The sequence below is a fragment of the Haliotis cracherodii genome, unplaced genomic scaffold, assembly GCF_022045235.1.
Source record: "Haliotis cracherodii isolate W230 unplaced genomic scaffold, xgHalCrac1.p SCAF_9, whole genome shotgun sequence".
Taxonomy (NCBI): domain Eukaryota; kingdom Metazoa; phylum Mollusca; class Gastropoda; order Lepetellida; family Haliotidae; genus Haliotis; species Haliotis cracherodii.
In genome coordinates this window covers 38,122,252-38,194,340 of record NW_027266343.1, presented here as the reverse complement: position 1 = coordinate 38,194,340, position 72,089 = coordinate 38,122,252, and the positions used below count along the sequence as shown (strand labels likewise).

Below are 72,089 nucleotides of genomic sequence, written 5' to 3'. Positions count from 1 at the left end.
CGGGTCTTTTTAAGGATTAAGTTTGTAGTTTCAAGTTGGCGAAGAACATTTCAATTTCATTTCTCAAGTTCATTTGACAAAACAATTCATACTGTCTGTTTCAAAATACGGCAAATGTGGAACTGAGGTTTTGCATCTATCTTTATTTTTGTACTATATATTCATGTTTTTGTAACGACTAAAATATCTAGGTGGGTTGAGCACAGTGCTTTTCTTGTGGTGGGAGTATCCTCTCTGAAGGTGGGGCGGTCGGGTAGCCATGTGGTTAAAGCGTTCGCTCGTCACGCCGAAGACCCGTGTTCGATTCCCGACATGGGTACAATGTGTGAAGCCCATTTCTGGTGTCCTCCGCCGTGATATTGCTGGAATATTGCTAAAAGCGGCGTAAAACCATACTCATTCACTCACTCTCTGGAGGTATCCGCCTCAATGCCCTCTATGTGTTCGAATCCCAGATCCGACCCGATTACGATCTTTGGCGCATCGACACCATACCTGTGATCGTGAGTTTCACCACAGTGGAAAACGAATCAACCTGCGCCAGATTGAGTTTTCACCACAATCATATGACATAAACTCTGGCGTTAAACCGAGCCCTTGCAGACTGAGTTTTCACCACAATCATATGCCATAAACTCTTGCGTTACACCGAGCCCTTGCAGATTGAGTTTCACCACAATCATATACCATAAACTCTGGCGTTACACCGAGCCCTTGCAGATTGAGTTTTCACCACAATCATATAACATAAACTCTGGCGTTAAACCGAGCCCTTGCAGATTGCGTTTCACCACAATCATATAACATAAACTCTGGCGTTACACCGAGCCCTTGCAGACTGAGTTTTCACCACAATCATATAACATAAACTCTGGCGTTACACCGAGCCCTTGCAGACTGAGTTTTCATCGCAATCATATAACATAAACTCTGGCGTTACACCGAGCCCTTGCAGACTGAGTTTTCATCGCAATCATATAACATAAACTCTGGCGTTAAACCGAGCCCTTGCAGACTGAGTTTTCATCGCAATCATATAACATAAACTCTGGCGTTAAACCGAGCCCTTGCAGACTGAGTTTTCATCGCAATCATATAACATAAACTCTGGCGTTAAACCGAGCCCTTGCAGATTGAGTTTTCACCGCAATCATATAACATAAACTCTGGCGTTACACCGAACCCTTGCATACCACAATCATATAACATAAACGTTAAACCGAACACTTGCAGATTGAGTTTTCACCACAATCATATAACATAAACTCTGGCGTTAAACCAAACTCCTCATTTTACTTTCAGCACCAGACATGAAGACAGTCCAGCTCCTCCTCGTGGTCATGGCCATGGCCGCAGTGGCCCGTGCCTTGTACCCATTGCCATACATGCATAGTCCCCTGCTCCTCGGGGCCCGTATGCACGGCTTGGGTATCTACGGCCTTGGCCAGGGGTCATACATGGGTGGAAGCTACCCTTATATGGGTCACGGGGGGTCGTCATACCTCGGACACGGAGGGTCGTATCCTTACTATGGTGGCAGTATCTCCTATCCCGTACACCTAGACGGCCTTGGCCATGCTGGTCATAGTGGATCCTACCCCTACTCTGGTCTCGGTGGATCCTATCCCTACGCTAGCTCATCCGGTTCCTATCCCTACGTACACCTAGACGCCCCAGGCCATGCTGGTCATAGTGGATCTTACCCCTACTCTGGTCTCGGTGGATCCTATCCCTACGCTAGTTCCACCAGTAGCTCGTATCCCTACGCCGGGTCAGTTGGCTCATATCCCTACGCCGGGTCAGTTGGCTCATATCCCTACGCCGGGTCAGTTGGCGCATATCCCTACGCCGGATCAGTTGGCTCATATCCCCACGCCGGATCAGTTGGTTCATATTCCTACGCCGGGTCAGTTGGCTCATATCCCTACGCCGGTTCAGTTGGCTCATATCCCTACGCCGGGTCAGTTAGCTCATATCCCTACGCCGGGTCAGTTGGCTCATATCCCTACGCAGGGGGTCAAACTAGCGTGTATCCCCAGACCAGTCCTTATTTACACGGACACAGCCTGATCCATTAGATTCCATGGAATCCAGTTCAGGTAGGTAATGGCTTCCGCTTCATTTTCCAAAGCCTTGAATGAGTAATTTTAACAGCAAAATCACTTTCGAATATCAAGGGTATTATACCTCCATGATATTATATAGGGGTCACGAGTGGCCGAGTCGTCTAAGGCGCCGCGATTCGCTGTGCAGAGTTGCGTCCCTTGGGCACGCCAGAAACCTATGATTGTGGGTTCGAATGCCGGCTCGCCCCGATTATGTTTCTAGGTTTGTCAGCACTATACCCGTGCTCGTGGGTTTTACCGAAGTGGTAAACGTCTGAGTCCTGCATCACTTCGGGCTCTCCTCCCACATTAAGCTGACACGCCGCGATATAACTGGAATATTGTTAAAAGCGGCGTTAAACCCAACTCACTCACTCACTCACTCACTCACTCACTCACTCACTCACTAGAATATAGATATAATACCCTGGATGATTGAGATTGCCGTTTTTACTCTGTTGTAATTTCTTAAATATTATTATTATTAGACTTATTATATATACTCACTTCCAAACGATCAATAGGAATGTTCATATATTCACCTCCAAAACAAACGCACACCCTAAAGAGGTGATATGCATTCATCTTTTCGTTTTCGGATATTTCATATTTTAATGTGTGCATTTGTTTTGGAGGTGAGTATATCAACATTACTTTTGTTCTAACATGCATTATGTTGGAAATAGGCTTAAGTTTTAATCATCAGCTTCCAAATCGTTTGTGTTGTCCTGACAAAGTATTCGAGAAATACAGGTTATGATCCTTGTATTCAACGTCATTCCATGACTTCATTTCAGTTCAAGGTCATGGCCAAGGCCGAACCTGCCGAAATGGAAAACTCGTCAGATCCAATATTCCTGTGTACCAGTAGAATAAACACTGTCTTTTAATCATTTGTGTCCCATTCTCTTTCAAAGCTGCGATTAAGCAACAAGCCATTAGGACAAACAGGTTTATTTGTTATTTAATGACTAAATTACAGACCGCCGGGGTATTCATGTTAAACTGCGGCATGCTATCTCAGTGTGCTAGCACTATAAATCGGCATCAGTCCGGACTAGTACAAGCAGCCACACAAACACACACACGTACATGCACGTCGCTATATAAGTGCAATAATCTTGGACGCGACGTTAAACCGCATTTCACCTCACCTCACCTCACTAAATTACAACATGTAATGAATACAAATACACCTTGCATCTACACAGATGGGTTTAACATCAACATCATACTGCACTTTTCAACATCGCTACCCTCTATTTCACCCGTGTTGTGAGGTGAAACTGGTTTTTCAAGACCATTTTATTTATAAAGCGACTGGCATGCACGGGCCGCGGAGAGCGGAAGGACCGGGTGTTCGATCCCCGGCCGCGTCATACCAATAGACATTTCAACTTTGTACTTGTTGTTACCCTGTCTGGCGCTCGGCATTAAGGGGTTAAAACAAGGACTGGTCGGTTCGGAGTCAGTATACAGTGTCTGACTGGGACATTCATGTTAAACTGTGTGTTTGTGTGTGTGTGTGTGTTTGTGTGTGTGTGTGTGTGTGTGTGTGTGTGTGTGTGTGTGTGTGTGGCTGTTTGTACTGGGTCCGGACTAATGCTGGTTTTATAGTGCTAGCCCTCTGGGATGGGTTACAACAAGTACTATGTATTACGGTCTCTTGGTAATCCGCAAACAGCGTATACATGTATATGAACGACACATTTTGACGTTCGGGCGTCATAGTGGGATCTACTACAGTTACCTAAACGCATTGCCTTTCCTTATTGTCATGGCCCACTTGCACAAAGCGATCTTAGCGCTACGACTGTTGTAAGCCTATGTTAAAGTATGGGAGTTACGATCATCTTAGCGCTAAGATCGCGTTGTGCAGGTGGGCCATGGTCTGTTAAGCCATGACTTTACAGCTCGTCTGGACAGCATCGGGTCATCTCGGTCAAGTAGTGATTGGTCTATCGACGCTTACTCCGAATTGTCTCATCAGCATTTATACTCGCATAATAAAGAAACGCAAAACCAGTTTTACTCACATTAGTTTTACTTATACTCTCAGTCCATCTATCAATACACAACCGGATTAGACCGGCCAGGCTCGTCACTAAGTTGGGAGGACTTAGAAAGATCATGGTTCGACTCGATCGACTGCAAACCGCACTCTCCTCTCCTAATGTTGACGGTATCATTTTAAAGTGTTCAGGCCTGGCCTGTCTTTGTCACCTGTCTTCATAGATCATTTTAATTGGTTAAGAACAATATCAGATTATGAACTCGTGTTTGTGTTGTGATCAGCAAATTACCGGAACCTACCAACCGATTAAAGATGTCTATTGATTAATTGGCGACAACACCACCGAAGTTATCCCGAAGTATCCTGTCACTGTCGTCGCCATATTGATTTCCTGATTGTTTGCGCCAACACTTCGACTTTCATCAGGTTTTTTAAGTATAACCATCAATTTAAAGGTTGACTTTGTTATAATTTTCTAAGGTTTTGAGGATGCATTTTTACCTTATAACACTTCCACATTCCTGAGGAAAACCCTGGGGATCCTTAATAGGAATAAATACAGAAGCCTTGTTTCAGATAATTTAACCACGTTGATCTTGCATTCATTGAAAAAGGTTTGACAGCATGCACGTGACCGAATATCGTCGCTACGACTCATCATAGCGAACAGAACGAAAAATCGCAAGCCCAAACTATCGACTCGGTTCGTATCTAACCAACACCTCTTTATAGTCACCGGCCAGGATCCACAAATAATCGCCACAGGTTCATTGGCAAGTTCGGAAATCTGCCGTCACGATGATCGTGGTGGCCATCTTGAGGTCCTGTATTTAGAGAAAATCATCAATGTGACTGACAATGTAGTTCTTAACAGACATTCTTATCTAATGATGATTGTTTGAATACATTTGCTGTAACCAACCTACAAAAGACTTTACTACGTACTTTCTCTCGTTTGGAGTAGCTGTTTTTTCACAAAACAACGTCTTGTATGGCTGTCCTTGTAAACATGCAGTCACGCTTGTTAAAAATGTTTCTACATCCTTCGAGGTATAAAATGGGGATATAAAAGATGATGCGTTCGGACGTCCATACATCCAGTTCGTTCCTCACTCTATGGAGGTTCACACTGCAGTGATGTTTATTCTTAATTGCAGTCATTTTGCCAGATGTTGTCAAATGCAGTGTGCATTACTGAATAGGATTTGATCAATACTAACATGTTACCTGGCGTTGCAGCTTAATAGTCATTGAGAAAGACTGGTAAACGTAATCATAAACCATGTGTTTGAGTTAACATTATAGAGCTCCTAAGCGCGGATCCCGCATTTTTAAAATGGAGAATTCCAAAATATACAACGCTCTGGCTCCGTCCAAAAAATAGCAACATTTCCCACAATCACAACTTAAGGGTCAAAGGTACGGAAGCCTTTTAGGGCCATTTGTTTTTCTTTTTATTATTTCCGATACTATACTGAGTCAAATTAAAAACTTCATATTTTTATAAGTAATCCCATATATGATATACAAGAGACAAATGTATCAGAGAAGGTAATTTTTAATCATTAATGTCCAAAGAAGGATTTTGATTAACTGTGGTAACCATAATTTGTTCCAAGCACCTTCTGAATTCGGTAATAACATCAACAGTTTAAATCATAAGTCCCAAGCACGAGAATCTGATGGCACACAAGTTCAGTAGCGTGTATGGCCACCATGTGCGTTGACAACTGCCACACAACGCCTACGCATGGACCTTGTGATGCTTGTGAACACATGCTTGGGAAGACGACGCCATTGTTGCTGCAAAATGGTGCCAAGATCTTGCAAATTCTGTGGTTGGTCCTGGAGAGTGCGCAGACTTCTGCCAAGAGCATCCCAGACGTGTTCGATGGGATTGAGGTCGGGAGACCTTGACAGCCAGTCCATGACGTTGACTCCCGCATTCTGAAGGAAATTCCTTGTCAAAATTGCTGTGTTGGGTCTGGCATTGTCGTGTTGGAAGATCAAACCGGGTCCATGTGCTGCCATAAAAGGCAGAAGTTCTGGTGCCAGTACCTGGTCGCGGTAAGCAGCAGCGTTGAGGTTGCCACGGATGACAAGAAGCCTGGAACGTGCATTGCCACAGAGAGCACCCCAAACCATGACACTTCCGCCTCGATTTCTGTCAACTTCCTGTACACAACGATGGGCGTAACGTTCATGACGGTCCATCGTAAGTGTCGCTGTGCCCACCATTGACGTTGACATCTGTGTAATTGAGTCAGAATCGGCCCGCAGTATGGCCGTCGTGCTTGAAGGTGAGCAGTTCTCAGACAGTTTCGAACAGTTTGCGCACTCAGTCTACCCCCAAACAGTTCATTTCTGGTTGATGTAGCCGTCAAAAATCGATTACGGAGGTGACGTAAGACAATCTGACGATCCTCTGCATGTGACGTCACACGTGGTCGACCTGGCCGAGGGCGATCAGCGGTGGTACCCGTTTGCTGTAGACGCGTCTGTAAATCATAAACAGTCCGTCGACTACAACCCATCGTCCTTGCGACTTCAGCTACGGACGTTCCCGTCTGCAACATGCCGATGGCACGTTCACGTTGCACATTTGAAAGGCGTGGCATGACAAATGGCCGTAAGGACTTTTGTTTTCTTGTGTTTTTCTTTTTTTGTTAAAGACTGGTAACAAGTATGGCTGAAAACACGTGCGGTATTATGGCCACATGACCAGTTGCACGTGAAATACCACTTTTGCCACTATAGTGCTGTGCACATGATTTTGACCGATTCACCTGCACAAAAACGGGTGTTATCTGAAGACAATACGTGGCCATTACTGTTTAAATACACACTAAGGGCACACAATGATAACTGGTCAAAATGTTAAAATTTTAGGATTGTGAAGTTTTTAATTTGGTTCAGTTTTTCTTGAAATTTCAAGATATTAAGTTGAAATTTCACACAAAGGTCGCACAAAGTAAACAATAATTTCAGTTTTCCAGTATGGCCACCGGCAATGGATTGTGGGTAATCTGAAAAGCTTGGGAGCCCTTTGTAGCACTCTGTGTTTTTCTTACACAAGGACGACACCTGGCCGTGTGTGACATCGACATTTGATGGCTGCCTGGAATGAAGTGCGACCATGGTGCACCAGGTGCTGATAGACCTAGGATGAGAATTGGGAGGAACATGGGATTCAAACGACGACCATGGAGATCCTTGCAGATAAGGGAAGCAACTCTACCCAGAAAATTGAAACTGGATCAACTCCATTGAAGTTATGTTTCTGGGTGTGTGGGTGTGTGGATGTGTAATTGAGTGAGGGAAGGAGTGAGAGAAGATATGACACGCACACTAAATCCAAAACGTCCAAGCAGATCTTAGACTCCTCTGTGAATAAAAGAGATATCGCATTAATACTTACCAAATTGCTTCTTTCGTTTGTAAATGATATAGGCATTAACGCTTGAGAACAAAGTTCATTTCTTAATCTGGAAACCTGTGTTAGGTCATTCATGAACTGTCGGAGTACCACAGTGGTTCATTAATCTGACAAACGCCTCCGTGGTCTAGTGGTAGAGCGTCCGCCCGTTGAGCGGAAGGTCCGGGGTTCGATTCCCGACCGCGTCATACCAAAAGACGTTAAAAGATGGTACTTGTTGTTACCCTGTCTGGCGCTCGACATTAAGGTGCTAAAACAAGGACTGGTCGCCTCGGAGTCATTATACTGTTTCTGAGTGGGATATTCATTTTAAACTGCGGCATGGTATCTCAGTGAGCTAGCACTATAAATCGGCACCAGTCCGGACTAATACAAGCAGCCACACACACACACACGTACATGCCCGTCACTATATAAGTGCAATAATCTTGAACGCGACGTTAAACCCCATTTCACCTCACCTCAACTCACCTCACCTCACCTCACCACCATTAATTTGACCTGATAAGTAACGGCGGTAATGGTTACTGTATTAATTTTCTGGTTTCGATATTTTCCATTTTCCAAACTAAAAAAACGAAGGATGACATCTTATAATTATGAAGTAAATTGTTTTTATGAATAACGCAGTTTCACATTTACTCACGGAAGACGTAAACTTCACATCAACTAATGGGATATCAACGGTGAAATGTAATTGATTTAAGATATCAGTTCTTTATCTTCACCTTGAAACTTAGTTTGATAGTTTAATTTTTTATATATCAGATTTTGTAAAAGCCGTTCTGATGAATAAAAACGCGATTAAAAGATATGTTTATGTAGGAAAGTTTAATGTTGTCACCTTTTTGCATTATTTTCTTATTTTTAATCGAGTATTTTTCTCGTTATTTAAATTATTTCAAACAAATTCTCGAAACTTCGAGCTTTTTATCGTATATTCGATTATTTTCTCGTAAATTCCATAAAACAAATTAGATAATATTGAAATAACGTCAAAATTTAACCAAAGTAACCAGAAAGAACACGAAACTTCGAAAAAATAAACAAATAATTGAATAACAAGGGATTTCGATTTAAACAAAATACATTTGCTACCATAGTTGCACCATTAGGCTTTCGTGCCTCTGAACATACGGTAATTAAGTGCACCACATTCATTTGATATTCAAAAACACAAAGTTTGTTGAGCGAGTATTGTGTAGACACGTTGAGGACATTTTCAAATTTGACACACCAGTGACTTATGCAATTCCCTGTTGTGTACAATACGTTTTTCAGTGAACAATTGACTTGCCTTTGCATGTGTATGTGGCGGATGCCACGGTTGGGCAGCCTAGGCTCCACTCTTCGCGAGCATCTGGTATGATCACTACTTGATAGTGATTCATAAAAACGTGCTCACGATATAGTCGGACCCGTACAATCAACTCTGCTTTTAGAGATTTATTTTGATTATGGAAGGTCAGCCAGCCTGACCACCCGATCGCGTTAGTCGCCTCTTACAACAATCATAGTCGCCTTTTACGGCAAGCATGGGTTGCTGAAGACCTATTCTACCCCGGATCTTCACTGGTGCGAACACCTGGTATCATGGTATATGTTTTGTAGTTCTTATTCGCATTGTCTCCCAGTAAACAAACAACTTGGGCCAATCCATGCTCGCAGACACCTCGCAAGTGCCACGTGACCCATATTCTATATTGTTGAGATTTAAATGAGCCCATGGAAAGAGTTTTGGTTGTTTTTTATAAAAGTCTAAAATATGCTTGTGTTTAAAAGATCGTATCAGACAATTTTCACAACGACTTCTAACATTATGCAAATGCATTTGACCAAAATAATCTTTACATACTAAATGAAACCCGAAGATTCTACAGTGAATGAGTGAGTGAGTTGAGTTTATCGCCGCTTTGAAATGTATTCCAGTTACGTCACAGCCTAAAAGCTTGAGGGGTGGGGGTGGAGGGTGTGGGGGTGGGGGTGGAGAGGGGGGTCTTGGTGGAGGGTGGAAGCCAGAAGTGAGGCAGGTCACAGATGTTTACCATTTTGATGAAACCCACGAGCATGGGTATATCACTGACAAACCTAGAAACCTAATCAGGGCGAACCGGGATTCGAACCCAAAGAAGATTCAACAGCCGTAAATGGTAAAGTAAAATCTCGACCCAGGCGACTGTTGGCTGAGGGTTTGAAGATGCTGTACTATTGCCGCAAAAGATGTAACTTAACGTTATCATTTATAGAGTTAACTGTCACACCTCATACATGCGTGCACTGTAATCCGGTTCGAAGGAAGTTATTCCCCCAGAAGCTAACCGACACAAGGGAGAGTTATCTCCCCTTGTCGCATGAGTTGTCTCCCTTATTCAAGACCGCTTGGGCACCTCGTCCAGCACTAGGAGGGTTAATACATTGGAACTAGTTCCGTCCACGTGACTGTCACATGACACACCATAAACAACCTTGCCGCGACCTGGAATTAAAACATGTGGTTCCATTAGCCTATTTCAATTTATCACGAATTCGAATCTCTAAATATTGCTTCCTTATTATGTCAAATCAGGGTGCGGTGAAATACGATGGCTAGGACAACAGAATCCTGACACATATTCCTGGGTTCGAATCCAAAAATTGAATGTCAAGTAAATGCACTTTGTCTGTTTTCTGAAATAACAGGGGATAACGTTTTTGTCTGAATCACACGGTGGACTCTACATCTTTTAGGAGATATTTCGCATGGATATGAAAAGGGTTTTTCCCCTTTTATTTATTTGCTACAACTCATAATTATTGTGATCTCTAATTCATAATTAGGGGCGGTCGGGTAGGCTAGTGGTTAAAACGTTCGCTCGTCACGCCGAAGACCCGGGTTCGATTCCCGACATGGGTACAATGTGTGAAGCCCATTTCTGGTGTCCCCCGCCGTGATATTCGCCGTGCTAAAAGCGGCGTAAAACCATACTCACTGACTGTTTATAAGTATGTATCTGGGATTAAAAAATAGGTCAGACTATTGACCCAATGGCCCGCAGCGACGGAACACCTGCACACACAGCTCGGGGTAACGCACGTGTTACCTGTTACAAATAACAACATTTCGTCCTACCGATGTTTCAAATATGTGATCTTAGAAGCAGTTGGTGTCCGCTTAGACACAGGAAATGCTTATACATACTATAAAGTATTCTAAACGTACCCGTGACGTGAACAGTCTATACTCACTATCTACACGAAATGATGACTACACCTACCAGCGCGTAAACATGATATATATATATATTTATACATCTGAACTCAAGTGTATTATATGTATACATAACACCCATCTATAGTACTACAGAAACATAGTTTCGATCCACTTGATATCGAGTTGTAGCGAATAGAATTGCGCACAACATACAAACTTATCGATAGATGTTGCACAAGGAGTGTATATTTAAGTTTATCATAAATTATGAATGATTATTTGAAATGTTAGAAACTTAAAAGGAGTATGTTTCGGTAATTGAAAATTGTTTGGAAAGAATAATAAAGTGGCAGTTTGGGGCAGTTAAGCGACAAATTTAAACAATATTTCTTTTTACATGAAAGCAATTGTGAATACAATGATCACATCATATAGAAAAAAAAGAAACTTTACCACTTTAAAAATGAAATTGCAAAAATTTACAAACACAAGTTCAATCTAAATCAATACAAAATACATCGTCTAAACACCAAAAATATCTATGCAGAAAGTGACACACCTACACGAAACGTGTTTTGTAGAAAATGCAAAAGGGTATATAGATGATACGGACGACATGTCAGACGCTCACACTTACAGAAAACCACCACAGAAATGCCACGATTGATACCGGAACAACGCGAGCGGGTCCTGGGTATGATACAGATGGGAGTCATCCATGCCCACAGGCCCTTGTGTCGTTGCTTAAATATTTCTTGGTCAGTTAATATGACCAGTATCAGAAATGTACTATCCTATTGGATGTCTGACACTCGTGATATTAATTGATCTAGAAATATTTAAGCAATATCACAAGGGCCTGTGCCCATGTCTACATTGCTAAAATGTTTGGTTGCTCCGTGTTGCTTAACTAACCTGGTATAACGTTACGGACAGACCGAGCAGACACCAGGCAGGCCAAGAACAGGTAGATCCAGGGTAACTTCGCCCAATGAAACCCGGTACTTGCGTACTTCGCATCTACGGAATCGATTCCTGACAATGACGTCTTCCCGGACAATGCCTTGTGGTTAGGCGACAGACAGTGGCAAGACAACACAGGGCTCACGGAATTATCGCTTACAGACCTTACAGTGGACAGTTATTGACAGCGCAACATCGTCGTCAGAGATTGATGAAGATGAAGCCCGGAATGGATGTCCTTTTCAGAGATGGAAGACAGCGTGTTTAACGAACGAACGGCGGCATGTTGCGTTCAGGAGGTCGAGCAGCAAGGTGTTATGGTGTAGGGAGGGATTTGTGGGCAGGTGAGAACACCACAGCTCACCCTACATGGATGACATTTTTCGTCCGATTGTCCTACCATTTCTACAACAGCTGCCACGTGGTGTGATGTATCAGCATGCCAACGCTAGACCCTAAACAGCCCTAATCGCACGGAACTTCCTTGCAGCCAACAACGTCAACGTTTTGCCGTGGCCTGCACGCCCCCCAACATGTCATCCATAGAACACCTCTGTGATGTCATGGATCGTCGTGTTCGACAACGACCACATCCTCCAGCCAACCGACCGACAAAAACAGATCCTACACCACCCCCACCGTACCCCAAGAGGAATAGCGATATATATCACGTGACATCATCAGACGAATTACTTTTTCTGTGTGCTGTAGAGGTTTTGCGTGTCTTGTAGCAGGGGGTGGTCATACGCTATCAATGTGACGTGTCATTGGACTTGGGCGCTTTAGATGTCTGTGTCCTTTAGTGAAGCCGTTTCGTGACAAATATAGGGTCAGTTGTGAACTTTATGTTAAAAGCATGAAAGTTAGCACAGTTGTAGGTAATAACATTCCAAATATTTTCAGATATGGGGCCACCCCCAAAAATCCAATATGGCCGCCATGGAGGAATCAAATTCTAGTATATCTCATGTCAACATGACTCACAACCTAAATATAGAATGAAAAAATGAACATTTTGGAATGAATTTACCCAACAATATATCTTTAAAGTCATTTTATCATAATAGACTATTTATGTTTATTTAGGTAATGTGAAGTGTGAGAAAAATATGCATTTGTTTCTTTTTCGGTATTCTTTAAGACATACTTCATTAAGGCCAAATAACTATATCAATACTATACACTCATATGGTGAATAACAGAATATTTAAAGAACAAAATTTATATTTATTAAGATATGCTGTAAATGTGGTTGTGGTTGGTTAGGGACAATCAAATGTGATCGCAGTTGCCACCATATTTGCAAAGTGGTGAACTAATTAAATGTGCCACACCAGAGTCACACCTTGCTCTGCATCCCTCTCATACTCACAGCTACATCTCAGGAGCTCATGGCATGACTTACAAGCGTGTGGTAGTGTAGTCCACAGTGAATAGTAATCATGCAAAGACCTTGTAGGACTGGAGTGACTTTTGGAGATTATTGAATCGACATTTTCATTCCTCTTGCAAAAAAACCAGTTTGAGAGTGAGTCCAGAGATGCCATTGTTTGGGAAGAGTACAGTCTCACATCACAGCAAGAAACAAACGAGGCGAGGAAAAGGAGTCAGACGCTGTGTTCAACCAAACAACAGAACTCTTCACACATGGTAGGTATTTCTGAGAATTGTCGCGAACAAGACAGAACTGTGTACGTTCTTGGCTAAACAAGTTATTTCATTAGAATGTGGGGATGAATAAATAATACGCACTTACAGCAAACAAGTTCTTAGCAACAAAGTATCAGATGTTATTAATGATCTTCTTCCATGTTCAGATGAAGAACAATATGTATTAGAGATTAATACATACATTCATGTTATAGTCCTGATCGTACAATGGATTTCTTGTGATTATCGAAAGGGTACTGTCGCTTATATTTAGGTCAGTATGCCCCTTTAAGACAAACAATCAACCTTATGTTTCTGAGATGAATTAGGTTGTAAAGCAGATTGTTGTAACCTCGATAATTATTCGATGTTAGATTTCTTTAGCAAAACATAAAACTAGTATTTTTACGGCGGACCGCCCTCATTTTGGGGCGTTTACCTAGTTATCCAGGGTGTGACGAAGACCCTTAATTTCTTATAAAACATTTGAATATCAATTGCATCAATGGTGAAGCTTACATGTCTTCGTACAGAAGTAAAAGACAACGTCAGTAGCATTTAGACTTACTTGCAGAGGTAGAAACTAACAGTTTTAGACCACGAGTCCTTGTAATGTTAACATAAAGAAAAACCCTTAAAAAGGTCAATTTTCTGCTAGTCCTTAGGATGCCTCAACTATTTGCCAGTTACTATAGGACCAGTGCGAATTTCTAACGCTGACTTGCATGGCATTTAATTGCCTTATCACATATACTAGAACATCGTATTTGAATGCGATTTGGCTTACTGACTTAAACGTTTTGATTTATTGTAAAGTTCACTGCATCTCGAGGTAGGTTTTGTCGCTTCGTGGAGTGTTAATGATCAACCTCAAGGGTCACCTTGCGTGCGATACACGCCCCGGAAATGACATGACCTTCATAGCAAGGTGGGTCATAAGACGTGGAAATGGATACCACTGTATCATCGGTAATGACCTTACTGAAACTAAAGAGGAAATAAACTCATTGACTCTCGCCCTACACAGTTGAACCGAGGGCAAGTATTGTATGACCTCAGTCGATCCAGTACATCCCAAGGGATGATTGCCAACAACTGGATCTAAATGATGTCCTCAAATCAAACTTATTTGTAGCAATTGGTTCGTTAATGCAATAGAAATGTCTATAATTTTGAATTTAGAAACGTTTTGGGATATTCAATGATGTATTAAGTTTTTCTTTGACATATGTAAAAGAGAAAGAAAAAAAGAATTTTGTTTTAAATGGAGGCAGTGGAATTGACATGAAAGTAATTCAACCAGGAACTTTAGTAGAACAACTAAGTTACTAGTGAGTGAGTGAGTTGGGTTTAACGCCGCTTTTAACAGTATTCCAGTTATATCACGGCGTGTCAGCTTAATGTGGGAGAAAAGCCCGAAGTGATGCAGGTCTCGGACGTTTACCACTTCGGTGAAACCCACGAGCACGGGTATGGTGCTGACAAACCTAGAAACATAATCGGGGCGAACCTGGATTCGAACCCACAATCATAGGTTTCTGGCGTGCCCAAGGGACACAACTCTGCACAGCGAATCGCGGCGCCTTAGACGACTGGGCCACCCGTGCCCCCACTAAGTTACTATAAAATATGAATTACCTGAAGACCTGATAGACTGGTAATGGTTATTCGATGGGTGAGGTGAGGTGAAATGGGGTTTAACGTCGCGTTCAAGATTATTGCACTTATATAGCGACGTGCATGTACGTGTGTGTTTGTGTGGCTGCTTGTACTAGTCCGGACTGATGCCGATTTATAGTGCTAGCTCACTGAGATACCATGCCGCAGTTTGACATGAATACCACTCAGACACAGTATACTGACTCCGAGCCAACCAGGCCTTGTTTTAGCCCCTTAATGCCGAGCGCCAGACAGGGTAACAACAAGTATAATCTTTTAACGTCTTTTGGTATGACGCGGTCGGGGATCGAACCCCGGACCTTCCGCTCTCCGGTCGGACGCTCCACCACTAGACCACGGAGGCGGTCGGTTATTCGATAGTGATGTGTTTGATACAGGTGGTTCGACGACTGATTTCATCCAAGTTGCGTTTTAATAACGTTTGTAATTTTTATGTGAAATCCTACGTTCAAGTGTATACGTTCGTTTGCCCGGTAGTTTAGTACAGACAGCAAAATGTCCGGCTGTTATACCCCGATGACGCGGGTCTTTCCCTATCTGTCACATATATATAGACGTTTTATATTGACGCCTTCTTCGTGTAAAGGGGCGGTTGGGTAGCCTAGTGGTTAAAGCGTTCGCTCGTCACGCCGAAGACTCGGGTTCTAATCCCGAAAGGTTACAACATGTGAAGCCCATTTCTGGTGTCTCCCGCCGTGATGTTGCTGGAATATTGCTAAAAACGGCGTAAACCCATACTCACTCACTCTTCGTGCAGGGGAACATCAGAGAAAACCTTGTGATATTTATGAATAAACCTCATTAACAAAAACAAAATAGCCTATTGACATTAGGCAATGACGTAATGACAAATCTGTCTCGACATTAACAATATAATCGGGCTCGCCCTCTGAAATATGTCTCAGTTACTAATGAATTAATGTCATGAATATTCATATTATGTCTCCAAATCCCATCACGTCTAAATTGGGATATTAATTTAAATTAGGTTTACGCACAAAAATGGAATTCATTTTTCAAGCATATTGTACATATTAAAAATAATAAACTATATTAATGCTAATTTCTCGCGAACACCTGGTATCATAAATGTTTCATGGCGACCCATAAACACATGTTTTTGATGAAGTCGGAATCGTACAATGGACCCTGCTTTTTGCAAATATTTCTTATGATTATCGGAAGGGTTTTATTCAGTTATATTTATGTCAATTTACCTCTTTGTGACAAACAGTGAACCTTATGTTTGTGATTTTGGTCGTAAAGGAGATTCTTGTAACTTCAAGAATCTTGGGAGTGTCTGATCATATCAACGTTATAATGTTTAGTCTCGGAATTATCTAGGCAAACCATTGTGACTGGCATAAAGGCTCCGCACAAAGAATATCGATTCTATCTAAACTCAATGACGTAACTGATATTCAAACATTCAATGATATATTAATAAAAAAGGGACAAAACCCTTTCCATATTCATAACAAATCCCAGGGTCGATTGTGCAATACCGACTTTGTCAAAAAATTCTACAAAAAGCAGAGTCGATTGTACGATTCCGACCGTGTAACACATTTCTTCTAAAAGCAGAGTCGATTGTACGATTCAGACCCTGCAACAAATATCTGCTAAAAGCAGAGTCGATTGTACGATTCCGACCATGTAACAAATTTCTGCTTAAAGCAGAATCGATTGTACAATTCCGACCATGTAACAAAATTCTACAAAAAGCAGAGTCGATTGTACGATTCCGACCATGTAACAAATTTCTGCCAAAAGCAGAGTCGATTGTACGATTCCGACCATGTAACAAATATCTGCTAAAAGCAGAGTCAATTGTACGATTCCGACCATTTAACAAATTTCTGCTTAAAGCAGAGTCGATTGTACGATTCCGACCATGTAACAAATTTCTGCTCCAACTGTATGGTAAGATAACAAAATCGTCCAGTCCTCAAAAACAGTTGATATTGTCATTTCTTAACATATATCATAATATATATATATATCCTACCACTTTGACTTCAACCACCAATATATGGCATAACATGATGGTTAATATTAGAATTATGCACTTCACTTATGGGTCATTTTCTTGTTAGAGTCATGCGGTACGTTCCTCTCACGGGCTGATTTCATGACCTGGTCTAATTATCATCCAGATGGCCGGAATTGGACAGTGCTTGTGGTTTTTTGATTGATGCTACATGAAAGATCCGGGTAGGGATTAAAAAACCTTCCAGGTAATTGTGAATAATGTGTAGCCGAATAAGGGAAGTGAGGGCATAATAATTAAGGTCAAGCATCTGGTATAAATGGCCGAAATTGGTAGCTGCACTGACCATTTCCAGGATTCATCTTGTCGGTGCATGTGAGTTTATGAATATTGATCTTCTACATTTTGTAAAGTTATGAATTCATTTTTGGAATAGAAGTGTCAACTCTTGGAAGATATGTTCTTCTTGTGCCGAGTGTGGTTTAACACATCACTGGACTGTAACAAAGTTCAATAATTTGTCGAAAATATTATTTTCGCAATTTTGGTTACGCAAATAGGCTGTAAAGTAATATTTTTACATGGAATTAATAATGATGAGTATTTGGAGAAAATTGGTGTTTTAATCCAACCGTTCAGTGACAATGCTATAGTGGCCATAACCATACATGGAGATCAGCACCACTTCGTTCTATTTTATTTTATTTTCTCAAGTATTTTTTGTATACGTCGGCTTAAGGCAAAAGAGAAGTTGTACCCAAAGCAGACTGTATTGGAGCTATAAGACTCATCACAGGAGCGCTTGGTTTTGTGTCTTTCCTCTCCTGAAAGATCCCGAGAAGCGTTTCGTTGTTGTTGTTGTTGTTGTTGTTGTTTTAATGATTACGCTTTGTTTTAATTTACGGAAACGCCTTTGCTGATAGCCTATGATGTTCCAGAGAAATCATATTTAGGTCAATAAAAACTACAAAACCATTTCCATTGTACGATTCCGATCATATCCTAGCCATATGTTTATGAATCATTATTAAATAGTGATGACGCCAGGTGTTCGCGAAAAGTTCATTGTAAACATGTCAAGCCGATATACATGTAATTTGAATATTGTGTGAAATAACAATCGCTTACTCACATGACTTTAGCTACATTTAACATGACAAATGTGCGAGATTTGATTTGATCTTAACATAAAGAATGAATTTTGTTCAACTCTGTCACACTGCAGTATGCGAATATTAATCATGTAAAGTTTATCAGACTCTAACATCAAATGAGTTGAGTGGGAGTCTCGTTTCCTTAGCAAATACGTCTTTAGACATACGTAAATTTTATACGATATTATATAAGAGATAAATCGGGGATTTTCTAACAGTTCGTTGTATCCGTTTGTTCGCTATATCCGTTTTCTACTGTATATGGTTGTATAAAAATGCTGGACGTGTGAATTGGAAGGAAATTAACGCAACAAATTGACGCAACATAATAGTCTTGCATTGAGAATATTATCGTACATTGGGAAAGAGAATTAAGAAGAGAAAGAACTTTGGTGAATATTTCAAATTGTCATTTATTTATCATATTTGTTTGTTTGTTTCTTGTTTAACACAAGTTTGTGCCGTAGCTATTTGTATTGTGGAAAGATTGTTATTCGTGGAAGAAAAAAGTAAGTTAATGAATGTTGAATAACAAAGGTTCCACTTTAATTTGTTCGGGGTACAACGTTATGCCCATTGGAGTTTTAAATAACTAATCATATAACAAAACATAACATCAGAATGAAATAGCAAAATTTGATAAAACACTTTTTGTTTTGCCTCTATGCTTCATGTGTAACAATGGCGCTGTTGAGTTTTATGATAGTCAGCACGATTTGGAATCGAACCCACGATCAGCAGTTCCTGTCACGACAAAGGGACGCAACTCTGAAGAGCGAATTGCGGTACCTTAAGTCACACGCAATACACATTATGTGATAACTAATACAACTGAGTATCACCATCTAAACAATCACTGCCTTCGTAACCAAATTCCAACGAAAACAAAAATATGTCAATTCATCGTAATGTATTTTTATTTTACAACCAGGTCCGTCACCATGAAGACACAGCTCGTCCTCGCTCTCCTTGTTGCTCTGGTTGCTATAGGCAACACGGTGCCCCTCCATGGCGGCCTATATGGTCAATCTCCCTTTTTAGGCGGAGGTCCATATGGTTATTCTCCAATATATGGAGGCGGTTTATATGGACAATCTCATTTATTCGGCGGCGGCCTCTATGGACAATCTCACTTATTCAACGGCGGCCTATACGGACAATCTCATTTATTCAACGGCGGTCTACATGGTCAATCTCCCTTCCTTGGTGGTGGTCTTTACGGACGATCCCCCTACGTAAACGGCGGCCTATACGGGGTACCTCCTTACTATGGTGGTCCGGGTGGTTTCTACCCTGCTATACCCGGCCTAGGGTTCCAAATCCCCGCCAACTTCACGGGGTTTTAAACCTGCAGCGTTCGGAAGTGAGGTGAGAAAATGAAACGTTATGTCCTATTTGATCTGTAAGAATGTGTATAGAATAAGAGACATATAATATGTCAATAACGACTGGCGTAACCCTGTGTTAAAATATGTCAATGACGAGTGTCGTAATTATTCTGTGTTAAAGTAAGGTACTAACACCGTCATAATTACTCCATGTACACTCTCGTAGTTAGTCCATGTTGAAGTACGACATTAACGACTATCATTATTATTCCATGTAAAAGTAAGGCATTAACGACTATCATAATTATTCCATGTAGAAGTACGACATTAACGACTATCATAATTATTCCATGTAAAAGTAAGGCATTAACGACTATCATAATTATTCCATGTAGAAGTACGACATTAACGACTATCATAATTATTCCATGTTAAAGTAAGGCATTATCGACTATCGTAATTATTTCATGTTGAAGTACGAAATTAACGACTATCGTAATTATTCCATGTTAAAGTGAGGCATTAACAACTATCGTAATTATTCCATGTAGAAGTACGACATTAACGACTATCATAATTATTCCATGTTAAAGTAAGGCATTATCGACTATCGTAATTATTTCATGTTGAAGTACGAAATTAACGACTATCGTAATTATTCCATGTTAAAGTGAGGCATTAACAACTATCGTAATTATTCCATGTTGAAGTACGACATTAACGACTATCGTAATTATTCCATATTAAAGTGAGGCATTAACGACTATCGTAATTATTCCATATTAAAGTGAGGCATTAACAACTATCGTAATTATTCCATGTTGAAGTGAGGCGTTAACGACTGTCGTTATTATTCCATATTATAGTACGACATTAACGACTATCGTAATTATTCCATATTAAAGTGAGGCATTAACGACTATCGTAATTATTCCATATTAAAGTGAGGCATTAACAACTATCGTAATTATTCCATGTTAAAGTGAGGCATTAACGACTGTCGTTATTAGTCCATGTTTAAGTACAAAATTAACGACTGTCGTTATTATTCCATGTTTAAGTACAGAATTAACGACTGTCGTTGTTATTATTCCATGTTTAAGTACAGAATTAATGACTGTCGTTATTATTCCATGGTTAAGTACAGAATTAACGACTGTCGTTGTTATTATTCCATGTTTAAGTACAGAATTAATGACTGTCGTTATTATTCCATGGTTAAGTACAGAATTAACGACTGTCGTTGTTATTATTCCATGTTTAAGTACAGAATTAATGACTGTCGTTATTATTCCATGGTTAAGTACAGAATTAATGACTGTCGTTATTATTCTATGTTAAAGTACAGAATTAATGACTGTCGTTATTATTCTATGTTAAAGTACAGAATTAATGACTGTCGTTATTATTCCATGGTTAAGTACAGAATTAATGACTGTCGTTGTTATTATTCCATGTTTAAGTACAGAATTAATGACTGTCGTTATTATTCCATGGTTAAGTACAAAATTAACGACTGTCGTTAGTATTCCATGTTAAAGTAAAGCATTAACGACTATCGTAATAATTCCATGTTGAAGTAAGGTTTTGACAACGGTCGTAATTATTCCAGTTTAAATATTGTCATCGACGTCCCAAGTTGCCGAGTGATAAATGTATATTTACCTGCAATTATTCCACATTATATTTTTGAACTGCATATTTCACAAATTCTATCAAATTTCAATTTTACCAAGGAAACATTAGTTGTTCTTTGTGATAAGGGCGCTCGGGTAGCCTAGTGGTTAAAGCTTTCGCTCGTCACGCGGAAGACCCGGGTTCGATTCCCGACATGGGTACAATGTGTGAAGCCCATTTCTGTTGTCCCCCCGCCGTGCTATTGATGGAATATTGCTAAAAGCGGTGTAAAACCATACTCACTCTTTGTGATAACATGATTCGACTATCACGGCTGTTGAGAAAAGCTCTGTAAACAATATTTTATGATAAAAATATTGGTATTTCTTTTAACTGAAAATAATTCAACCTGACACACAAATGCATAACCAACATACACAACATGATTAAGACATCATGATATTTGGTTTTATTTCCAGTTGATGGCAGCAGTCAAGATATGAATTCCTGTGATCTTCCCATATATTAGAGCCGGTCATATGAAAGTTATATCAAAATAAATGGGACACGTAGAATTGTGCTTGTGTTGTCATTATCTACATTGCCTGTATGCGAAAAAGACACGATAAAAGGTAGCCATTGATCGTTCATCTCATGCGCTGCTTTTCCCACAGGGAGACTTACATTAAAGTGTTATTTGTTGTTTGTATTTTCATCACAGTTTTACCTTTCACACCTAAATGAATCTGTTTCTGCAAATGATCGAGACTGATTATTCTCTGACATTGATTGTGTTGTGAGGTGAGTGAGTTTGGGTTTTCGCCGTTTTTAGCATATCCCAGCAATATAACTGCGGGGAACACCAGAAATGTGCTTTATACGCCTTTGGCGTGACGAGCAAACGCTTTAACCACTAGACTACCCCACCGCCCTTGTCGTGAGCTGAAAGGTATACTCCCATTGTGACGTATTTAGATCACGTTTTATTTAAGGTCTTCAAGCCTTTTGGTATCGATCGATGGCTTCCTTTACCAGCTTTGGTTAACACTCGCGAACACCTGTAGTACTGCTTACGTTTACTATGTCTTGATACTGTCTTGCCATTGAGACAGATGGAGTACAGGGTCTGTTGCACAAAACGACCTTGGCACCACCACTATTATTATTAACTTAACTCCCCAAACAACCACTTCAGGAATGATCATAGAACCACTGCGAACATATATCAGTAGCGCCATAATGTGCCTGCGGTAGCGTTCTCAGTGAGTGAGTGATTGAGCATGGTTTTACGCCGCTTTTAGCAATATTCCAGCAATATCACGGCGGGGGACACCAGAAATGGGCTTCACACATTGTACCCATGTCGGGAATCGAACCCGGGTCTTTGGCGTGACGAGCGAAAGCTTTAACCACTAGGCTACCCGACCGCATCTCTCATTAACAGTAAGTAAGTCAGGAGTTACGATGCATTTACCAACATTCCTGCAATATCAAAGCGGCGGCATCAGAAATGGGTTTCATACATGGCACCATGTGGGCAATTGAACCTGGGCCCCCGGTGTTACCGGAGAGGAAGGTCGGTAGTTCGATCGCCTTTCCGGGTCATACCTAAAGACGTTAAAAGAAGGTGCTTGTTGTCAGCGCTCAGCATTAAGGAGATAAAACATGGACTGTTCAGTTCGGAGTCAGTATGAGTCAGTATGTGTGGGGTATCTATGTTAATCGATCCGGACTAAAATATGCACACACACGTGCAAACACATCACTATAAAAGTAGACAAAATCTGGAACATGACAAAAAAACACATATGACTACACCCCTCGGCATTTCGATATTTTTTATGAGTCTGGACCAGGCAATCCAGTGATTGACGTCATGAGCATCGATCCTCAACCGATTTAACGAGCCTGACCACCCGATCCCGTTCATCGCCTCTTACGACAATCATTGTCGCCTTTTACGACAAGCATGTGTTGCTGAAGAACTATTCTAATCCGGATCTTCACGAATGCTACTGTAATGAATATAACACATGTATATTCCAATTAAAGTTTACACTCACATTGATTTTCAGTCTAAGTCAAAGTCGTTGCCAGGGGAACTCCAGTTTTTCACTAGACCCATATAATGTGCCAAGTTTGGTGAAGAAATATTGTACGGTTTTCAACATCTGCTCCGGAAACGAGCACTTCCGCCATTTTTAGTCTAAGTAAAAGTCGTTGCCAGGGAAACTCGAAAAATATTTTTTGCAAAATCCCAAACTATCAAAAGGCACCAGTTCACCACGAGACCAATCTATGTGCCAAGTTTGGTTAAGATATCTGTCGTGGTTTTTTAGTTTTGCTCCGGAAACGAAACGAAACGTGCCGGACGGACGGCACCCATTCCTATATACCCCCCTTCCACTTCGTGGCGGGGGGTAATAAATAGAAAAAAATAAATAGATAAATGAGGAGTCCCTTAGTTCTAATTACTTGCAAGTTTGCCATCACATTGCTAGACCGCCTCCGTGGTCTAGTAGTAGAGCGTCCGCTCGGAGAGCGGAAGGTCCGGGGTTCGATCCCCGACCGCGTCATACCAAAAGACGTTAAAAGATGGTGCTGATTGTTACCCTGTCTGGCGCTCGGCATTAAGGTGCTAAAACAAGGACTGGTCGGCTCGGAGTCAGTATACCGTGTCCGAGTGGGGTGTTCATGTTAAACTGCGGCATGGTATCTCAGTGAGCTAGCACTTTAAATCGGCATCAGTCCGGACTAATACAAGCAGCCACACAAACACACACACGTACATGCACGTCGCTATATAAGTGCAATAATCTTGGACGCGACGTTAAACCCCATTTCACGTCACCATCATCACATTGCTGCAGAATGCGTCCTTTATTCACTCAATCACAGCCTCGTCAAATATAAGTTCTGATCGCTAAGCGCCGAGTAAACTTTAGTTATGCGCCACTGTTACAAGGTTCGGGCGTGACCACTCGTGTCAATTTACGGGAAGAGGCGGAGAATGGTCACGAATGGTATTTTCCCACAAGGCAGAAATTTCATTTCGTAACGACTCTTATATGTCACCTTTGGGCAGGAGGTAGTGACATCGTGGGCAGACAGAGAGTCTGCCGCCGTTTTCTCTGCCCTCTGGTCGTTCACATTAACCTCAAGTGGGTAACACTGGTGACCTTGTCTTATCGCCTCTGTTCTAGCTTCGGTCCTGCATGGGCGTAAATTGGAATGGATAGGTTGTTGTTTGTTTGTTTGCAATATTCCATCTATATGACAGGGGGGTGTACATAATCGAGTCTGGACCAGACGATCCAGTGATTGATATCGTGAACATCGATCCACGCAATCGGGATACGATGACATGCATCAACCCTGTCAGCGAGTCTGACCAGCCGACCCCGTTAGTCGCCTCTTACAGGGGCGGTCGGGTAGCCCAATGGTTAAAGCGTTCGCTAGTCACGCCGAAGACCCGGGTTCGATTCCCGACATGGGTACAATGTGTGAAGCCCATTTCTGGTGTCCCCCGCCGTGATATTGCTGGAATATTGCTAAAAGCGGCGTAAAACCATACTCAGTCAGTCAGTCAGTAGTCGCCTCTTACGACAAGCATAGTCGCCTTTTATGACAAGCATGGGTTGCTGAAGACCTATTCTACCCCGGATCTTTAGGGTTCTGGCATGGGTACTACATTCTTTAGCGTTGTGACACTGCAATCGCTGTAAACAAAAAGTCGCTATGAAGGTGAATACGTGATGGGTATTTATCTTGATAGAATTGCGATATTATACACTTGATTATCAAGGATGCGACATTCGAAACTCTGGGCTTTCCTTTATCTTCATGACAAAAGTGAGTAAGTGAGTTGGGTTTAACGCCGCTTTTAACAGTATTCCAGTTATATCACGGCGTGTCAGCTTAATGTGGGAGGAAAGCCCGAAGTGATGCAGGTCTCAGACGTTTACCACTTCGGTGAAACCCATGAGCACGGATATGGTGCTAACAAACCTAGAAACATAATTGGGGCGAACCGGGATTCGAACCCACAATCATAGGTTTCTGGCCCAAGGGACGCAACTCTGCACAGCGAATCGCGGCGCCATAGACGACTTGGCCACCCGTGCCGCCGTCATGACGAAAGGCAGGGATGTGACTGAATTAAAGTACAAAAACGACCACCAATCATGTCACTCAGTATGTACACAAACTACAGCTGGCTGATGAAATGTTACTTTTGCAAAAAATTTGATTGAATAACAGTGACTTAGTGAAAAAGAAACGCCAATCACCTAACTGCATAGTCGGAATCACAGACGCATCTCGTGCATGACGAACAACGCATTGTGCGGTTAACACTACACTCCCCAGCACTTGACAAACGTATTTTTTCGTATTCAAAAATATATCGATATATTTTTTAAATGTTATAAAACACCTTCCTGATTACCAAAAAATGATGGATGACACAAGACTGAAATGTGACTGGCGCGTCCCTCCGAGCCCTTGGGAAGAAATACGACATGAGAGGGGTGGGATTAGCAAGGGCGGTAGGGGGAGATGTCCTGTTCGGAGGGGCTGAGGGGGAATGTCAGCGGCGACTTCAAATAAACGTGATTTGTAGGTCAAGAAAAAACAGTATAAATGGTGCCAACCTGATCATTTTGTTCGCCCAGTCTTTTGACTTCAACTTGTCTCTGAGGTGAGTGGGTCTCTTTTTAAATCTTTTAGCTTTCATTTGGTTACTTTTTGGCAAAATTTAAGAATTATTTTAAGAAGCACGAGTAGAATAAGCAATAATGCATGATACAAATCATGTTTATTAATGTAACCTTATGCCGAGCCATGCTGTGCTCATGAGAACTCGTGCATTACGCATCTAAAGAGGGTTCGGGTGGTTTAGTAGTTTCTATCGCCACAGAGCACTATTAGCCCATATCCCCTGTTGGTTGGTTCGAATACCAGGCTTGCCCCGATAACTGTGCTTTATCCGTAAATGTTTGACGAACTTCAATTTTAACTTTCCTCCCACATTAAACTGACATAGCGGATACAACTGAAATTATCATAAACTGCCCCCGTCCCCAGACATCTAAATAGTGTATGTTAACTTCTTGTCCTAATATTATATTCTAATTTTAAGCGGTGCAGTCAAACTGCTCCAAGCATCGTGTTTTCCTCCGCATTTAAAACAGGCCGATACCATGGTGGCATCATGGATCAGTGCCTAAAAGGGAGTTGCCTCCCTTAGCTCACGAGATTTACAGAACGGGTTTTGAATCCCTGATTCTCCCCTCTTTTTCTGCCTAGTCTGTCAGCATGAAACCCATGCTCGTGGGCCTCACCAAAGTGGTAAATGTTACTACGTAACACTCAATAAAATATACATACATTACCCTGTCATAGTGTATTATCAATACTGTGAAGACTTAATTATTATGTTTTGGCCGACAGGTACCCCTCACGATGAAGGCACTGCTCGTACTGCTCGTGCTTATTGCCGTCGTTGCTATGACAACAGCAACTTTTGGTCATATTGGCCTTCTTGGCAATCCCTTCCTTGGCAGGTTTCCTCTCTTTGGTGCTCGTTTTGGCATACATTTCCGGTACCCGATCTTTGGTCTTCCATTCCGCCGCTTTGGATTTCCCATATTCTAAGATCGTCCAAGAAGCCGAACAGGTGAGTGCCACGTGGGCTGGTATGGTCGCAGAATTCTTTTGTCGTAACACATACCAATGAGGGGCATTACTTGTCGGGCAGGACATGCTCCAGAGTACCCTTCGTTGAACGCCGGTCGTTGTAAGGTTCCAGCCATATCACATTGAGGAGTCAGAACGTGGGGATATCTATATTAACAGGTCTTCGCGACTGTACACGTAAGTTTTTTCCTATACAAATGGGAACACTAACAACATTGAATGTTTTTGTATTCTTTTCAGGCGCTGACAAGAGCACAAGGTTCCATGTGACCATCGTATGAACTTGAAATGGCTGCATAGCTAGTCAAGATTCTGTTGGTAGTTGCATTGAAATAAATCGGGCAAACCATAAATGATCTACGTTATTGTTTTTCTTCTAGTGAGTAGGCAAATGTCCTCAGCAGTAGTGGACAGCATCAAATAGTGTTTAATGCAGCAGTCAGGAATATTCCAGCCATGTTATGTTAAACAAGTGGTTAATATTGTGAACACACCTCGCTGTCGCGGTACAATGACATGCAACCAGCCAAATCACCGACAACGCCGCTTTGAACAGTATTCCAGTCATATCATGGGGTCTCAGCTTATTGTTTGACCAAAGCAAGAGTTCATGCATCATGGTTTCTTCAAAATGTAGCATACCAATTGAGAATGGGTGCACATAATTTACACCGCGCGTCCTGTAGAACGCAAAGACGGCTGTTTGAATGATTCAGGTTTGTTGATTGTATGTTACATATCTATTCGATTTAAGTTCGGGGCTTTGTTTTCTTCAATCATCTTAATTCCCATCTATAAAGGGCTTGATTCTGAATATACAGTGACATCAATATAGTTCAACCGTGGGACCTCTTGCCTTGGACGCGGAAGTTACTGAGAGTACCCATGCATGGAATAAACCATGAAAAGTTATAGACCCACGTAAATCACTGATGTGTCAGATGTTCACCACTTCAACAAAGCCCAGGGTGGAGCACTGACATGGTGCTGACAAACCAATAAACATCATGGCGTATTTTAAATTCGAACCTCAAATCATGGCATCCCAAGGGACGCAACTCTGCACATAAGACTACTGGGATACCAGTCATTGGTCTAAAGGTTGTGATGCATTGTGCAAAACAGGAAACCTTGTCCCTGTAATTAGAGTAACCAGTAACTGTTAGATACGTATCATAACAGTAAGCAAACAAACTGAGTGGGTTTTAAAACACTTGAAACAAACCTGCCAGGCATGTCAATTGGCCCCACTCTCTTGACATGAGGACTTGAAACACAGACAACAAAGAAAGAACTTCATTTCTACCAACTTTATTTTTGCAGGTAGATGCAGGGGATGTACATTACGTATGCCTGCAGGAAGCAGCTATCCCCTGCCCGTGGTTTGATTTACACCTCAATACAATGCATAGAAACTAAACATTAGTATGAGGACACACCACACAAACCACCCGGAAAGCCAATGTGCCAACTTGTGATGGTAAACTCGAACTGCTTCCAATACATGCTCATCAACTCCATGCAACACTTGTATAATGAGCATGAATATTCTTTATACAATGATGTACAGGGAGGTGTCCTTTAAACTCCTCACACATCCGCTGGGTCCATGAGGACCAAGTTTCAAGTCCAAAGTTTACTACAACTGTGACTTGATTTGTCCATGCTGCTGGTGTTAAGATGGACATGAGACCTGAAGTAATGCAACAGGTCAACATAATACTTGACAAGTGTGAATATAGTAATGTGACAAAATACACAAGGTATCATGTTTATGTTGTTTTATGAACCAGCCATACATGAACGTTCTTGGTTCTGAATCAGCTTTGAAGAAAGTACCTGTTTAATATCAGATTTTTTAACAGTGTGGAATCATGCCCATAAGGCCATTGTTAATATGAACCAGTCATATATTCTAAAAAGGAAATGTGCAAAGTAAGATTTGAATAAAGAATTTGATCTACTGAACATTGCCCAGATGTCTACTATCTGGAATTTCTTACTTGTAGTTTTAATGATTTTTATACTTCAGAAATATTCCCAGATGGCTAAACATGACTGCTTCATGATGTCACTGTTAATGTTTTTTGGCAATTTTATTCAAATAAATAAAAACAATAATCCAAAACAATTGAAAAGCAACAGTAATGTCAAAACTCATAAAACAACATTCACACCATTGCAACATTAATTATCATTTGCTTCTTGAAACAAGTTTAATTTTAAAATGTTCAACCCAGAAAGGAAAACATTTAAAATTTCAACTTGCCAATCTGCAGGCAAAAGGCGCAGAAATTTGCGAACACTGAAAATTGCCACTGCACACCCTAAAGAAGTGATATACAGACACAAGTTGTCATATGAACAATAGGGATAAAACATGACCAAATAATGACTTACAACTGACATAAGGGAACTCTTTGACTTCAAATTATTCACTTCCTGATCGTCATTTGTACCATAATTTTGAATCTTGCTAGGACATGCTTGCTGATAATTGAAGCCTTTGCCCTGCAGATTTCTGTGGTAGCAATGAAGTGCAAATTCTGTTAAAGAGCTCCTTAAAAGAAAAGGTAAATTTAGCAACCATGGCTAACCTTCTCTAACTGACTTGGGACTATTGGTGATTTTACCCTGATGATCATGAAATTTGGCATCACACCCCAGTTTGACAAATAACAGTGCTGTCAAAGGCAATAACATAGCTCTCAAACTGTACTCATAGTTAGAGGTAAGTCATATTTTTGTGAGACAAACATTTGAACTTCAAAGGATTTCACTGTGCATAGATTACTTCAGTTACAAAATTACTTGATTTGAATCTAAAACAAATTCACAAAATGAATGTTATAGTAACATAAACAATAGGTGTCACAACATGAAGACATGAACTTTTTCAAATAAATATACGTAGAAGCGGTACAGATGTAAGGTGCAGTTGTTCAAATTGAAATACCGCATATTGTTTTCTCACATTTCTTAACATATGCATCAGAGCAAACACTTTAACCAGACCTTTCACATGGGCAAATACAACACAACAGACATTCTTGCTTAAATACAATTTTCATACATATCACAATCTCTTCATTCTCTACAAGAACTAAATCCTTGACAATCAATTGACATTTAGAACAGTGCAATAAATGTTAAGCAGAAACATTGTATTATCTGCAAACTAGGCCACAAAACAAATACAGTAGCTAGGATCATCTGTTTAATACACTACTTGCAATTAAGTAGTGCGTCAGTTTGTATTAAACCTTTACTGATCCAGTCCCATTAAACAAACCTTTCACAAAACGTTCAAGATTTGCCATAGTATGTTCTCTTGGTCTCTGTAGTTTCTACACGCAACGAAATACCTTGACAGTAAGCAAGATGGGGAAGGAAATTCCTTTGCTATGCATGTAGTTCACCCTGAATCAGTTGGGGAGAAACAAATAGCACAGACCTAAATTATGTAATGTAATCTAGGTCCTTGCTTTTACCTATTAATTCAAGAATCACAATCCATAACTTTTATGAAAAGTTTTCAAAACTGCATGGCTTCATGTAATCATTGTTCATTTAATGTAACACTGATACATGTGTAACTAGCCCTTTGCCTTTCACAAAAGCACATGCTGCAGTTATAGAATGAGTGACTAAGCTGGCTTTATTGCCGACTTAAACAGTATTACAACGGTATCACGGCGTGTCAGCTTAATGTGGAAGTAATGCTAGTTTTAGAAGCATACTAAGTAGTCATGTATCTATTAGGTGGTTACAATTTACTTATACTGACAGTGGTAAGTTAAGCAAACACCTGCATTTTATTCACTTTGTGCATATTTAACAGCATGACATGGGTCATGTAACAATTGACTTCATATCGTAAGATGTAAAATGATACCAATTATCATAATTAATGACTATGGTATTCAGAATGTCATATCTGTCAAACTGATCTGACAGTGCATCTACACACACCAACATTCACATCCAGCAACACTGCTGGTTAATCATTCTTCAAAATCTGTATTTGTACACTTGATACCATTTGAATGCAATATTTGTTGAAAACTATGTTGGTGTACTTGTACATCCAAGTTTGGATGTGTGCCCCTGTTCACCACCCACAGTTGGGAATGTATAATGGCCATGTCCTGATTATCCTTAATTATACTAAACAGCCTTAAGTTTAATGCTAGCCAACTAGCTTGTGCCTAGTGACAGTTTCAAAAGGCGCGTAGGCTGTAAGCCAAGAAGATACTGGCCACTTCAATCGACGAAAGTAAACCTACATTTTTACCAGTGACAAGAATGTCTGGGTGAATTAGAATGCAGATATATGTGTCTCACGACACACTGTTTTGTGTGAGCAAGAAAGACCAGAAAACTCACATCGCCAGCCTCCATTAACAAAAAAATAAACGTATGGTATATGATGTTCATCAAAGGTATTATCCTGTTTCTGACCTTGTTATTCACAGTATGAAACACCCAACTATGTTATGGTAATAATACTCATCTGGACTGGATTGAGTAAACTAGTGATATGGGCTTAACTTGATTTGAACATACTGAACATTAATTCATTTATATCATAGTATGTCAGGACAGTTGGTCATGACCACCCAAGTCATGGATGATTGCCACTTTGAAAAGGACAAACCGAGGTTCATTATCAGGACAATTCTGGGAATCCTGGCATCACTAAGGGATATAACTCTGCATCACCTTCGGCCACTGGGAAAACTTTCCCCCATATAGTGAGTGAGTGAGAGAGTAAGTATTGTTTTGAGACACTTTTAACCATATTCCAGCAATTTCACAGTAGGTGACACACATTGTACTGGTGTGGAGAATCGAATCTGGGTCTTTGGGATGGCGAGCAAACATTTTAACGACTATGCCCAACCCCTGTCATAGAATAATGCTTATCCAGTTTGATGTTTGAATACCAAAGGTAGACAGTACTACATCATGTAAGACCTCCATTTTGTAAACACATCCATCATCAAAGAGCATAACCCAAGTAAGGAACACTGAATATTATTTCTGGTAATACCTGGGTACTCTATCTCAAATAAGACAAACATTATGTGATACCTTGTACAAAAACAATTTGTACACTCTGAATAAGTACACCTTAAACAACTTCTGTAACCATGGTAACATTAACAAGTATCAGCAGAATATTCATCAATATTTGGTTTAACAATTTTAACAATTCAACAAGTCTGTTACACACAAGTGGAAGAGGACGTCATCGTAGTCATCTTCCATTACAGAACAAAGGATGGTGATATGAATTGACGACTGAACTTGCATACAAAGTTTCTTAGAATTGAAATTGAAATAGTAATGGAGATGAATAACTGACCTGTAAAGTAACAGAAACATGAATTTGTGAACAGGTAATAAAAAAGTGTGCTCTATCTACTTCTCACACAAGGAATTTATGTTCCTGGAATGAATAAGTTTAATGACGCACAAGAATGAAGATATGATTCATGTCAAAATTAAATGTACTGCCTGAATAGGTTTTGACTTCAACACCAGGTCAACACTACCATAACATAGTGAGAATAGTTGACGAATATCATAAACAAACACGACTCAACATATACATCATGCTGTTGGTGATTTAGAATTAGGAATCTTAGCAATATATGAAATATGGTGTAATGATCATGAATTATTAAAACTTGAAATGAGAGATATTAAGTTTAAGAGGAATAAATTAACATTCATACAAGACACATTCTAATCATATGTAACCATGGTAACTAGCATCAATCACACTATCATCAGGACAAGTTTTTCATTCACCTTATTATGACCACTTCAAATATACATCTGTATTTTATATACACAAGTGACAAGCATGATACTCACTGTACTGGCGTTGGATGACGCATAATGGTTTCATATGGTGCGGTGAAGGACGTAATAGCACACAATATTCCACACAATATACCCTTCAGTGGGTATTACACAAATGCTTAACTAAATCATTAATAACCTAGGAAGCATTCTGAGAATTGGTTATTACATGAATCAGTGACAAATAAGTGAAAGCCATGTTGAACTATTTCAATTTTCATTAGACTTATCAAGTAAAGTTTAATCTCTAACGAATGTTAAAACATGCATTCAAGCTTCCTGGTTATAGACACTGATAGTGATAGATATGTCTCATCAAGACTTGTATGTACCAATAACTTATAGAAATGCTTTCAAATCAGCATTAGTTTTCCACAGGCAACATCAAATTGTTATGTCATTATTTTCAGCCACATTTTAAGCAGGAAGAGTTACCCTATAAACTGTGCATGTGTGAAACATCCCATTTTATATTTTCTACACAAAATAAATAGGATTAAGCAATAATGTGTAATGAAATTTGACATTGACAAACAATTGCATGACGGTGGGTTTTAATATTTGAGGAAATATCTATAAGCTGCCTAAATAAGTGAAAGATAATGAAACTTGCAAAAAAAAGAAATCAAAAGAAATGTTAGCATGTGCTCCTTACTTGTGTACTCCAGGTTACCATCAGTCAGTCAAATATTCCAGACTTAGTTGCGATCTCTTGCAGCAACCTGCATGCAGATCTTTGCAACTGACAGAAACCTATTGCTAAAGCAATGTTTAGTTTCTGTGCTCTTTATTGAAAATGGTGAAACATACTGACAAGATATAATCCTTTCTTTGTCATGAGGACCGAAATATTGTAAGAAGTTTTACAGATTTTGTTTTATATCAGATGATGTATGTTTGAAAACAATCTGTCAAGATCATAGGACAGTTACATTTTCTTTTCTGTACATTTGCCAAAACATTTGCTGAACTTAGCATACTGCAAAACAACTGCAAGATTGATCAAACTTCAGTTCGAGTTACACTTAACAACATAACATAATATTCTTTACTTGTCCTCATACCTCCTTATCAGTAACAACGTTGATGCTTAGGGAGAAATAATAATCCTTTCTTCTAAACTAGATGTCTAATCATCCCCTTGGGAATTAAAATTGCAACCTACTAACAAAATAAACAAGCATAAAGTTTTGAAAATTCAACAAATAAATAACAGAAAATAAATTAAAAAAGATTAAGTGGTGCAAGGCTACAGCTATTAAAAATAGATTAACAAATATCAAATGTTAGTCAGAGGATTTTGTTAAACTAAACCATTGTTCCAGTTCCAGTAAATCTTATTTGAAATCCTTGTACGATATATTTAACTTAATTACATGTTTTACTTTGATTACAGCCTGTAATTGACTAACTACTGACACAGAAGCAAATTTGTAAGTTGTGAATATTTGGGAGCAAAAACAAAAATTAGCTGACAAATAAAATACTGGTTAACACAGACGAAATGTGACAGAATACAGAATATGACTGAATCCAACAGTTTAAAAGAATGGTGAACAACATAACAATGAACAAAACATGTATATTTCATGTTTTTAACATAAACCGCTACATGAAGCACTGCAAATATATACTCAGACCTACTTGTGTGTGAGTTTAACATTTTAAGCGTGAGATCATCTAACAGAATCTCATTTGACCCATATACTTATAAATTCCAAAGTAAGTCATCAGCTCTTTGAAACAACTGTACCACAAAGAAAATACTTCATCAATCTACACTTCGAACAGTACTAAATCATATAAAATATTAATTTCAGCATATCAATGTTATTGTTTATAACAATAGAGATTGATTGAACCTACCCTATGTCTACAATTTCGTTGTTAACATGTCGTACCTGGAAATACCATGAATGAACAATAACTTGATTGACTGCAACAAACCACAACAGATTAATTGTCTCAAACAAGTTGTTATTAGAACAATATTTTACATCTGAAATGATTCTTTGATTAGTTTCAAAATCAAAATCCTGTAGAACAGATAGGAAATGTAATGCACAGCATTCTGTGTCAAGGCCTGATGTCAATATATTAGGTTCTTCTGACGCTTTCTTGACTAATGATTCGTATATTGACTAGATTTTACAGATCTGAATAGTAACTGCCTTGTAGATTGTATTCTTCAGAGCAATGAGAAAACATGAAAGTTTGGACTGGCGTGGCAAATGATATTTTGTACAACTGAAGGCACACAAGGTTTATCAATGTGTGTACCCCACATGCTTGTTGTGTCAATTGAAAGTACTGCTCGAATAGGGTCAAAACTCTTCACTACAACCATAGTATAATGTGGTATATCTGTGCACATAAATAATGTTGCACTGCAAATCATAAGGTCACCTTAGAAACATATATCAGATATGTATGAACAACCAACATCTAACATGTCCAAAGATCACAGCAGATTTGGTAGAACGTAGATTCTTTGTTGCGAAAACACAATTTGGCTCCATTTTGGACAAAATTAAGGTGAAAACGGTAATTTCAGCATGAAATAGCTACGGTTTCAGTTAATAAGTTAAAGATGTTGTATGTAAGAATAACTGCTTCATGATCATTGCTCTGAAGAAAAACCATCAAGCTTCTAAAAAAGAAAACACCGAGCTGAAAACACTGACCTCAAAATCAGCTGTTCTACAGCTGTTATAATAACTTACTTGAAAGGTGGAGAGATCCTGAGAGAGATGAACAATGGATTAAAAGGGTAGGTAAAGGCTATGTTGCAATAATTAAACAATGAATATAAATTCAATATGATTTTGGAAAGGTTTTCTTGTCAAGGCACCTCAATTATCTGTGTAACATCATCAAAATTAAACATTGGAAAAGAAAAGCTTTCGTGTGTTTTCAACAACTGCTAGCTTGAACTGTTCTGGTCTGCAACTTCCTTGAAGGTCTGTTTTTTTTCCGACTGGATAGAGTTTTCTTCAGGAATTCTTTGTGTGCTTGTCGTTTCCGGTTTATCTTTTGGCTGTGTAATTCTTTATGCTGAAATACATATGATTAATGCTTACTAAACAGTCTTGTGTTGAGGATTAAAACAGGCATCATAAGTATGACCTCACAACCAGGTTTCTGTAGGTAATTAAGAGAGAATTCTGCTATTGTTTGTACCACTGATCAAGATCAGAGCACAGAAATATTCATAGGTTGGACAATTAATTACTAGTCTGTGGACATTTAGAAATCCCCAGAGGTCTATTACTTCTATTTCCATAACACATGCAGATAATTTCAGTGTTATTTCTAAGGTAATGAGGTGAGGTGAGGTGAAATTGCGTTTAACGTTGTGTCCAAGATTATTGCACTTATATAACGACATGCATATACGTGTGTGTGTGTGTGGCTGCTTGTAATAGACCGGACTGATGCCAATTTATAGTGCTAGCCCACTGAGATACCATGCCGCAGTTTAACATGAATCCCCCACTCAGACACAGTATACTGACTCCGAGCCGACCAGTCCTTGCTTTAGCCCCTTAATGCCGAGCGCCAGACAGGGTAACATCAAGTACCATCTTTTAACGTCTTTTGGTATGACGCGGCCGGGGATCGAACCCTGGACCTTCCGCTCTCCGGGCGGACGCTCTACCACTAGACCACGGAGGCTGTCTCTATGGTAATAAGAAACAAGTCAAGTTAGTTTGGGCTGGCAATGAAACAACCTCATGGCTAGATTGAAAAGTGCAAAAAGAAACTCATCCAATTGGTCGCTGGTACAGTGACCCTGTGTCTTAATGGTTTAACATGTTTAAGGCAATACTGGGAACCACTGACATTCATGTCTGCTACTTTCCCTATATGGTTTCTTAATAATGACACTCAAAAGGGTAGAGTAGATGTGGAAAATATTTTTAAAAAGACAGAAATGTTATCAATGCATGGGACAACAAAATATTTAATTCCTTACCACACTTCTACCAAAGTTGTCAAGTTCTGGAAACTCATCCTTCTTGAATTCATATCTATCTCCACTCTTCCCATCATGGGTCATGCCCATCTCAGTATCACTGTTAAGAACAAAATAAACTTATTTTTAGCATCATTTTGGAGACCTTTCCCATACTGCAAAACAGGCAAAGGATCAAATCGTTTTTGTATATTCTCTCCAATAATACTTTACAAAATATAGGACAATGACCACAATGATAATGTTCATACATGATTGGGCTTAAAATGTCATTGTCAATTCCTAAGTTGCAACAAAATTAACAATGGTGATTATTTTGAAGCAAAGTTTATTGTTATTATTGAGACCCCTGACCACGTGGCAATGTTATGGCCTAATGTATAACCATGGTTATGATGATTTTCTGAATAATTTGAAGAGAAAGGAAGAAATATATGTAATAAATATGAGGACATAACCACTGAGGTTGGATATTCATGACATGTTCCTAGTTGCTTGAACAATAGTGTTTGGGCAAAAGGTTGGTTCTCGTTGTCCCATGTTTCTTGCCCTCAGCAAATATATACACATCATTCAAAACTAAGAGTACACCACACTATCTACTGGATATAATTCTTATATGCTCCAAGGTTATTTTCACAGCAGAAATTATTACAAATTTTCAAAGCTACACTAAATAAAGTTTGATGTGTAGGTATGTTCATAAGAAACACAGCCGAATTCCCACTGCAATCATTTTCTGTTTTTCCATAAAAATAATGAAAGAAACGAAAGGGGGGTAACTCAAGGTAAGACACTGTCACTAGCCTGCTTATTTTTCAGTCAGAATAACTGTATTCACAGTAACCATTTCTCTTTTCAAAATCTATGGATATATCATGAAAAACAGTAGTCCCAAATGAATACTCAACTGAGAATGCTGATGTTGCTTTTATACCTGATGTATACCTCTGAATTCCATCAACAATTAGTTTCAAGACCCTGTGACACTTGAGTAAAGCCTGAATTCTTTATTACTTGAACAAAATAATCTGGAGGGAATACTTGTTTTCTCCCCAAATCATTTTTTTTTACATAAAGAACTAATATGAATCAGCTGTGAACTAGATGGATATGAACAATGGTCTCAAATTGCCATAATATAGCTGGAATATTGCTGAGTGCAGCGTTAAACAACTAACAAACCAATGGTGTCTACACCTGATTAACTTAGTTTTCAAGAAAATATTACTCATAACCGACAGAAGCTTACTAAACTAAGTATAGCATTTATAAAGTTTATAGGGCTGGGCTATATTCATTTATCAGAACACATGAACCATACCTTGGATAACCATGGTAAAATGGACAGAGTGAACCTTTAAAACAAAGGCCTTCTTCCCAAAATCTGCAAGTGATGCTGGATAAGTCATGGGAAAACCTGCAGTCAGATCGTCGACAATTACCCTCCAGAAAAAAACTGCAGGGTTTACGCTTGATTGAATCTAAAATAAAAAGTTGGACATAGATTACGTTCATGAATATTACAATATTACAAGTGCTATGTATCACATATGAGTCAAGTCATGTTTCTAGTAAAGAAAAGTTAAATGGAAACTATATGATGGAAATCTTGGGAATCTAGGCTTGAAATGGTTAATGGCCAGATTTCTATTTACTTTGATATATATCCAGTGCAAATAAAACCTTTTCTTTCTTTGATCAAAGAGACAAGTTAAGATCACATTTCAGTCACATCAGAAAAAATGATAAATTGAATGATTTTGCACGACAAAGCATTTTCTACATGAAAATATCAATTTTTTTGTCAGCATTCTTCTTATTTTTCCTTTCCAATACCACATTAGTCGGTCGCATGCACTTCTTTCTCTGAGGAGGTGGTGGGTTAGTGGTTAAAGCGTTAGCTCATCATACCGAAGGCCCAAGTTTGATTCCCCACATGGGTACAATATGTGAAGCCCATTTCTGGTGTTCCCTGTCTTGATATTGCTGGCTTTTTGCTAAAAGCAGTGAAAAACCATACTCACTCATTCACTCACTCACTCCCTCTTTATCTAAACATACCTCTCCTCAGCTTTAGTTTCTGTGATTTCCTTTTGGCATTCCTTCCACTGAGGGCTTTTTTCTCAAGCCACTGTTTCTCAAGATCTGACGAGTACACAGCCTGGTGTGGGATTGGCATCAGACCAGACACTTCATAATTCTGTAATTACAAACAGGACGCTTGCTATCAGAAAAAAAAAAATCATTCTAAATTTTCCCATGTTTACCTGATGCTGATAATGAAAAGTCTTAATGCTGATTGTTGTGGATTTGGGTCACATGTTGTCTGTCAACTTTAATCACTTAATACTATTCAAGTCTGTGACCAAACCTTTTAAGTCCACTGGGCCAAACTTATGCCCAGGCATTTTTTTTAGTACATTTTACTCTTAGCATATGGACTAGTACCAGTATCAGCTGATCTTAATGGACCAAAATAATTTTACTAGACTCTGGTTTCACACAATAGGGGCTAAGTCGCAGATAGTTATTTACTCATAAGCATATAACATCTAGCATGTCAGTGTTATGAATTTTCCTAAGGAAAAAGTATACCCGCACTTACCTGTCCTCCAGAACAATCTTCAGATGTACTTAATATGTAGGAATCATATTCCGGATAATTGTCCAAGTAATATAAGTAGAGTTCATCGGTTTTGTCAGACTCCTCTTTTGACTTGTTTTCTTCATTTGTTGTGACCTCTGAACTGCAGAGTGTCTCATCAACAGCACATGGCAAGTACAAAGTCTCATTATCAACACTGAAAGGATGCAGGTCCATTTCATAACCAGCGCTCCAGATGTCATGATAGTGTTGCACATCTGACAAATGCATTTCCTTGATCTTCTGACCATCCCATTTAGAATCATCTGACCCTTTTGAGTCTACTCCTTGACTTTGTTCTGTTATTTTCCTGCTGTTATCTGCTTTCTTTTCACTGCACATGTCTCTTAGACTTGTACATAACTGCAGTACAGATTCGTCCTCCACAGCTGGACCTTCACTTTTGGAAAGTGAAGTATTCTTGACATTGTCTGTTTCAGCAATCTCAGGCTCAGCAACAACTAGGGAGCTTTGATCTGGGATGTCTGGTTCCACTTTTTCTTCTTCTAAGATAGAACCGACAACAATTTCTTCAATGAATTCAGTTTGACTGTCTTTTGCTTGTTCAAGCTGTTGCTGTCTAAATCTCTCATAGTCAATATCTGACTCATCTAGACTTCCCCCAGTTTGAATATATTTGTCCAAATCTTTTTGTATTTTAAATTTGGGCCGAAATTTGCTTTCTTCTTCTTCTCCTGGACTAAGAAACTGTTGATAGGGAGTTCCACTGTTGTCTGACATTCCACCAAAGAGATCCTTGGGCTGGAACTCCACATCTTCATCTGGAGTTGCAACAGGGGTTTGGATAGGACGAAAGTGAGTTTTAGCAGAGAAATACAGATGTTCAACAGGAGATTCAATGCTAGCTAGACCAGGGGGATGCAGATCATCTTCCCGAACCATTGACACTAATGACTTATAGCGGAGATTTGGAGCACTTCGGACATGATGCAATTGCTTTGGGACAACACCCTGGAAAGCGGAATTTTCAGATGGAATCAATTCATAACTTATGTCCAGATTTGGTTTTGTCAAGTCTAGGAAAGAAGCGTCAGCCATGCTTCGTAAGTCACTCTCTGAAACGCTCCTTTCATACCGTGGACCTTTTCCTATTCCATTGATCTCTTCAAGAAACTGAAGACCCAACACTGCATCTTCTTCATTGATGATTTCTGACAGGAAGACTTCATCATCGTTATTCCATTCTTCTTCCTCTTCAATCTTGTCAGGAGCATAGACAGAAAGACTAAGAATACTGTTCCAGATACAAGTACTTGTGTCAGTGTTTCTGGGACACATATCTGGCATTTTCCTCTGACTATTGACATCCCAAAGTTGCCACAATTCGCCTTTCAAAGTTGGAGATGTTACTGACAAATTTACAGGACTCCGACTCATTGCTGATGACCAAATATGCTTCTTTTGACTTAAAACTGAGTCCCAAGCAAGTTCAGATGACTGTTCTAAGCTCCCAAATGTAAACGGATCTCCATAGTCATGTAGTAATATCTTGCTTTGCCAGCATGACCCACCAGATCCAGATAGAGGAGAGAGATGAACAAGATACGAAGAGGAACACTCATTTTGCAGACTAACTTCTCCAGAATCAAGCAGATCCAGTACATAATTGTGTTCAACCAAGCCTGGTTCTGCCAACAGAACGGATCCACCTGAACTTTCTCCAACAGAACTGAAAGAGTTAAAGAGATCAGAAGGAAAACAGGCACTTTCATCTCTCTCGTCTTCAGAGGTAGAATCAGTAAATTTTGACTGAGGCTCAAGTTGACTTGAAGACACTGATGTCGATTTTTCTTCTGTTTCTGTTTCAGAATCTTGTTTCTCCTCCGTGTTTGATGGTGATCCTTGAGGATTTCCATTGGATGTGGCGCCATTTGGGAACATATTTCTGGTGCCATACAATATACAATCTTCCTCTTCGGCTCCATAAAGAAACAGATCATCAGCACAAAAATCAAATTCTGGTTTTGCTTCTGAATAGTCAAGTTGTTGAACCTCGCTTTTCCCCATGTTCTCTTGAAGATCCTGTCTGGAAGATTCAAACAGACTCTCCAACCTACTCCCTTTCAAACTACTAGCAGTACTTGTGGTCATCTGACCCGTGTCATCATCTTCTCCATAGTTCATCAGAAGCAGCATGTCAGGGAAGGGACTGCTGTGTCGGCTCATGTCAAACACAAAGGACGTCTCTGTAACATCACTGAAATAACCTTTTTCCACACTGGAGACAGTGCTACTGGTATCACTGGCTGGAACAAGGCAGTCAGGATCTGAACCGGGGAAAAGACATGGTAATGTAAGTGGCAAGGCACTGGTGTTAAAGTCAACCTTGGACTTCCCATCTACATTGGAGGATAAATCTGCAAATTCAGGCTGGTCAAAAGGAAATAAGACATTTGGGGAAGTAAGGGAAGGGTCATCATTATACCAAGCTGGGGTTTCATCGGCTTCCTTTACGATTTCGTCAGATTCTTCAACAGTTTCTTCTTCTTGATCCTTACATGCTTCTTTTCCAACTTCACTTTTTTCTTCAGACATATCCTCTACTTCATCACTATTGACAGCCTTATCCTTCTCTTCATTCAACTCCAAATCTTCATATTGCTGCTCAGCCGCTACAGGCAATGCCTCTTGTGGGTGATTCAACAAAATCTCCAAACCTTCTTCATTCAGAACCTCCTGACTTGCCTTATTTGGATCAAAAACATCCTCCAATAAAATATAATCTGTTGCAGTTTTCTTCAAAGATAGAAACTGTTCAGTGACAATACTGCTCCATTCCAACTGATCACCAAAATTCAGCATTGGTGGATAGCTGTGTCTCTTGTATAGCCGTTTTGTCTGGGACACTGGTGTGTAGAAAATATGCTCCAGGGGCTGTGTGTACCAATCATCATTTTCTGTGAACTCCGGACTCTGACTGTCTTCTCTAAACCATTCTGTGAAGCATCCTTCAGTGAACCCTTGTGCTGGAAAGTAGGCCCACATTGGCAGGTCTGTGGAAGTCTGAACATGTTTCTTGCCTGATAATAGCATTTCTTTCAACATTTGCTCCACTATACTGCAGTATTTCTCCTCTTCTGTTTCCTCAGGATTGGCTTGTTTGTCAGTATCAGCTTTTCCATGTTCTTTCTTCACATGCCCTGGTGGGGGCCAGCTTAGAAAACGAACTGCCTTGCTCTGTGCCTCAATCTCCCTCTTCCCCTTCATGTTTTTCTTCCTTCCTCCTGCACTAGGAGAAATTTTGGGATTGGAATCTCCTCTTCCTGAACGCTTCCGTTTTTCAGGTGCTGCTGGTGAATTTGAGTATGACTTCGAATCCACCGGAGATTTCTCTACAGTTTTGACCTCTTGTATGAAAGTCTTATCAACTGCATGTTCAGGAGAAACATTTAGGGGAGATCCTTCTTTACTCTCAGATGTTTCCCCAGCAAGTGATCCACTTTTCCTGTTTTTCCGCCAAATGTTGTCATCAGATGACGGGGATAGTTGTGGTGGGGTGCCATCACCAGGAAGAGCTGGAAATGCTGCATAGTACCTACAAAACAAACGATGTGTTTGTTCAATAAGAGTACAATTAATAATTATTTCTTTGGTCAAAGTCTGGTCCAGAAATATTAAACGGTCTTTGAGTTAAGTTCCAGAAACAAACAAAACATGACGAATGGACAGCAGTAGAGATGCGTTGTATTATTGGCATACCACAATTTGAAATAATAATGAATACTTATCACAATTTGTTTGGAAAATACTGGTAAATTGTGTTTTTAAAAAAACTGCATATTTTTATCTTATTGGCAAAGTTTACATAAGTGACAAGCCAAATTAAAATTCAGAAATTCAGAAATTAGCAACTGATTCCTGTATTCAAAAAAACCTTACTATTCTTGACCTGTTTCCTGTATATTATATGTGCAGGGGAAGTCTGATGTACCGGTATGTGTCCATTTTTATTTCGGTTCATAACAAAATACAGATGGAAGAATGCAATATATTGTGGTATGTATTGCAATATACGAATCATTATTGAAATAAATTGCAATAAGAAAGTCACAACCCATTACTAGACAAGAGCCATTGCTATATCTCCTCCCACTTCATCAATGGGGATAAATTAATAATATCACTACATGCCTACTTAATGTGAGAAGCTTCAAATGACCAGTTGTAGACTCAAAAGCATGAATATGATGCTGACAGACCAAGGATCGTGAACTTGGGGAATGTGAAATTTGAAAACCATCATGGACGACAGGTGGCTGATACGTGTATCAAGGCATGCAACTCAACCCATTTCACAGTTCATTCAGTTTCATCATGAAACACAGGTTAAATGTAAAGCTATTGACAGTTTCTCTTGGGCATCCAAGGTATGCAGCCATTATGCTTCATCTGTTAATCATTCTACACGATTACGGGTCAGTGGCCAGAGTATTGTTTTCAAAGATTTGTCAGCTGTCATTTTACAACTTGGGATATCTTCAACATAAAAATTGTAGGCCCTCCTGATCTACAAACATAAATCTTGTTCAACCTCAAGTCAATGTTAACAAAATATATTACTTCAAGTAGACAGTTTGTCAGATTTTTTTTAAAATGTCTGACTATTTTTTATATCAATAGAATAATTCAGCTACAAAGAAATCTGCAGTAGTATGATTAATACATGAATATCAGTGATGAACTTCATAACTTAGTTCTAAGCTGTTAACATGGTTAAGTCTAACATTCACCAACTAACTGATAACAGGCAATCAGACATGTTTTAATGCAGGGCTTATGAAAAGACACCAAACTGTCAAATGTTTATTACTGCACAAAAGCATAGTGTACAAATACATGCATACATAAGTTTAGTTTTACATAATTTGTACACTTATCCTGCATTACTCTTAATGCATTTACTACCTACCTGTTGACAGAAACACAGTGGTGCAAGGTCTAGGCTGAAGAAAAAGTTGTTCAAACCAGTTGTTAAGCCAACTCTACATAGCTGCCACTTGATCAAACGGAAGTGATGACATCATGGATCTTCATATTACAGCTTGTCACACATAATTTCATCTGAGGATACTGTGAGGAGGAAGATCCAGGATGGTTGGGCCCTTAGACGTAGTAATGCAGGATAAGTCAACAAATGTAAAAATATTTAGATTTTACTAAAATTATAACTTGTCCTGCATTACTCCTTAATACATCTGTATCAGATAGTATGGCGGTGGGCAGACCTTCCGATGTAGTCAAGTTAGATAAACCCTCACAACACAAGGTTTAAGAAACCGTATAGCGTGTCATCTACGGAGATCAGTACTACTTGCTCAATCCTATCCATGGAAAGAAAAACAAGATTTTGAGGACATCCAGGTACAAAACAGTAAAAGAAATTAGCGTGTGCTAAAGTCTAGAAACTGAACTACCAGACAAGGCTTATATCCTGAAAATCCCCCTAATGAGTGTGTTGGGGTTGGGTAAAACTGGCTCTGGATGGGAGGAATTTTTAGGGGTGTTCGGGATTGGTAACCTGCTGGGCTACAACCAGAGAGCCAAAACTGCAAACGCCTTCGACATCTTCTAGTGCCACGTCTCTCAGATAATGGCAGCAAAGACAGTGTCAGACCTCCAAAAACATAGAACAGGAGGTATAGATGTAGGGTGAGACCAAATAGTATCCGGCGTCGGGTGATGGTGCTACCTCAGTAAAATCTGGGCCAGACTGACATGCGTGTCCCATTCAGCAAAAAAGTCAAATCCCTCGACCATGGAACCTTCCAATGAATCTGAGCAGTAGTGCTGTGCATCATGAACAGGTGGGCGGCTTCTGGAGCGAATCTACTAAAGGCGTAGCTGCTGATGGTGAAGGTGTGGAGAGTACCTGAGGTGTCTGCTGAACAGCAGATGCTGGCGGGAACACAGGTACTGAATAACTCGCAGGAGCTGGCAGTATGTAAGTTGCCAGAGGTGCTGGTGCAGTAGGCTGGTACACAGACGCAGGTGCTGGATACAGGTGTCTCATCGACTTTAGCCACATGACCTGCATGAAGTTGTGCATCTACGCAGGACCTATGTAAGGCGCTGTAGGCTGCATGTACATAGGAGGGCGCTGGTGGAAAACCAAGAGGGACAGTTGCCAAATGGCCACGTGGAGCGGTCAGCGCAGCTGTAGATGGTTACCTCTAGGATGCAGCCATCACAGAAGCGCCTGGTAGATGCCCACTTGTGCGCCTGTCTGATAGAAGCACCGTAAGACGCATGGGAAGGCATAGCTTAAACCACCAGAGGAGAGGACAACAGCGCTGGGAGGCAGAAAAGGGATGTCAGCAATAGAAACTAAGATTTTTAGTTCACTAGTACTTATAATGATAACACATTGCAAATCCCTTAAAAATAGCATAATTCTACTAGTCCTTATGATCCTTAACTATTGGGCAATTTGGCAAGGACTACAGGACTAGCGCCAATTTCTACTGCTGAATCTTGACCGATCTCGAGACGCTGAATAACGCCCAACCCGAAGTAGAGGGCTGAGTGGTGATGACTGGGGACTTTTGGAGGGAGGAACCCTGCAAATCTGACATCGTCCTAGCGTGCAGTAGGGACTGCTGAACAATGCGCATACCGTATTCGACGTAATAAGCGCCCAGGGCGCTCTTAAAATTAGAACTATGGGGGCTCTTATTAGAATATAATTTTGTCGAAAGAAACAGAGTTGAAAGATAAATTTCGTGGTTTATGCTGACAGCCTGAAATGTTTATATACGAGAGAGATATTTTTCCAGAATTTAATTGCCCATAATTAAGGTGGCATTTAAAACATGAGTGCGAATTATACGCGAATAAATAAGTATTGTGTACATTGAAAGGGTGCCATTTGGGATTGTTCACGAGTCAATCTATTTGCAAATATCGCCGTGGGCGCTTATTACGTCGAATATGGTATGTGATACCTGCCTGTGTCTATAAAAACTTGACGGGGAGAGAGGGGAGAAAAAGTTATATTTCAACTCTGGTGTACAAACATGCATACAATCCAGACACTGTGGACGAGAGTCCTTAGCAGGCAAATAGTACAACGTGCAAGCATATATCATACAAGAAAAGCTTGATGTTGTACTGAAAAGTGACTTAGAAACAAAAGATTAAATCGGAAAAAACAGGCTTTATTATTACAAATAACAAGAGTAAAACACTTGCTAAGCCAACTAGAGGCTAAAGGTAATTATTTTATAATTAAGTACTAAGCCAGCAACTGAAAAACAAAAGACTGCCTCGAGAAAAACGAGACTGTTATCAAATTCAAGATTGCGGATTAGGACAACTAACACGTGAAGAACAACTTCAGGTACAATTGATATATATTATTACACAAATAGAAGCATAATAAATATATAAACATATACTCCACCTGTCACAGAAGAAATTTAGGTTGAAGAAAAGCGCAACCACAGAATTAAAGCCTAAAGTAATCCAATAACAGGGTTCGAAATTATTAGTGCCATCGTGCCGAGGGCACACCTGAAACTGTAATAGCACAGTGAATTCCTTACCTGTGTGCACCTATGGCTCACTTAATTTATCAATGAAAGTGATTTGTAAAATTGATTGTAGCCGCCTAAGATCAATTGTAACTAAGATTGTTGTGTGCAATTGGGCCCAGGAGATGGACCACACCCTATGGACCCAGAACAGCTACAGCTGTAACTGATCAGTGCACAGCTACTACCAGTTGTGAACAGTAGCTCTTAAATCTTGGGACTATTATAATTGGTATTGCAGTATCTAACTAAGATTCAAAGGCAATGAGTAGCCAGAAATGAGTAACGAGAGTGATGTGTGTTTGAATTTTCTGATTGATAATTCATTCTAAGTATAATTTAACTTGAGTAAACACTATGACAGTCACTTGACTTGTATTTGAATTATGATTAATTATTAAAACAAAGCCAATGTATTTCCTGGCACACCTGAAAACGCGATGGCACACTTAATTTGGCATAAACATGACAACTGTGCCCATTGGCACACTTGAAATAAATTTAATTTCGAACCCTGAATAATAAACACACAATGTCTGTCCTGTGACAAGCAGTAATATGAAGATTCCATGATGTCATCACTTCTGTTTGATCACGTCACAATTGGTTAGAGCAACTTTTTCTTCAGCCCAGACCTTGCACAGCTTCATTTCTGTCAAAAGATAAGCAGTCAAAGCATTAAGGACTAGTGTAGGATAAATTAAATATATAATAATTACCTTTCAGCAGGGTCTTGGAACTCTTTGACTTGAAACTTTGACTCGTCTTTAGTATTTATAGCAAGGGGAGTAAAATAACCTGTAAAGACAAACAAACGATAATGAAATGAAATCAACCAATCAGGATAAAATAATCACCATGGGGAGCCTATGGATCTATAAAGGTCTTATAAAAAGTATTTGAATACAGGGACACTCAAATGCCCATCCCAACCACTACCTCAGACAAGAGGTCGGCTGATTCACATTCGATACGATTCAATTCGATTATTGATTTCACATGTCCGATTCAATTCGAGTCGATCGATTCATGATTTGACAACTTCAGTTGGTATCACTTGTATTATAATAAGTTTTTTTCAAACATTGGAGGATTTATAAATTAAAATTAAAAGTATGGTGCATCTTTTGTCGGGAAAAAAACGGAAAAAGGCTGCAGGTCTTTGGCCACATAAACAGCAAGTGCACTAGTTATTTCCCGGTCACGTAATCCCTCTTCCCTCTTGTTTGATTACTGAACATTGCAGGTAGTGCCTTGACATCACTCATACAGCATTTGGGTTTCTTTACATTTGATTCTCCTGACATTTTAATGTCATTTTGTGACATGATTTCAAAATTAACTATTTTGTGTCTTCGTTTCATTTGATTGATTAAGCTTGTCGTGTTACCGTGATACGGTGACTTCACTTCGCATACGGTGCATTTCACTTCCTTTTTGTCTACTGATCTGGTGAAATAAGCCTAAATGGGACTTTTCAGGTTGCCGGGTGGCCGCATGTTTGTTTGCTTGGCAGCCATGTGGGAAAGGGCAGGATTTTCGCGAGATTGCACGAAACTTTAATAAAGATGGCGGTGCACTGTATTTGGTATTAGTAAAATACTAATATCATGAACATAGAAATTAAACTAGATGAGCATGAACCGTTTTACCGAATCGTTATGTAAGGATTTTGAATCGATTCAAGAATCGGAAATTAAAAAAGATTGATGTATCCGGGGATCGATTTATCGTCCCACCTCTGCCTAAGACTAAATCTAACATTACTGACATGACAAGAAAACCTTGATTTCACAATTAGTTTTGAAAACTGAATATTACAAAAACTAGAATAATCATGATAATGCTATATCAGACATGCCATGTTACTTTTTGAAAAACATTAAGTTATTATGTACAGAATACGACACAGACACTTGTCTGTTTGTCCGAGACTAGTGAAAATGTAGAGGAACTAGATGTTTTCTCCCATAGTCTAGTTTTGTAACTGTTACATCAATGGCGTCTACCCCTGAAAAAGGACAGGGATTTACCAAGGTTCATATATTTAGGACTTAAACAATAAAATTGACTGAAGAGGATGCTGAGAGTCAAGATTAGGGCTAGAAGACTCAAAAGTTCACACTCACCCTGACTGCTCTTGGTCTCCTTTAGTCTGATGAACAGTTCTTCAACCAAACTTTCGATATCATTATCCTGGAAATAAGTTTTGAACAATGCATCAAAATTTTCACCATTGTTCACTTTGAAACAAAACAGAATTGACCTGAAGAAAGAGTTAATGCAAAATCTAAAATATTTCTTTAAACATGTCCAAAACAAGAACTGGCTCACAAAATAACAGTGTTAATAATAATATATTGTGTCCACCAACCACACTAAAATTAGACCAAGAATATATCCTAAAGTAAGATAATCTGTTGGACCATCGTGTCCATGCTCAATTCATCACATTCATAATCAATACAAAGAATATGATTTCCATATGACAAACACTATTATATGATAAGGCAATCGGATTTCTGTTAAGAGTAAGAGGTAAATGCAGCACATTTTCATACACTACAATTTGATATATTCATTACATTGTTTTTCAACATGTTCAAGACACGTGTAAAATTAACAAAAGATCTGATACAAATAAAATTCGGGAAGGACGAGTGACCATGGTGACAATTCCTTGTAGACTTTTACCAACAGGTTACTGGTAGATGGCAACTCTGAAGCAAATACTTTTTGCATATCTTAATCATCATAATGAACATTAAATTATTGTTAATGTTGCATTCTGATCTGAAGCAATTAATTTCCTACTACTCCAAGGATATGTACAATGTGAAGAATTGACTTCTTTAAAACACACTAATCAGTGATGGGAAAATAAGAAAACACAAAAATATGGTTCAGCAAAGGTTAAGTAAAAATATCAACAAATAATTCACTGAACATGGTGAACATGGCGTCACAGGGCTCAGGATAATATTTTTGAGCAATTGAGAATTTACTCACAAATTATCATTTACATTGGGTATTGCTAGTTTTCTTTGAGTTTCAATATGTTTATACTCCCCCTGGTCTATTTGGGTATTTTTAAATTAATGTTGTTTCAGTTGACTTCTTATTTGACAAGTGTATCTTTTCCTGCGCTGCGCCAAGTGTATAACATGTTGCATACTTACAACAGCAATATACATATCTAACTAACAATAAGCAAGGCATGGCAACTTTTTTGTGCAACATTCACTGCAGATGCATTCATTTACATGTGTGATGTGATGTGATGCCTGTAAATCATGTCATATGGCAGAGTAATTTATTGTTAAACAATTGTATAACATTGTCTGTTTCTTGTTAAACGCCACACTCAGCAATATTCCAGCTATATGACAGTGGTCTGTATATAATTGAGTCTGGACCAGACAATCTGGTGAGACATCATGAGCATCGATCCACACAATTGAGATACGGTGACATGCATCAATAACAAAGTAAGCGACCCTGACCTACAGATCCTGTTATTTGCCTCCTACGACAAGCATAGTCGCGTTTTATGACTAGCATGGCTTTTTGAAGACCTATTCTAACCTTGATCTTCATGGGTCACATTTGTCTATTAACAAGATTCAGAAGAAGTTCATAGCATTGTGTCTTGACCATGGCTGGTTTTCAGGAATGTATTACTGTCTAATGTAAGCAGTGCTGTGGAAGTTACTATATTAAATTAGATGCTTTTGGGGTCAAGTGTAATCTGGAATCTTCTAGAACAGCTAGACTAACCCACACAGTGTATAGAACCTTTGAGAAGGGATTTAGATGATGTAATGGGCATGAGTGTGCCTCTCTCATCTCACATTACATTAAACCAGTGGATGTGTTAAGACCTTAGTTTTCATCCTGAATATCCACCCTAGGCCTATTTTGGAAGCCTGACCACTGCTGCTGCTTTATGAACATTATCATCACTGACTTTTTGCTATCGCCATTGCCATTATACCTTATACTGCAGTGTTATAAATTGACACTGGTCCTGTACTCCTTGCCAAATTGCCTGATAGCTAAGGTATACAGACTAGTAGAAATTTGCCATTTTTAAGGGTTTTGCTATATGTTATCATCATAAGGACTGTACCGCCACTGAATTTTGTACTGCCATTACTTTTACAGTACCGGTAATTTGTATTGATTTGTAAACCTAGTTAATTTTATAATACATTTGTGAATTGTAAAACATATCTTTGTTGTGTGTCAATTTCACACTGTCACACTCCTTTTGCATACAGATTTCTGGGTAAACGTATTGTTTCAATTTGGAAATTTTAATTTTCTCATGTGTATTCGTATGCAAGCAACTCCAAATTAATTGGGTAATGGTGATTATTTTCTTTAGAATACAAGAAACATGTAAGAAAACAGACCAGCTTTTTAAAAGCAAAAGCATCGATTATCATAATCATACCCTACTCACCTCATCAGACACTGACAAGAGACATTCTACAGCGGCATTCTTCCGTCTTTCCTCCTCACTGACAGGCTTCTTCTTAACATCCCTCCTTTCTTTAGCCTTCTTGGAATCTTTCTTTATATCCCAAAATTCATCTCGGTCAGTGCTATCAATGTCTGCCATGTCCTGCTGCAGCAGACTGATGACATAACGGGTGTAAATGACAGAATCAATTTTGCGGAGTTCCAACTGGTGACCTAACCAGGTCAATACAGAGTCCGATAAAGGCATCGCTGCCTCCAAGGACATTCTGTGTTCAGGGTACTTCATGAAGCCTGTCTAACAACTAGGCTCCCCTTCCCTTATCATCAAGTATGCCATGCCAAGTTTCATCAAGACCAAGTTAAAGGTACCAGCTTGCTGGGTCAACATTTGGAGAAAGGTTTCTAATACTGTTGTGCCAGAAGCCAATCCATCTTCAGTTGTTGTTCATCACTCTTGGAAGCTACTCCAGAGCAGCTGAAGCTGAAAGACTAGAAAAAAGGAGAAACATAAGAAAATATGCAAATGCAAATGTTAAACATGATAAAACGGAAGAAAACTACCTATCTAGCTATTTCACACAAAGCACTTGTCTCAAGTTGGGCTGTAAATGGTCATTTTTCTAGACTTGCAGTCAGTGAATTACTACTCTGCCTTTATAAACGTACCATGTATATACTGTACCTGAATAACAGTCATTTACACATAGGCATTAGGTTATTCAGTTCTTAATATTAGGCATGAGAGTCAATGGGGTCTTTGTCATTGCCCTTATGCTAACAATTAAAGATTTAGGCATCTAGTTCGATTCAGATACTATAGGAGCAAACCTCAAGGACCCAAAGAGTTGAAGACCCCCTTATTTTGAACACTCCTAAATCAGCTTACTTGTCTGAATGACATGAGGATATGAACCCCAATATCATGAAGTAATAGCAATCTTTTTTAGATAAACTTTCTTAATTTACTAAACTTTCAAATTTGACTTTTGGAAACAATTATAGAGACACTATTTTCTAATTTAATTGTGACTTTACAATTGTTTGCAGGAATGGATATCAAGACTACCCTGATAGCCCAGACATGTTTTTTTTAAAGGTATCTACCTGGATAGTTTAATTTTAAACATCATGGGGTTGCTATACATTATCACTTTTCAAGCTAGTAGACGCTTTTGGCTCATTTCCATCCCCACTTATAAGCAATTACTCTGAAGCCTGGATCTAGTCACGTTTCTTTTGATCTTGATTCTAGTGGGCTTACTGAAAAAAAGTTCCTTAGTTTCACTAAGATATACCTCAACTGTTGTCAAGAGACAAGTTTGGGTGAGCAGACATGGGCACAGATGGTTTTACTATAAGAGGATTGTGTGCAAAATTTTATGATCATCATATCATAGGCCTTAGGAAAATGTTAAAAATGCAGTAAAACCAGATTTACAGGGATTTGTATCTATGAAAAATTTTAATTCTTTCACATGCCAAATAGTAGGCAAATACACCAACACAAGAGGTGACCATAATTTGTGCCCAACACTTTTCAGTCTAGTGGCCTGAAATTCTCTTTTGATATCATTTTCAACAGATTTCAGGCTAAAAGGGACAGTATGTCAAAGATTCTGTGTTTTTAAATCATGCATGAAATAAGTTCTCAGTGTGACATCGAGGATTCGATTTTGGATGCATTTCTGTGGCACTGACGCATTATCATGATTATTGTAATAATTATCACATCAAAACTGCATATCGTGGGCCCAAAGGTGCATTATGTATGTGTGATGTCTAACTCGTTTTACACAATCACTTTCCATTTAAAACTTATTTCAAGTTTTAAGATAACTAACAGGTTGCAAATATGTTTGGTTTGTAATCTTTTTTTTCTGGTTGATTAATAGTCTTTCTATGGACCAATGAAATGCTCTCATTATGTTTCGTTTCATTCTGAGAATGTTCAGGAACAAATGTCAATGCCCAGTTTTCAATCAGTGTTCTCAGCATCATGCTGTTATTATTGTTCATGACACGATGACGTAATATCAATGTACCTGTTTACCGGTAATAACTGGTAAAATTAGGCTTGGATAATTTATTCAAGGGACTTTTAGTCCCAGTGGATCAGCAAATGAGTACCTTATAAATATTTTTTCTTGATGAAAACATCCACGATAATCAATACAGTTTATTTTTCGAATGAAGTAAGCTCGTCTGTTATCATCAGGGTTCCAACTGTCTACTTTGCCTGCACTTAACATGATGTTGAAAGAATTAAACCTAGGTAATTTGCATAGTTTCTTTTCTTTGTTCTAAGTTGGGGGGACTGGTAATATTTAGAGTTGCCAGTCCGACTGGAGGGACATACAAGTGTAAAAGACAGCAGGAACGCTGCACATGTTGTATTCATGTCTTATAATGTTTACAATGTTGGGTTTTTTTCAATTTGATTCAACATGGCAAAAAGGGTCGGACATTGCATGCTTGTGACAGTTGTCCTCTTGTCTGGGGGATGGTTGGTTTGTTGTTTGATGCCGCACTCAGCAATATTACAGCTATATGACGGCGGTCTCTAAAGAATCGAGCCTGGACCAGACAATCCAGCGATTGATATCATGAACATCCTTCAACACAATTGGGATCAATGACATGCATCAACCAAGTCAGCGAGCCTCATCACCCCATCCCGTTAGTTGCCTCTTACAACAGGCATAGTTGCCTCTTATTATTGCCTTCAGACCCGGCGGTTAGCCGGGACTGGGGTACAAGGTAGCTTTGGCCGATTTTGTAAAAGTACTGATTTAACTTTGATTTTTACTGCAGTAACCCACACTGATGGATGCACAGAGGAAGCTTTAACATGTTTAATTTCTTAACATGCTTTTTGAACAAATGTATTTTACAGCATTTTTATGTAGTCTTGTATGCTTCATGCGTTTTTTATGTTTACAGCTGTCATATTCAGCGATAGAAACTAACATCTTTAGTCAACTAGGCCTTATAATGATAACATATAGCAAAACCCTTAATAATGGCAAATTTCTACTAGTCCTTAAGATACTTTAGTTATTGGGCAGTTTGGCAAGGACTACAGGACTAGTGCCAATTTCTAACGCTTCACATTCACAACATGGCCCACAATATTTATGAAAAGGCCCATAATTTTCAAGGTCTGTGGGCCACATTATAAAAATCTTAGGTTATCACTGAATGTCACATGCCCAATTCAATTCAAACGCCAAAACAATAGAGCTATGCACAGTGAGGCCGACAATGCAAGTGTTGTTCAGAGAAAACTGCCTTCAATCTGTTTTTTTTAATAGAGCCAAATTGAAGAGAGAGCTTGTGTGTTTTTTGTACAGCTTAGTACATGTTAGTTATACCCAGATTTCCTTGCTGCCATCCAAGTACCCCGGTCACATCGTCACATCTTTCACAGTTCATTCAGGTGTTTTCATCTGTTTATTTGTGGACAATTCTTCACATATAGATAAATATATGTCATGATTCATGAAATATTTAACATCCATTGAGAAAATATCATAATAGTACAACAATATGAAAAGCTCACTGATAGTCTTGCATTAGGCCTGTCTGTTTTTATTTCAGTATAATTAGGTCTGTTTACAAACAAGAGAAAAGTCTGGTCATGTGATAAGCCTACGCCCACAGTGTGGTCACTGGAGCAGAAATGGAATAAAAGTAGCAGACCCGAGTAAAATTGGGTGTTATCGGCTATTGTTTACAAACAAAGCTTCAGAACGATTGACATTCTGTGACTGTCCCTCTAAGACTAGTTGCCAAAGTTGCAGATCGTGACAATGAATCAATTTGCTGTAGCATGCAAATGACTATCAATACTTGAAATTGTATAGAAATTTTATAGATTTTATATAAAAATGTAATGTGCCTGTAATTTCATACTTTCAGTAAATTGCTTGGGAAAATGTTAGGGAAACATAAGGGAGATAGCTCTGACAATAGTGACTTATAATGTTTACTGTTGGTAACAATACTGTTCCAAGTATATCTGAGCGAAAAATACAAACATCATGATGTTTTGTCATTATTAGATGAGTTAGTACATTTAAGTACACTACAAATTAGCTATGTTTGAGGCAGAAAACACTTGGGGGGAAAATGCTACCGAATAAACTATGACGATTTCTACAGTGACCCCATATCTATCAGGAATAGACATACAATACTTGTTCGGAGCTAAATTTGGCCTAGTGGTTTATTCAATTTATCTAGATTTAGGTTGTAACAACCAGGGCTGTTACGATTCACTAGCGTATTCAGTGCTCAAATTGGTATTGCATATGTTCATTGTGAGTGTGAAGTGTTCACAATAAGTCACATTAGCATTTAAAATGAAAAAGTAGTGTTGGGGCGTGATCTTGTTTGTTGATCTGTCATCTTAGCAACATTTGCCACACCCATTTCTTCATTTACACAAAGAGAACACAGGTTTTTACATTCTTCTGATACTATTCAATAGCATTTACTTGAACTGGTCCTTGTGGAGAACATTGTTTGAATATAAAACACCAAAATACGTTTCTCATCCATGATCATGTGATTTATTGCAAATAATGACAAGGCAGTTCAGTCAAGAGCAGTGATGAGTTTTAGGCCACTATGTTACAACTGTTTTTACAATGCCTGGCCACATATATAGCAATAGAAGCACTAAGATTTCGTAAGTTAACCACAGCGAATATTCATTGGATTTAGTAGCTGATCTTTTCCACAAAATTCTTTTTGTCGGATTCATGACATACCACAAGTTCCTGGCTCTAAGCCGAGGTATGACGACTGTCTGAAGCTTCCGTAAAGGAGAGGTGAAGGTCACTGATGCAAGCTATGCTGCGCTGATACTAATTTCTTACTTCCTAGATGCTATTAATTTTATGAATCGAACGATAACACGCATACATGACACAAAATTTCGATAATCTACCGTTTATACTTATAAACAGTCTATGCGATTTGCTAAATATTCCCAACCGAAGGGGTGGCGATCATGTCATGAGTTTGGGGCCTCACACGCGCAACTGAACTTTTCGAAGGAAATAATGATCATGACAAAATAATTGGCTCAGTTATACATACACGTATTTAACGGGTATGACAGATGCTAAGAACACGTTGTAATATGTACTTACCTCGAACTGAATCTTCGACGATTGTGTCGTCTGACAGAATTTCTCTTCTGCAACTGTCAAAATCAAAGCCATGGCTAGGGTGCTAGTTTAACGGCATTAAAGCCGTTTCTCCCATGATGCGTCCATTAAAAGATCTAAATCTAGCAAAGCAAATACTTCATCTTCGGTTCCTACAGCTCTCAAAATTCATCAGGTCGAAAACAATCGATGAAAATCACACGAAATTGACCTAAGTACGAAGCTGAGACAAACTCAGCTGACCTTTGGAATGAAGGTGAGGGAATTTCCGGATATTTCGCCGAGACAAGAAATAGGTTCGCATACTTTGTTCCTTAACAGTGAAAATTTGTCATTTTCCAACCGTTTAATTGCGCGAATGATTTCGAACATAACATATAATGCTAACGACTAGCGGTTCAGGGACTACAACAATTACTTCTATTTCACAAGGGCCGCGCAATAATCAAGTACCTGGCACCTCTCTGGTGATATGGCAACGAGAACTATTTTCGAGAGCGAACAAATTTACATTTCGCAGGCGCGAAATATCGGTCGTCTGGGTTTGATTTGAAATGGGAGGCGGCACTACTGTTATCATAAATGGTTGTTCAAAATATTACTAGTTACCCCACTTTGTGTTAAATTAACTCACATCGATATTAGATCCACTTATTCTCTAGTCAATGACAAATATGATATAGATTTCTTTAGATCTTTTGAAGTTATAACTTGTAGATTCTACCAGTTGTAATATGGAGACTCCTTGATCTGCAAAGCTAGGAGTGTGCACGGGTACCCCCAGGTATGAATTATAACTAAATGACCTGGTGACATTTTCAGCCAAGTAAAATGAGTGATATTTTGCTGACAAACCAATATTGTTTCCCGAATTATATATTTCTATTATATTTTATTCAGTACGGCAAATATAAATGCAACACACACGTACGTTCTATTTCTCACACACTCTAGATCGATATGGAAAATATGTCATGCAATATGTAAATATTGTTGTATGATTGCCTTTTTATGAAATTAATTAGTTTTCGTTATACGTCACTCTTTATTATTTATTTATGGTGGCACGTGGTCCTGTGCACAGCGCACATATCCCAAATCAGGTGAAGTTAAGCAACGTTGGTCTCTGAAAGTAGTTGGATGGGTGACCACGTTCGGCAGCTGACTCCTGAGAGTTTCTAGGGCTTCGGTCCTGCGCCACGCTGAAGCACATGTACCACATGTGGTGACTTCTTAGGGAAGTGACTTTGTTCGAAATGTGCCTCTGTTCATCCAGCAGTGAGTGGGTACCCGGTAGGATGAGATATAGCACCTCACAGGCAGCTTGAGTTGTATACTCCCCAGGGAGCTGAGAATGAAAATCGAGTGCTCACTGATCCATTGACCGGGGTAATAATAGTCTAGCGCTATGGTGAATGGAATCTGGCGCATTATAATTGCACTTATTATTATTATTATTATTATTAGGGGTCACTCGATTTCTCTATAGATTTCTATATAGATGCTAAGAAACATTCTGTCTTGAAGCTGGAAGTCAGTCTTCTACAGGTTCCCTACTTCCATGGGTCCCAAAACAAATGCCCATGTCGTCAACATACATGATAATCAGGTTTTACCCCCCAAAACTAAATTGTTTTCCGGATATATATGCTTGATGCTCTGAAAAATATATGTTTTGGTCCGAAAAATAATGTTTTGCTTCTAATTTTAAAGATTGTAATGGGGCGGTCGGGTAGCCTGGTGGTTAAAGCGTTCGCTCGCCACGCCGAAGACCCGGGTTCGATTCCCGACATGGGTACAATGTGTGAAGCCCATTTCTGGTGTCCCCCGCCGTGATATTGCTGGAATATTGCTAAAAGCGGCGTAAAACCATACTTACTCACTCACTCACTAGAGATTGTAGTAGATCTATGCCTTGAAGCTCTGACTGAAAAAATAATTTGTCTGAAATGAAATAAAATGATTGATCCCCCAAAATATGTTGTATGGCCTATTTGTTGCGATGTTTTGGTTGTTCATACAGTGATCTTGCTCGAGACAAATGACTTTGGGACCTCAGCATGATTTTATAAGCTTTTAAGAGGAGATACCCCCAGCTAACACACTACGTTGTCACAACGTTGTGACAACATAAATGGGAGTCCTCAGAATAACCTTGTATGGACGTAGTATCATAACGTTACCACAACGTTGTCACAACGTGATTTTTTAGCTGGGTCATGACCAAAGTTTTTAATTTGTATATAATACTTTGGTTATTTTTTAATACACTCAGTCACTGACCTATAATATGAACCGATCTGAAACCCTGATATATAGCCAAAATGCATGCATGACTTTTCACGCTCAACAGATTCACCTCTCTATACTTGCATGGCACAGCATATATTAACGCCTATACATGTCGAAGTGCAGTGCAATGCATGTGTTGTGAGTATTTCATACAGATATATTATTAGCTTGTATACATAAAAACATATAATCATATACAACAGGGTCTATAAACATCATATTTCGGATCCGATTTCAAATATGCCCGCCAAATGAAGCAGACATACATACTTATATGTTAAAAGTAGCATTATATGCCATTATTATGCCCATAATACACATTCAATTATCATCGTAAAGTCTGATGTCCAGTTGGCATAAATGCTTACATGGCAAATATGTAAAATGTAGATATATATATTTTGTTTTCAAAAGTGGCCGCCAAATCATATAAGCAGTCAAATAATGAAAGTAGCACTATATACCAATATTCAACCATTTATACCCATCTATGTACCATTGTTAAGAGTGAGTGAGTTGGGTTTAACGCCGCTTTTAACAGTACTCCAGTTATATCGCGGCGTGTCAGCTAAATGTGGGAGGAAAGCCCGAAGTGATGCAGGTCTCAGACGTTTACGACTTCGGTGAAACCAACGAGCACGGGTATGGTATTGACAAACCTAGGAACATAATTGGGGCAAACCGAGATTCGAACCCACAATCATAGGTTTCTGGCGTGCCCAAGGGACGCAACTTTGCACAGCGAATACCGGCGCCTTAGACGACTGGGCCCCCCGTGCCCCCCCCCCCCCCCCCCCCCCCCCTACCCCCCCCCCCACACACATTGTTAAGAGTTATGTGTCCAGTTTATAGATATATGACAACAAATGCAGTATATTTCGCGCATACAGCTTAATTCAACCACATTTTGAAAAATAAAAAACAAATAGTTACATAATAAATCATAAACGCGCAAATATGTACACCAGTTTCGTAATTGGCTCTATTTTCTGTTTCAAATTCATACAGTGACACAAAAACAAGACTGTTATTAAACAAAACATATACAGTAAACAGTGTCTCTCCGGGAGTTACAATCAGGTGACAGATGGATTCCGACAAATGACGCTATTCGTGGTCACGTGATGGCAATTAGAGCAGCCTGTCGCGTCAACTGGTTAATTATTCATTAATGACGCTGCGCTTCACATACTCGGTTATTTATTCATTTATAATGTCAACACGTCACAATACACAGCCAGCATCTGACATCGTTTACCTTCGAAAATATTGTATACAAACAGTTACACGTTTGAACTGATTATTGTGATTTCATTACACAAACATCACATGTGAACGTGGCAGGTTTGACACTATGGTACATTTCACGTGGACATCAGTTTGCAGAAAACACCGTTCTCTAAAATATAGTGTGTATATATTCTTAAAATGTAAACTTCAATAACAACTCACCACCAAATCAACAATATATGATGATTTATTTTAAGAATGAGCCCAATGAAACGGTCTATATACAATAAAAAAAAAGTACAGAGACAAAATACAGATTGTTTTCTAATGCGAGAATAGAAGGGACGTGTTTTAGAAATGACGTTAATAATGTGCTATCCTTTTATTAATTATGGCAGATGAATTTAATATCAACAACTAGAGCTTGTATATACGGAGAAGATAACCCCAGGCATACAGGCATGTGGTTTATTGCAAACAATGACCAGACTATTTCAGTCAGTGATGAGAAAATGAGAGAGGGATGGGGTTGGGGTGGCTGAGGTGGCAGCATAAGAGAAAGAGAGAGAGAGAGAGAGAGAGAAGGGGGGGGGGAGGGAGAGAAAGAGAGAGAGAGAGAAGGGAGAGAGAGAGAGAGAGAGAGAGATCTGCTCATCCGTAAGCATGATTATAGTGAGACTATATTGTACATCCCTGTATATAATCATTCGATCTGGGTGTGGTTGTGACCACGTATTCCTGTTACTTGCATGGCTATCCATATCACACCACCAGGGCAACTTGATAGGGGTTGTATATTGAACGTTTATCACAGCAAATTGGATGGTATTATTTCATCAGTGCAGTTGATAATATGACAATCTATACATTTGGTTGAAGGATAGTTCTCGGCATCGGCGCGTAACATCGAATCAATTCGCGTGTCTTTTTCCAGCCAACAAAGAGAAACGTTTTTCAAATTTCCTGTGTCATCTGAAACAGACTTTGTTATCCATGCTTGACAACTGGCATTGTATCAAAGGGCCGCGGTAATGGTGTGCCCAGTTGTGCCTGATGGTGCGCTTGGTGGGATAGAAAAAATGTGCCCGAGAATTATGTTTATTTCAGCAGCCTTGTGTCTATCACTATGACTACGGAAACTGTTAAGGGGATACTATGCTCGGACAAATTTGCAGTACTAGCAAGTTTGTTTGCCTGTAAGTTCAAATTTTCAACCTGTTAAACTGTTAATGGCTCCCCTAATTACAGGCAACCAATGTCTGAGTTTCACACACACCTCTTATTATTAACCCTGCTGTGGGGATGCCGGCTTACACTAGGTCCCCAGCATCCTATGCTGGTCCTAGGAGGTGACTCAATGGATCGGGTGGTCAGTCTCGGTGATAATGTTGATGGCGTGTTAACGTAGCGTGTTGCTCTTCATGTCAATCAACGGATGGTCTGATCCTGAGTAGAGTATCAACAGACAGACCGCTGTCATAAAACTGAAGAAAAGCGGATGTTAATGTCACGATGCACACACACACACACACGCACACACACACACACACACACACACGTATTGCTGATGTTATGAGGCGCACACACAAACACAAACGTATTGCCGATGTTATGAGGCACACACGCACACACACACACACACACACACACGTATTGCTGATGTTATGAGGCACACACACACACACAATGTATGCCGATGAGAGAAATGTTATTGAAATGGACACACACCCAGTCAGGAATACACGTGGACAAAGCGACAGCGACTTCTTACACGGAAGTAGGAAAATGGAGATAAACCGTTTCAATGTCACGCATGCATAAAGCGTATTCTCTGCACACGTCAGCCGTGTCGCCATATGGCGGTACAGGAATACAGCAGTCACGATTAAATAAAATATGTTGTCAATGATAATGATTAACGCTGAACACGATTTCAGTTCAGTACACGTTCAAATATAATAAATGTAATATGCCACCGAGTGAGTATGGTTTTACGCCGCTTTTAGCAGTATACAAGCAGTAGCACCCCGGGTTACCAGAAATGGGCTTCACACAATGTACTCATGTGGAATCGATTTCGGTCTTTCTGCGTGACGAACGCTTTAACCGCTAGACTGTCACATTGTCAAATTTAAAACAATATTTGTTGCGTCATGTTTGGGCATTAAATATGCACTACGAAGAAGAAGAGGAATTTGAGCATCTTTACAAACAGTATATTTGGCCCTGTCGAATTGCCAATACGACGTTATCACGAAAACAGCTTTCGACATAAAACGACATGAAGTATAGCGTGGCTAAATATAGTAAGAGCCGATTTGCAATCATTTGGAGAAAATGGATGAAGAAAATCACTTTGGATCAAAGACTTTGCCATGTTAATTATTACCCCATTTTTTTAAAAACGTAACGTTTCCCCACATAAGAAACTTACGTTTGTCTGTCTGAAGTCACTTTAAACAGAGCGTCCTTAAAACACCCTCTCACCAACGGGCATTTATGACAGAGATAGAAACTAAAAGTTTTAGTCCACTAATCCTTATAATGATAACACATAGCAAAACCCGTAAAAACGGCAAATTCTTACTAGTCCTTATGATACCTTAACTATTGGGCAGTTTGGCAAGGACTGCGGTGCTAGTGCCAATGACGCTGTATGAGAACCTTATATGAACTTCTTCGTCCCATGGAGATCTTCACCTGGTGAAAAAGAGAATAAATGTTTTACTTTTGTTTGTTTGTTTCTTAGTTATTTAACGCCTGCCCACCCGATCCCGTTAGTTGCCTCTTACGACAAGCATGCATGGGTTGCTGAAGATCAATTCTTACCCGGATTTCAGGGGCGGTCGGGTAGTGGTTAAAGCGTTCGCTCGTCACGCCGAAGACCCGGGTTCGATTCCCGACATGGGTACAGTGTGTGAAGCCCATTTCTGGTGTTCCCCGCCGTGATATTGCTGGAATATTGCTGAAAGCGGCGTAAAACCATACTCACTCACTCACCTACCCGGATCTCACCCCCGCAGTCAATGGAGGCTTTACTTGTGACAACGTTGTGACAACGTTGACTTTTCGTTGCTAAAACGTTGTGATGTTACGTTGTCACAACGTAAATCTGAAGACTCCCAGATTGGTTGCTACAACGTTGTGGGTAAACCAAAATACAACCAAATCAAGACGTTGTCACAACGTCCAATATTTACGTTGCTACATCGTTTAACCAAAACGTCGCGACAACGTATGTGTCGCATACATATGGCGACACTACAGCCATTGCAAGTCGATGTTGCAATGTCCATGCAGATTAACGCCTGTTTTATTCCTCAATACAACCCAGGCAGCCTGAAAAGTTTGTACCAATCTAGTTAAGACTTACGACTGGGAACAAGATTAGATAGTGAGCGTTTTGCCTTTTGGATATGTTAGTATTGCTTATTGAGTTACAAAAGTTGTTGTCTGCTAACATGCGTTGTTCATCGCGATACGTGTACACCTTGTAATGATCGTTGTTTTGTCTTGTCTTTGATGTGGTTGTTTTTAATAGAAGCAAGTTTGAGTGAGTGAGTGAGAGGAGTTTAACAGTATTCTAGTTCTACCACGGCGTGTCAGCTTAATGTGCAAGGAGGCACGAAGAGGTGCAGGCCTTGGGGGTTTACAACTTCAGTGAAACCCACGAGCACGGGTGTGGTGCTGACAAACTAGAAACAGAATCGGGAAGCAAGTTCTAGCTAGGTTTATGGGAACACCATCGCCATGCTCATTGGTTTCATCACAGCTGTAAAAGCCCGAGACCTGCACCACTTTGTGCTTTCCTCCGGGGATCGATCGTCTGAGGCGCTGCAATTCGCTGTGCAGAGTTGCGTCCCTTGGGCACGCCAAAAACATATGATCGTGTGTTGGAATCACTGTTCGCCGTGACTGTTTTCACCTTCTTCTTCCTGAAGACCAATTCCATATCTGCCAACGTCATTTAGCATTGGACTCTATGATGCCATGGACCTACAAAGAACATCACATCACTCGTCTTATACATTATTATCCATTGATAATGAGTTACCTTTGTCGTAATTACAAGGGTGCCACAGCGGTATTATTTCCCAACTTTTCAAGTAAAGCTGTAGAAAAGTACAGGATGCGAATGTACAGTAAGCCTTAGACCTTCATTTTTAAGACTAGCCCAGAGGACTAGTGGAAATCATATTTTACTGGTCGTACGCTTAGTGCAATATTCCAGCAATATCACGGCAGGGGACACCAAAAATGAGTTTTACACATTGTACCCAATTGGTGAATCGAACCTGGGTCGTCGGCGTGAGGAGCGAACGCTTTAACCACTTGGCTACCCCACCGCCGACAAATTCACAGATACATAACATTACATTGTGATGGGGGGCGGTCGGGTAGCCTAATGGTCAAAGCGTTTGCTCGTCACGCCGACGACCCGGGTTCGATTCCCCAATTGAGTACAATGTGTAAAGCTCATTTCTGGTGTCCCCCGCCGTGATATTGCTGGAATATTGCTAAAAGTAGCGTAAATCCTTACTCACTCACTCACTCACTCTCAGTTTGGCTTTCCAACATCGACATAGATATATTGTAGAGGATTATGTACATTTACATTATACAATGATGTGTAGGATGTAGCTCTGTATTCTGTCCCGTGTTCCAAATCTCCATCATTTGTGATGACGAATAAAGATATCTCAAAACAGTATAACACCTCATTTATATTGCAGGGGCACAACCCATGTTATTTAAGGCTTAAAGCTATATATAGTCGATTGGCGGTTCAGATAAATCAAACTGGCGACTGACAGACACAGAAGACATCACTTTGTGACGCCAATGAATACAAATGGGCGACACGTTCCTAGTCGTTGCAGGGAGTGTCTATTTATGATCGTGTGTGGTTTGGTGTTGTGTGGATGTGTGTTTGGGTATGGGTGTGTGGTCTGTGTTTGCGTGTGTGCTGTGGTGGTGGTGTGTTATCGTTAAATATAATTCAATTTAAAATATATCTACCAGTAGTCTGAATTTGAAAGCAATGCCATTTCAGACTGGGACAAAACTGTTCCTGGTTTAAAGAGCGGGGCTGTCGCCTGTAATGGTATCGTGTACGTGTTGTGCACGTGGATTGATCGTGTCCCGTTAGTCCTGCACCATGACCGTGGAATATATTTATTTTATGAAAAATAAATAAATCTAGAAACGCATACAAAAGCAAGTCTAGCCAGCTCAAGCTAGCTCTATTCTGAAATCAGCATAGGGAATTTTTTTTATTAGAGTCAAGAAGGATATTGTATAATATAAGATTTCAGAGACTAAATGTTAGTCTAGTGTCCCGTGTGCAAAGGTGTCTGTCAATCACAATTTCCCGTGCATGCATGACGAATCCTTTCCATTCGTGACTCTTGGCATCTTTAAAATATGTATATTCCAGTTGTACTCGTTTTGTTGTGACCCCATAAACTGTATGATACTGGGACTACTTGCCGTTTACTCAATTCACCCTAACACCGGTGGCTTCTGTAGATTACTGTGTCAGCCCGCTTAGTCTAAGACCAGCTTTGCAAAGCAAACGTATTTCTCAGAGCCCGGCAGGTGTGGCCCACAATCTCAATTGCAAATGCAACGTAGTCAGGAATATTCCATAATCTGTAAAACATTGGCTGCTACAAACACGGTGTGTACGGCGGTCGTAGTTAAACAGATGTTTAGTTCGGGCAGCTCCGCGTCCTGTTATTCGGTGGTGGCGGATCTACGAACGTGCAACTCGAGCTGACAACAGAGTGTTTATATTTACAGATAGAGGTCAAGGACATTGTTTGACTAGACGTCATGCCCGCAGTGAATGCGATGCGAGGATTCCATGTCACGTGATTGTAACCCATCCCCACCCTCCAGTTTCTAGGTTGGTTGCATGGTTTGTTGTTTTACGCTGCACTCAGCAATATTCCAGCTCTATGACGGCGGTCTGTAAATAATCGAGTCTGGACCAGACACTCCAGTGAATGACATCATGAGCATCGATCCACGCAATTGGGATTGATGACATGCATCAAACCAAGTCAGCGAGCCTGATCACCCGATCCCGTTAGCCGCCTCATACGACAAGCATGGTCGCCTTTTACGGCAAGCATTGTATGCTGAAGACCTATTCTACCCCGGATCTTCACGGGGCTCCAGTTTATAGGATGCCATTTGTATAGCGAATGTTTTTTTATTCTTTATTTCGCGCTATATTGTAGGGTAATTCAACTGAACAGAACATTTTTTTAAACATATTGATGCTAAACGTTTGTGAATTGACAATGTCACACTTCAAAATCAGCGACATCAAATTGATTTGAATCCAATTCCTCGTTCGGTATACACCACTTCTATCCCATGAATGAGATCATGAGTAACAATTAACAACCGATTTAACGGATGTAGTTATTAAACTCTACAGGATACACTACTTTTTATGCACTCCATAAGCGTTTAGCCTCGTGGTTATAGCGTTCGAACGTGACGCCGTAGGCCAGGGTTCGATTCCCTACATGGGTACAACGTGTGAAGGCCAGGCCTGATGTCCTCCATCTGATATTGCGGGAATAGTGCCTAAAGCGGCGTAAAACCATACTCTCTCTAATGCCTTCAATACAACCCTGATATAACACTCTGACCATTCTGTACTTTCCAACCATGCTTATCGCCGAATGAAATATTAGTGCGACTGAGATATGTATTGGATATAAATAGCATTGTTTCATCAGACGTGAAACCACTGCTGTCGGCGAAAATTTGCCTCTTTGACCAAGGGACATAACTCTTGCCGTCATAGCCGCAATTCTAACTACCGGCATTTATTCAGCCTCGAAAATACATAATATATCATGTATCCATCGCGCTGAGTCACGACACATGGAAACAATAAAGACTATCATCGTATTTCATGTTTGAGTCAATTATTAAAATAATATACTTTTTTTTACGTATAAGCTATTACTTTACTTACCATTAAACTGCAAAAGATCTTTCAAATGACATATTTTATGGACGCCTCAATTGCAATTACTTTTAAATGTTTATTTTTACGAACATTATAAAACGCTTTTAAATATCAGTGTCCTTTTAGCTGATGAGTCAAAATGTTTCTCTCTTTTCTCCAGTCGGAGATAAATATTCAAAAAGTCAACTCAAACAAATGATTCTAACCTTTACTTAGACATGAATGTGTTCGTATTGAAATGCCCCCTCACACGTCCACAACAAAATAACAGGTTAGTCCGTTATCAGAGAGCGCTGTGACACATATAGTTTTAAAGTAAATAAAATTTGCCAAACACACCCCGAGGGACACATATATGGGCTTTTGAAATTGAATGTATGAGTTGGTTTAACCCGGCTTTGAACAGTATTGTATTAACTTAGACGAGTGGGCCACCCGTGTTCTCGTTTAATGTGGAGGAAAGCATTATGTGATTCAGGTCAGTAATAAAAAATAATAATAATGATGTTGATGATGATGATGATGGTGATGATGATGATGATATAAAAGTAAATTTCTATGACGCCAAATTCCATACACTCAGTGAATGCTAAAAGCATAAACTGTCCATATTGAAAACTTTGAAACAGGACTCTTTACTCTCTACATTAACATCAAGAACCCTTCGACGTCCATATATTCAATTCAGGCTCGGATTGTTAGATATCATGATGAATGTCGAAGAGGTTGTGCCCATTATGTCATTCAGCGATAGAAAATGAAATTCATTTTACTTTTGTATGTCCTTATTATTGTGATCTAAGAAATACCAGAGTATTATACCAATAGTGAGTTTATACCAGAACGCTATCTGTCAAATTATCCTGTTCCTGCTTTTATTTCTCTGCTTTCTTCAAAAGATGCTGTCATATTAAAACTGGCTATATATGTTAAAAATGCAGTGTTCCTCAGAAACAAATTGTTAAACATGATTATATATCCAAATATGTAAAACTACTTATTTGTAATTATTTTGTATATGGGCCGGAGGCTTCACATGCAATAACTATCTTTGACTTTGACTTGGCTCTTGACCAGTGTCACTGCTTTGCCTACTGTGCTACCCATCTGCCCGGTACGGGAACAGTCATGATGAGCAGTTAATCCGAGGCGGATTTGGTCATTCGTGACCAACTCGTGTTATTCCGGGACAAGCCGAATAGCGACTCGTGCCCTTCTCATGGCCATTTTTGCGACCGGGTTCCGTCTTAGCGCAAACGGGCATACCTAAAACAATTGTCAACTCGTTGCGTAATGGTTCACATATAATTTCCCCATGTATTATATATTTCAGATGCAATTTCAAGCACATTGGGACGTGCGGAATTATACAGTATGATTGAACACATTTAACTGTGTCTTGGGTATATTTTAAGATGCAGGACATATGTAAAATCAAAAATTATTTCTGAGGGAATCTTTGACGAAGAACTTAAAATCATACGCGCATTTTGATTGGTTTGTCGTATTTTCGCACATAACATTCATCGATAGGGAGACGAGTCTTCTAGCAGGTTACGGAAAGGGGCGAGTGGTGACGAATGGGATTTGGTGAAATAGATGGGCAAAAAGAAGTACAGCGAACGCCGTATCCACTAATTCATCTACGCTATGTCAGGGTAAATAATTTTCACTGAAATTCTGTTGTAAATGGAGATGCTGTTTAAACTCTGAACTTTAAACCTACATATTCGTTTTTAGCTCTTGGTGTTCCTGGTTAGAATATCTCCCTGGTTCTTTATTGTTTGTCGTGCGAGGGACAAATTGGATCGGGTGGTCAGGCTCTTTCTGTCAGTGACTCAGCCCAGACTCGATTGCGAGGAGGTCACCGTGAACTAGACTACCGGGCTAAAGAACGTATACACCCATGTTTGAAGAAGGCTGAACGTGAAACAAATAAGAAATGGTTATTCGATGGTGATGTATTTTATGTGGGTATCATAGTTGTGTTTCAGACCTTAAGTCTGCAGAATAGGTCTTCAGCAACCCATGCTTGCTTGTGAAAGGCGACTATGCTTGTTTTAAGAGACGACTAACGGCATCGGGTGGTCAACGCCGCACTCAGCAATATTCCAGCTATATGACGGCGGTCTGTAAATAATCGAGTAGACAAGACAATTCAGTGATTGATATCATGAGCATCCATCCACGCAATTGGAATCGATGACATGCATCTACAAAGTCAGCGAGTCTGACCACCCGATCCCGTTAGTCGCCTCTTACGACAAGCATAGTCACCTTTTACGCCAAGTATGGGTTGCTGAAGACCTATTCTACCCCGGATCTTCACGGGTCCAGCAGCGACGTAAAATATGAACGGACATGTATAAAGAGAGGGAATGTAACATGAGTTTGTGAGACTAATACAATAAATAAAACATCAGTATACTGAGGAAGCATACACGAGCCATTTGTTGTTTTTATTTATTTCTTGAAGTTTCAAGATACTAACTTGGAATTTCAAGATAATGAGCAACCCCGGAATGAGTTAGTATCTTCTAATTTCAAGTTAATATCTTGAAATTTCAAATTATTGTTATTCTCTTGAAATTTTAACTTATGTATCTTGAATTTTCAACGTAGAATCTTGAAAATTCAAATTAACATCTTTAAATTAGTACATAGCATCTTGAAATTTCAACTTAGTACGTATCTTGAAATTTTAACTTTGTATCTTAAAATTTCAACAAAACATAAAACAATGGCCCCTTCCGTAGTATACAGACAATACAGGACAACATACATATAAAGTATATCTTTCATATATGTCTGTGTACACGAAGAGATCTACCGACAGTGCCGCGTAATTAGTTCGACACGCACAGTTGCTTTGAATATGTCTGATAGCGAAGGCGATTATTGATAAACCCGGTGTTGGTAAAGAGCAGTAAAAATGGCAATAGAAACCCCTGACTGATATACAACTAAAGATCTATCAGGATCAACACAAAAACGCCATATGAAAATTGTCATTATTCCCAAATATCACTTTAATTATTGGTACCGTCACTGTATACAAAATATACCCTTATTCTTCTTGGTTCATGCCTGAAGCCATCGCCCGTTGCGGCCAGTGACTTCTCTTGATCCAAGGTCGGCTCGTGAGGTCACGTAAAGGTGAAAGGGGTTTTTTTTCGGCAGGGGGTCGGCTCGCGTTGAGTAGGCACTGATATATGAGGCATGTCTCGGTTCTAACAGGTATTGTTGCTTTGGGATTAAACGGTAGAGGTCGTGTTCCGTGTCTGACATGCCATATTGTTCAGACAAGATTTGCCACTTTGTTTGACAGCGTGGATATATGCGGTAGACTGTTTGAAACTTATATTCTATACTACAGCGTATATACAGGGTGGGAGATGTTTAATTAGACTAGCATATAGTCCTTGAAATCTTTTATTGCGAAATATACTCACCGACAAACGAAACGCGAATGCCATACCCTAATATATGTAACATTACTCATAATCTGGAGATATTTGATTGGTTCGGTGTACAAACGAACACACGGTATGTTGTGCGCTCATGAACGCATCACATGTGACGTCATAGATCCATGACTCGAGATGCGCCTTCCCTCGTGCAGGATTAGCGTGTAAAGTATAGAAATCACAAGCAGCATATCGTGATAGGAATAAAGACACTTTGTGGTAACACTCGACTGATTGTTAGTTTTGTCATTCACTCATAAGTGGTACACATTTAAAACATCTCTTCTTAACGTACATACTTCTCTATATGTTTATATGGTTCGCATTTCTTTTGGTGGTGAGTATACATTTCTCTCTTCTAAAATCGAAACAAATTATTTTCCTGATGCTGACTTCATATGTGAAATTGAGCTGGCTAGACTTGCTTTTATATGATTTGGTTTCGTTTTCCTAAAATACATATATTCCACAGGTGTAGCACTTATGTTTCATGTACAGTGTACAATATATGTGTAATTTACCCAAGTCACAACCGCACTGCTTTGAAAGTAAAGGTACCTTAGTTTTGAACACTGTATACAGTACAGTACAGTACAGTATAACTACGGTTATAGCGAACTGGAAGGGACGTATAATTTTAGTTTGTAATAACCGTAGTTCGTTATAAGCATATCTATACAGAATTTATACAACAAATGGTCGGAACTAAAAAAATAAGTTCGTTATATCGTTCAGTTCGTGATAAACGTGTTCGTTATAAACGTAGTTTACTGAATATCAGTTTAAGCCTTCAAAATGTTAAACTTACATAATGTAGGGTACACCTGTGCGTGTGTGTGCGCGTGCGTGCGTGCGACTGCTTGTACTCTTGTACCAGTCTGGACTAAAGCCGATTTTATAGTGCTAGCCCACTTAAAAACCATACCACAGTTTAACATGGATAGCCACTCAGACACAGTGTTCTGACTTCGAGCTGATCAGTCCTTGTTTTAGCCCCCTTATGCCGAACGCCTGGCAGTGTAACAACAAGTACCATCTTTAATTAAAAAAAAAAATCATTTGGGGGGGGGGGGGGGGGGGGGGGGGACGCGGCCGAGGATCGAACCTCCGACCCACTGCTCTCCGAGGGACGCTCTCTGCCACTAGACCACCGAGGTGGTCTATAAGACAGCACATGTTCATTATCACACTGATAATAAAAATAAGACACTTTAACCTGGAACCTATGTAGATTTGACATTTTGTCAATATGTGTTAAGGCTATGGTTGTAGCGCCCTCTAAATTACTTTTTTTTTAAATATTTAGGAAATTGAGACCTACTTGATGTATAGAGAGAAGGAGGGAATGAGTGTCAGCGTCAGCGTCTTCTGAGTGCTTGAGTTCACATATTCGCTGTTCTCTAGGAATGTTGATGCGTCTTCTTCTCTCTGTCTCCAAGTTGTTAGCAATATGTCGTAATTGTGTAAGTGTCAAAAGGTGTTATATGATATATTGGTGACTTGGACTAACATCTAGTCTCTGAATTGAAAATATTTTACAGAAAATGTTTTTTTTTTAGATTATTATAATGAAATATAATAA

The 72,089-nt window shown here is 39.6% G+C and overlaps 2 protein-coding genes across 2 annotated transcripts; one reads left to right on the top strand and one right to left on the bottom strand.

The window, feature by feature from the left end:
- The first annotated feature begins 1,310 nt into the window (after nt 1-1,310).
- LOC139452901 (shematrin-like protein 1) lies at nt 1,311-2,078 on the top strand. Its single transcript, XM_071234533.1, has one exon. The coding sequence runs from the start codon at nt 1,311-1,313 to the stop codon at nt 2,076-2,078; it is 768 nt and encodes a 255-aa protein (XP_071090634.1).
- Nucleotides 2,079-28,135: 26,057 nt separating this feature from the next.
- On the bottom strand, nt 28,136-56,767 carry LOC139453235 (uncharacterized). The gene is made up of 9 exons (XM_071234859.1): nt 56,510-56,767; nt 51,334-51,842; nt 48,998-49,064; nt 47,588-47,666; nt 39,280-42,874; nt 38,736-38,874; nt 37,996-38,155; nt 36,672-36,771; nt 28,136-35,749 (listed from the first exon to the last, which is right to left on the bottom strand). The coding sequence occupies exons 2-9, from the start codon at nt 51,637-51,639 to the stop codon at nt 35,609-35,611; spliced, it is 4,587 nt and encodes a 1,528-aa protein (XP_071090960.1). The 5' UTR covers nt 51,640-51,842; nt 56,510-56,767; the 3' UTR covers nt 28,136-35,608.
- Nucleotides 56,768-72,089: the final 15,322 nt, after the last annotated feature.

What these genes read in the sequence shown, in the direction of transcription:
- LOC139452901 (XM_071234533.1), top strand. Translation starts at nt 1,311, where the DNA reads ATGAAGACAGTCCAGCTCCTCCTCGTGGTCATGGCCATGGCCGCAGTG.
- LOC139453235 (XM_071234859.1), bottom strand. Translation starts at nt 51,639, where the DNA reads ATGAAGTACCCTGAACACAGAATGTCCTTGGAGGCAGCGATGCCTTTA. An exon ending in TCTTGTCAGTGTCTGATGAG is followed by an intron (nt 49,065 to 51,333) that starts GTGAGTAGGGTA and finishes ACTTATTTCCAG; the next exon opens with GATAATGATATCGAAAGTTT. An exon ending in GGAGACCAAGAGCAGTCAGG is followed by an intron (nt 47,667 to 48,997) that starts GTGAGTGTGAAC and finishes TTGTCTTTACAG; the next exon opens with GTTATTTTACTCCCCTTGCT.